This window comes from Cetorhinus maximus, chromosome 23 (genome assembly GCF_964194155.1).
Source record: "Cetorhinus maximus chromosome 23, sCetMax3.hap1.1, whole genome shotgun sequence".
NCBI lineage: Eukaryota > Metazoa > Chordata > Chondrichthyes > Lamniformes > Cetorhinidae > Cetorhinus > Cetorhinus maximus.
Genome location: NC_135901.1, coordinates 32,223,968 through 32,296,056, shown reverse-complemented (window position 1 = coordinate 32,296,056; position 72,089 = coordinate 32,223,968).

Sequence of the window (72,089 nt, the reverse complement as noted above, 5' to 3'; positions counted from 1 at the left end):
GAGGGGGTGGTTTCGAAATAAGACTAATGCTCAGATACATGTGTGAAGTGATGAAAAAGGAAAACATTAGGGGCCGGTGCATAAGTGGTTCAGTGACCATTGTGGAAACATCGAAGAAAATGGCGAGAAGACATTGTTTTCATATCTGTGGCAAAGTGAGAGAGGACTCGGGTGAACAAAGTGATGGATGCTGGGTTACCAGGAAGAAGGAGAAAGGGTGGAAAAAGGAGGGGGGCCGATTAGGGACTTAAAATGGAATTTACACATGGATGAAAGGGCTATTGCTGATATATTAAATGAACACTTTGCATCCGGCTTTACCAAGGAGATAGATGCTTCCCAGGCCATGGTGGCAGACGAGGAAACTCTGTCATGGAAGGGTTCAAAATTGATAAGGAGGAAGTGTTGAATAGATCGTCGGTACTTAAAGTTGACAAGGCACCTAGATCGGATGAGATGCTTCCAAGGGTATTGAAGGAAGTGAGAGTAGAAATTTCAGGGGCACTGGTCATAATCTTTCAGTTTCCTTGGACTCAGGGGAGGTGCCAGAGGACTGGAGAATTGCAAACATGTTCAAAAAACGTTGTATCAATAAAAACCATCAATTACAGACGAGTCAGTTTAACTTCAGTGCTGGGCGATATTCTAGAAACAATTATTCGTGTATAGAATTAATAGTTACATGGACAAATATAGGTTGATAAGGGAGACCCAGCATCGATTTCTAAAGGGGCAATCGTGTTTAACTAACTTACTGAAGTTTTTTGAAGAGACAACAGAAAAGGTCAATGAGAGTGTTGCTGTTGATGTGGTGTACATGGACTTTCAAAAGGCATTTGACACAGTGCCAGACAACAGACTTGTGAGAAAAGCAATTCTCATGGAATAAAAGGGACAGTAGCAATGTGGATACAAAATTGGCTGAAAAATAGGAAACGGAGAACAATGGTCAGTTTGTATTTTTTTGTGTGGGAGGGGGGTTTGTAGTGGAGCATCCCAGGAGTCAGTATTGGGACCCTTGCTTTTCCTGATATACATTAATAATGTAGATCTTGGTGTGCAAGGGACAACTTCAAATTTTGCGAATGAGACGAAGCCTCGGATCATTGCAAACTGCGAGGAGGAGGATGTAGAACTTCAAAGGAACATTGACAAGTTAGTGGAGTGGGCAGATAGTTGGCAGGTGAAGTTGAATGCGGAGAAGTGAAAGATGATACATTTTGGTAGGAAGAAGATTGACAGACAATTTAAAACAAGGGGTGAAATTTTGAAGGGGGTGCAGCAGCAGAAAGTCATGCGTGTATATGTGCAAAGATCATCGAAGTTGGCAGGACAGGTAGAGGGAACAGTTAATAAAACATCTGCTGACCTGGGCTTTATTAATGGGGGCATTGGGTACAAGAGCAGGGAGGTTATTCTGAATTTATATAAGACATTCTTTCGGCCCGAGCTGGATTATTATCTGGTTACATTTCTGGGTGCTACATGATAGGAAAGATGTGAACTCATTTCAGAGAGTGCAGGAGAGGTTTAAGAGATGGTTCCAGGGATGAGACACTTCAGATTTGAGGATAGATTGGAGATGTTGGGGCTGTTCACCATGGAGAGAAGAAGATCTTCAAAATGATGCGGAGGCTGGACGGCGCAGTTGGGGAGAAATTGTTCCCGTTGGCCGAGGGGTCGAGAATAAGGGGACACAGGTTAAGAGTGATTTACAGAAGAAGCAAATGTAGATGAAAGATCAAGACAACTTTATCACACAGTGAGAGGTTCGGGTCTGGAATGCACTGCCTGGAATTGTGGTGGAGGCAGGTTCAATCGAGGCGTTCAAGAGGGCAATAGAAGATTAATTGAATAGAAAAATGTTAACAAGGGCACGGGGAAAAGGGGGGCAATGGCACTGGGTCACAATGCCTATTTGGAGCGATGGTGCAGATACGATGGGCCGAATGGCATCCTCCTGTGCAGTTCAGATTCTGTGATTCTGTGATACTGAGAAAAGAAAAGATTAAAACCAGATAGAAGGATGTGCTAGTGAGAGACTTAAACATAGCGCGTGCGAAAAGAAGAATTGTGATGGACAACCGGAGGTGGAGAATAACATAACCCTAACCATAACCCCAAACAGCACTTTGAGGGCACCAAGCAAAGAGCAATTCAGGGGACTATTCTATCCAGTGCTACGGGATAGAGTGGGAGAAAGAGACTGACTGCATTGTATTCCACTGTGTGTTGAATGGCCTCATTCTGTGCTGTAGTGAAGCTATGAATCGAGGGAAACTTGGTTGCACCCAGTTCACTTTTTAGTTTAAATCATGCTGAGAGTTATATGCAAGCCGTGAGCAGACGCTCATATAGATGAAAGTGTTCATCAGTCGCCATCTTATTTATTTAGGAATGTCAACATGGAAGCCTGAATCTGCAGACCTGGACATTTCTAAGTACTGTCTCTGTGTTTCTTTCAGAGAAACAATGAAGAAAGGTTTTCTGCCAAGGTGGCCCTTGTGCAGCGCTGACCAATGTCACAATATTTCTACACCTACTTTGAAACTGTTAATTTGTGTATGATTTAATTTGTTACAATTCTGCCTGTCAGGAAACAGGCCTTGTACTTGTGCAGCACCCTGCTCTACCACATGATGTCGCACAGATCATTCCAGCCAATTAACTGCTTTCGAACTTTCGTCACTGTTGTGATGTGATGATCGAGTTAGAGGGAAAAGGCAGATACAGCAGGTGTTGGAATAACATCTTAAGTACAGATGAACATGGAATATTTCTTTTCAAGTTACCTCTTAGCTTGCTGTGCATCTGGTATATGTAAAGATTGAATTTTTAAAATTTGATCAGTTAAAATTACACTTGTCCAGCGCTCTGCACTAGACTGGCAGCAAGGAAAAGGCCTTTACGTTGACTCTGAGCGAGAAAGATTAAAAGTTGTTGTTTGCTTTTATATGGTTGTCATTCTGCGTATCCAAGGAGGGAGTTAAGAAGTTATACAAAAGTTTGAAATAAAGAACAAATTACTCCCTACAAGGGCAGATCTTTACCTTCAGTTCTAACGTGAAAGACAGAGATTACTAACGACCCTATGTAGGCAGGTACTTAATATTTCTCAGTTTCCCACACACAGCGACTCTAAGGGAGAATGTGAGATCCAGTTCGAAAAAAAGACCAACATCTGTGCCCCACAGGCAAACACACTCATTTCAAGGGCAATTAGGGATGGGCAACACATGCTGGCCTTGACAGCGGCTCCCATATCCCAGGGAAGAATAAATTTAAAAAATCACTCAGCCTGCGCTCGACCACAGACTGGCATTGAGAATCAGGTCTGTAACCGTCTCTGATTTATAAAGGTAACACAGTTATTTGTTTTTATTTCCTACGGATTAATGAGAACTGCAATCAGTTTTTCGAATGTTACATCATACACTGCAATGAGCAACATTATTCCCTGCCTGAGGGGGCATAGTTTCTAAAGCTCTAACGCTATTGACAGAGATACGAACAACCAAATGATGACGGGGGCGTAATAGCGCTCAGTTACCTACAGACAGCTTCTGTTAGCGAGAAGCGGGACCCAGAGAGAAACATTTCGAACATGTGAGCTGCACAGGCAAACACACAGACACACACGTACACAAGGACAGACATATGCATTCAACATTATTTATGTACATGCATACAAATCGACATATATCTACCTACCTATGTATATTCTATATAATTTAGCCAGAAAGAGAGACGGACAAGCTGAGACAAACTCTGCTGATAATTTATCCTTTTGGAAAAGAGGAGGCTCCCAAATTTGATAAAATTCCAGCATTGTCAGGAAGTAGGAAGGATGGAGATGGCATAATTCACAAGAGATGAGCTGGCAGGACTGGCGCCGCCTAAGTCATTTCCATAATCAAATCTGATTCATAATTACTTAACAACCATGTACCGAGAAATAATGACCGAGACAGTTAACCATCCATCAGGTAAGAAAAGATGAACTCATGAATACCTTACGATTTTCGGTTTAATAGGCCATAAATCAAAACCACAGAAAAGTTAATTTGAACATTCAAACGCCATGTGATTATCAATATTAAGATCAGATGCTGAATGACTGTAACTGTTATTATTTGTTTTATTGCCTGATCAGAGGTTAAGCAATTTCTGGGTTCCCATGCAGCTGCAAGTGGTTGGTGGCTCATTTGCTTAAAGCGAGGACAGATGTACAAGAGCCATGAACAGACAGCAATAAACGGCGAGCACAATTCTCAAATGACACAGTTTATTAATATCTTGCAAAGCACGAGAGTCAAGACACGGAGCAGGCATTTTTTAATATTTTCCTATTTAATTCTCTGAAAACTTGCACAATCTACCTAAGTTACAAAAATATCAGGGCGAAACGGACAATAGATGTGCCTCCAGAGACATGCTCCTGTACTTTACCAGGGAAGGCTCCTGTGCCAGCCTTCAGGTCAATGCTGCTTCATTTAAGAATCAAATGGATTTTTAACCAATATTTAAATAAGACACATCTTAAACTTTTAACAAGTCTAAAAATGAAATTACAGGACATTTTATTGCACTGACTGGAAGGCAGCATGGCAGCTGGAGGTATCATCAAGCTATGTTTTCACCCAGGACTCAGGCTTGAGAAGCACAATTGCGGATGCTCAAAGAGTGCTGGCCTTGCCAGCTAAGTTTCCAATTTAGGAAGGGTAAATAACAGATCGTGCATGAGTCCGCATTGCCTCTTGGAGCATTGCCAGCCTTTCCCTGGATCTGTTACATCTGCCAGCTTAGCGATGACCCTTTGGCTCTTTGATCAAATTGAACCTGAGATTCGCCGGTCTCTGGTTACAGGATTCCGAATCGGTCCTTTTACAGTTTTGTATACATACACCTGGTAAGGGTCTGAAAGCGAGTGCAACTTGGAAGGGAGGCCATATTAGAGACGGAGAAGTGGAGAAATTGTTTGATTTTAATGCATAATTCATGTTCCACTCCCGCCCTTTCAAAATTTGAACAATTTAACAAATAAACTCAGGGGAGATTTCACTCCATTCTTGAACTCCTCCTTGAATTTACTCTGGGTCCCAGCATAAATAAATGGATTGATACAGGAACTTAAAAACTGAAGCATATATCCGCTTTCCTCCAGGATAAATGATGATTCACTGATATCAGCAATTGCAAAATAACGAACTTTTGCAATGCGGACATAGAGGATGGTTGCAAAAAATAACGAATATAGCAGGATGAAACTGCCGGAGATGGCAAAGAGTAAAACAATGGACTTTCTCCGCTTCTCCATCTCTGGGTCTCTCTGATTCTCCACCATGTTATGGGCCTTGAGCCTCCTGCGGGCTCTATTAGCTGCGAGAATGTGTCTGACGGTCAGAGCATTGAACAATAAAATCAGAAATAAAGGGGCACAGGGCAGTGAAATGGAACGAAGCCAATCATAGATGTTCCATGCAGGTGATGTATAAAAGGCGGATTTTATGACACAGAACCAGGGTACATCATTAATTACGTACATTGGTTCAAATATAAAATACTGGAAGATACTTTTTAGACAACTCAGTGTGCATAAAATCGCTATCATCCAAGACGCTGTCTTCTCTGTGCAGTATTTTATTTTCAGTTTCTGGCAACAAATGGCCACAAATCGGTCAAAGGTGAAAGCGACTGTTAACCAGGCAGAACTGTCAATGGCCGCAGAGATTAAGGCAGAATGGACACTACATATTGGCGTGATTGACAAGAAACTGTTTGGTAAATAAATACCAGCAATCCGACTTAATATCACGCTGGTGATAATGGCCAGGAGATCAGTCGCCGCCATGGAAACCGCATAGTAAGTGATACATTTGGAGAGACCACAACATCTTCGTGACAGTATCACAATCACTGCCAAGTTAGCTGTAACAGAGGTCAGAAGAGAGAGAAATAGAGGGAGAGCGTTTGCATGAGACAGCATGATAACACAAAAGTTAATTCTCTGACTCCCAACACAATAATGCTTCTGCAAGTTTATGCGCGAAATTGAAACATGTGAGACAAGATCCTACATTGTAAATTATTTCTTATGCTAAAGAGAGATCTTTCCGTATGGTTCAATGTAATCATAAGTTCAAAGTTAATCAGAAATACCTTCAATCATGGAAGTGGGAACGGGCAGTTAGCCTTTCTGTGAATTTTCGGTGGAAATGTTTATGAGGGCAGAGTGGTAAGTCCGATCACTTAACGTGACAATTAGCTGAATTGGCACATTTTAAGCTCTCAATCGGAGAGAGTGCTGCTCTGCATTGTTGGGATAAATAACCAAATTTTACCCTGCAGTGGACATTTGAACTGTAATCTTTGAATATTAGATGCAAAGGGCGCCACCGGTGACGGGGCCTCCATCAATATGCAGAACAGAACTAAAGAATGGAGTAAAGGGTGGAAGAGAGTTCGAGCCCTGGGGGCGATAACCCAGTGCTTTGTGAATTAGGAGCGAATAACAATCATTCGCCAAAGCGCCACCCTTGCATTCCTCACATATTTGTCAAAAACGCAGTGCCTTCTTATGTCTCTTCAGTGAACGCTTTCATTAAATTCAATGGCGAATTACTGAACGTTTCAAGCTATTTACAAAATGAGTTACTTGTGTGAATCAATCCGTCTCTGTCATAGTGAATAACACTAAATATCTAGGCATACAAGGTGATAGCATCGCGGTAGTTCATCCACAGTAACAGCGAGGTTAATATAATAGTTCTACACTTACCCTGGAATGACAACGTCATAATTCACACACAGCAATAGCACCAGCAACACAAAAGGTCTACATTTACACAGGATTAACCATGTGAAACTTCAGGTTCATTCACCGTGCTAATGACACAGCATGCTGTGATATCCAAGTCAGCGTACATCACAGTCACTGTGACAATGCCACAATAGAACCAATACTTACAACATAATACTTCTGCTGTAATCCTCCCAACGCAGTATTGCCAAGAGCAGAACTGCATTTCCAACGGGAGATTGTGGCGGTAAATGGGAGAAAATATAAACTTAAAACAAAATAATGCTACACGTCATGAACAGACAGAATGCAATTGAAGGGGAGACAATATAAACGACTAAACACTGGTGGTAAGTGGAAGGCATGACACTGGTAAAGGTGAGAATATTCACCATTAATTCCGAGAAATTATTTGAACTGCTGGAAGAAATGTCACCGTTAAAATTGAGAATCAGCATAGTTAAAGTGAAAAAGTAAGTGATCCTGCAAAAAACGCGGACATTTTGCAGTTAAATTTGAGAAATTATACCGTTAAAGGGGGCAATATGTCACTTTCAACCGTAGAAAGGGAATACGAATCGTGGAGATGCGCCACTGATAAAATAAGAGAAATAATATACCTAACCCGCCATTCACGCGATAATATCTAACTACAATACGTTACCTGGAACCCCGATTACCGCAATGACGGGATAATAAATGGCAAACAGCAGGTCTGTCGGTGGTACATGCATTTCTATCAGAAGGTCTGAGCGCATTGTGCATTAAACTGAAAAGTGCAACATTTATACAGGATGTGAGGCTCCAGGGAAACAATTAGACAGTTTTTTGTTTATATTATTTTCACTTATTGTAACAAACAAATCAGTTCAGCTGCTGTCCGCTTGATGTTTCTTTGTTTTGATGGGAAACAATGTTTTTGTTGAGTTCTGATATCGTCCAAATGTGAAACGCCCAGACTACAGAATTATCACAGTTATCGTTCTTTATGAAAACTGTAATTGGCTTGATATTGGTGTCAGGACAGGACACAGCTGCTCATTCAGACCTCACTGAGAAAGGCAAATTGTCCGAGGAAAACACAAACCAAGTTCTTGCTCCTGATCGTTGTTCAGTCAGTGTGTTTACTGATCAGGGGCCACGCGGACCCAACTCTCTCTCAGATTGTAAACATACTTTGACCCATCTACCTGTGTGTTTGTTTTGGACAGCTCCAGTTAAATATGGTTACATTCGGAGTGCAAGTCTTGCTTCTTCAGGGTTACAATCAGTGCAGCATTGTCCCAGTCGTTATTATCATATCCATTGTGCATCTGCCCAGTTGACAATAAACGGGTCCAGTACATCACAGTTACAATCAGTGTGAATTTGTCCAGTTTTACACAGTACATTTGATTTCGCCATGTCCTATTCAACATCTGTCAATTCAGCCCATCGGCCCAGCAGAGACCAATTACAATCCATGTGTTTAGGTTCAGATTGACGCGCTTCCGTTCACTCTGGACCTTATCAATCCCAGCCCGAGGCAGGTCGGTTTCTGGAAGGTTCAGTTCAGTGTGGTCAGCTCCCATTCGGTATGGTTACATTCAGAGTTGACAGGGTCTTCACAATGTGCTTCAATTCAGCAAACACACTCAGAGTTGACAAGATCCAATTCAACCCGATTGATTTCAACGGGGACAGGTCCCGCTCAACACAACCAATCTCTTAACGGCCTGGGCGACTTCGCTGTGATAATGTTTCATCCAAATGTACATGAAATGTTGAATGATCTCAGCCGGCCTGTCAGTGTCTGTTATTCATGTGCTGCTGGACCTGCAGAGTCGTTCCAGAATGTTCGATCCTTAATTCAGTTAGACCACATCAGCTCTTTTCTGCTTTGACATTGAGCCTCTAAGGCACAAGCTCACGAAGTCTCCAGTCAATGGCTGCATGGCCTATAAGACCACGGTTTGATTAAGTTTGCACAGGGCCTTTACTTTGTGTCCCGTTAGATGTGTCCAGGTCTTCGTCACCGTCCTGACATGAATTTCTGAAACGTCCAATTCATTCTCTTCCCACATCCGCCTGTGACTCTCCTAATACCGCCCCAACATCAGGCAGCATTCGGTTTGCTGGCCCTGAACCTCACTTTATCTATGCGGACATCAAATCTGTCTACCACTCCATCGCCCACAAGGATGTTCAGAGAGATCTCCCTTTCTTTTTTGAATGCCTTTCCAACTGGTCCTTAAACATCTTAACATCCTCCTCCTATTTGAACTTGTTCTCAAATTGAACAATGGCTCCTTCAGCTCCACTAACTTCGCTCAAATAAATGAAAGAGAACAACATAATGATGCTCATCTGCATTTGCCCCAGCAATTTCTGCATTTCTCTAGGGCCATGTAGATTGTTCCCCTTTGCAGTCCTACTCAGGGCCTTCCTCTCGCCTCCCCTGCAAGTGTGGTTATGACTCTATCAGCTCCATTTGATGCTCCCACATAGAATTGGCAAAAGTGATAACATTTGTTTCAAATCTTCACCCTTTCCACACTTTCACATGCGCTATCTGCAACTCCTACCATCCTACCAGCCCCCACCCTCAACGGATGACACCCTGCACTTTGCACCTCATCCATCGTGATAGTACCACTGAACATGTCTTCGTCCCCCTGCCCTTTCCGAATTCAGGGGCGAAGTTTCAGTCCATAAACCTGGCCTATTAACAATCAACCCAAAACAACTAACCAGCCAAGGACACGCTTTAATGCAAGCGGATGACATGCATCACAAGGCATTTTATCTCCTCACTTCTCATCGTTCCAGCCTCCCTACACCCACTACAGGAGAAATAGGGATTTCTTTGCACCTCTTTCAATTTCATAGAATGTATCTGCTGTTGATGATGATTTAGATGTCCTCCCCTCTAAGTGATTCAGCTTGGCCTCCTCCTGATGCCCCTGTAAGACAAATGTTAACATACAATTATTTCGATTGAGTGCACGTTATATCAAGAAACGGTTGAAGATTCTCGATGTTGAAAAGCGTATTTGCCTTGACGCTATCGCTATAGCAGTACTAAAGAGTTGGTTTCCAGGAATAGTCAAATTCAAAGCTAAGCTGTTTCAAGGCATCTACGATGACGGTATCAACTGGGCAATGTGGAAAATTGCCCAGGGAATCCTTGCCCACAAAAAGCAGAAAATGGAGAACGGGTAAGTAAGCAGTCCAGCAGTCTACACTCGATCATCAGCAAAGAGAAGGAAGTTGTCATCACCATGCGATGAAGCGGCACTGACTCAGCAATGACATGTTCTCTTATGCTCAGTTGCTCTTTCAACTTGGCCACTCAGCTCCTGACCACACTACTGCCTTGCTCCTAAAACGGGCAGAGAACTGAATTCAAGAAGTGGGAATGACTCTTCTTGACATTAACGCAGCATATGACGATTGTGAAATCAGGGAGCCCTGGAAAAATCGAGGTAAATTGGAAGCAGGGGCAAAGCTCAGCACGAGTTTGAGTTAACCCTTGGAGAAAAAAATATTCTCGTGGTTGTTTCAGGTCAATCATCTAGGTCGCAGGGCACCGCAACAGGATTTCCAAAATGTAGTGTCCTAGGTCAGTTATCACAAGGTGAGATGTGGGGATTTTCGGTGATGATTGCACAATGTTCAGCAGCATTCCCTCTTTCTCTGGTAATGGACAATTCCATATACATATGAAGCAAGGCCTGGATAATATTAGGTGTTGGGCTGATAAATGGCAAGGAACATTCACTCCATTGATATTCCATGCAATGACCATAACCGAAAAGAGATAATCTCTCCTTCTATCCTGACATTCAATAACATTGAAATTCCTGAATCACACACTATCAACATTCCAAGGGCTGCCATTCACCTGAAACTTAAATGGAACCACCTCGAAATATTTTGGTTACAGGAGCAGGTCACAGAATGGGGATTCTGCAGCGAGTATCTCACCTCTTGATTTCGCACAGACTGTCCATCATCTACAAGTCATATTTGAAAAATGTGAAGCAAATTGGCCGCATTTGCCTGGAACATTTCAACACAAAAACTCACAAGAAACTCAACGTACTGCAGGTGAGGAGGTGTAGTAGCGGTATTGTTGCTGGACTAGTTCGACAGAGACCCGGGTTTAAATCCGAATCGTGCAGTTTAAATTCTTGAATTTTTGAATTCTTAAAATCTTGAACAAAAAGCACAATGAGGATGCTGCCGTTAAAAAAAAACGCATCTGGTACAATTTAAGGAAGGAAGCCTGCCGTCCTTACACGATCCAGTCTGAATTACATGTGGCCAGACTCACAACAATGTAGTTGACTCTTAAATTGCTCTCTGAAGTGACCTGCGCAACAGCTACAAAGTATCAAAAAAGGAAGAATCCCGGGCAGACACAACCAGCATCGATGGAGGCACCCGATGGTCCTGTAAAGTCCACCCTATTGATTCCAACATTGAGAGAGTTACCTCACAGACAAGTCAAGCAGAGCCGTTCTCCCGGAATCATATCTTACATATAATTTCCCAGACGCCCACATGAGCAGGACAGAACCAGCACAGGTGGCGTCACAGGTTGCGGCCACAGTGGTATACAGTTCGGTAGGAATTGCCTTGAAGTCAGAAAAACATAAGAAACAGGAATGTGAACAGGATTAGACCATTCAACCCCTCGAGCCTGCTCTGGCATTCAATAAGATCATGGCTGATCTTCTTGTGTCTCGATTTCCACATTCCCAACTAACCCAGATAACCTTTAATTCCTTGCCTAACAAGAATCGATCAACCTCTGCCTTAAAGGTATTCAATGACCCCGCCTCCACCACTTTCTTAGGCAAAGAGTTCCAAAGTCGCACAAGCCTCTGAGAGAAAATAATTTCTACTATTCTGTGTCCTAAAAGGGGGACGGTTAATTTTTAAACATTGTCCCTTAGTTCTGTACTCATCCACAAGAGGAAACATCCTTTTGTCGCCCACCTTGTCGTGGTCATTCAGGATCGTGTATACTTCAATCAAATCACCCCTCACTCTTCTAAACTCCAATGGAAGCAAACCTAGATGGTCTAACATTTTCTTGTAAGGCAACCCACTCATTCCCAGAATCAATTTAGTAAACCTTCTTTGAATTGCCTCCAATGCATTTACATCCTTCCTCAAATAAGGAGATCAAAACTACACACAGTGTTCGAGGTGTGGTCTCACCAATGCTCTGTATAACAGAAGCATAACATCCTTAGTTTAATGTTCATTCCCTGTCATGAAAAAGGATAGCATTCCATTAGCCTTCTTAATTACTTGTTGTACCTACATACTAACTTTTTGTGACTCATGCACTAGAACATCTGGATCCCTCTGCACCTCAGAATTATGCAGCCATTATCCATTTAAGTAATACTTGCTTTTTTGTCCTTCCTGCCATAGTGAACAACTTCACATTTTCCCACATTAAACTCCATTTTCCAGATCTTTGCCCCTTCACTCAGCCTATCTATATCCACCTGCAGCCTCCTCATGTCCTCTCACAACTTACTTTCCTGCGTTTCTTTGTGTCATCTGCCAATTTAGCAACCATGTCTTCACTACCCTCATCTCTGTCATTGATGTAATCGCAAAAATTTGAGGCCTGAGTACAGATCCCTGTGGGACTCCACTGGCACCCTCCTGCTAATCAGAAAAAGACTAGCCAACATCCTATCCGTGCTAAGGTGTCACTCACTACACCATGCGCTTTCATTTTCTATATTATTCATTGATGTGGCACCTTATCAAATGCCTTCTGGAAATCCAAGTACACTACGTCTACAGGCTCCCCTTTATCGTTCAAATAACGCCAATATCAACTCAACATCGACTCTGGACCCCATGACATCGCATGGCATCAGATCAAACATGGGCAAGGAAACATCTTGATTCCTGTTAGCAAGAGTGGCTCTGTAGCACCACCATTAGGTGAGTCCTAAATTACATCGCTGCCAGACTGGATCTGTGGCATGTGGAGAGTGAACCAACAAGAGAGAAAACCGTCCATGACCTCATGCTCACTAAATTTCCTCCCTCAGATACACCTACCCATGACAGTATCGGGAGCGTTTACCACAGCATTTCGCCTCCACATGTGGAACCCCGCCTTCACATTAAGGATAGACTCGATCGTGTTGTGTGGCACCTCCACCTTATTAAATGGGATAGATTTTGAACAGCTCTTGCAACTCAAGACTGTGCATTCATGAGGTGCTGTGGGCCATAAGCAGCAGCAGAATTGTACTCGAGAACAATCTGTAACCTCATGGACCGGCATCTCCACTACTATACCATTACCATAGTCCAGGAAATTAAACCTGGTTCAATGAAGAGAGTAGGGGGGCATGCCAGGGAAACACCAGGTGCGCCTAAAAATGAGGCGTCAACCTGGTGAATCTATAACACACGACTACTTGTTTGCCAAGCAGCAAGCGAAAGAGAGATCTAAGTGCTCCCACAAACAACGGATCCGATCTAAGCTCTGTGGTCCTGCCCAATCCAGTAGTGAATGGTGGTGGACAATGAAACAACTCACTAGAGGAGGGAGAGGCTCCACAAATATCCCCACCCTCAATGATTGAGGAGCACAGCACATCAATGCAAAAGATAAAGTTAAAGCATTTGTAATCATCTTCAGCCAGAATTTCGGAGCGGGTTGTTCATCTCGGCCTCCTCCAGAGGTCCCTAGAATCACAGGTGCCAGCCTCCCGCTAATTTAATTCACTCCACGTGACACCAAGAAACGGCTGAAGGCACTGGATGCTGCAAAGGCTATGGCCCTGACATTATTCTGGCAATAGTACTGAATGCTTGTGCTCCAGAACTTGCCATGCATCTTCCCAAGCCGATCCAGTACAGCTACAACACTGGCATCTATCCGGCTACGTGGAAAATTGCCCAGTTATGTCCTTTACACAAAAAGCAGGGGAAATACTCATCAGCCCCATCAGTCCACTCTCCATCATCAGTAAAGTAATGGAAGTGTTCATCAACAGTGATATCAAGCAACACTTGCTTAGCAATAACCTTTTCACTAAGTGGAGCGTGCGTTCTGACAGGGCCACTCATCTCCTCTCCTCATTACATCCTTGTTTCAAACATGGTGTTATGAAGGTATAATCATGTCGATAATGTTATTCAGAATAATTTTAAAATCGAGTTTAGTGGTGCCTGTTTCCATGTATCCGTATGTCTGTTTGCCTTAATTGGATTAAAGCCAGCTAGTCCAGAGGCTTTGGCATAGAGAAGAGATGAAGGTTTGAAATGGTAATTCCATAACATAGGGAAATAGAAGGTGATGCTTAAAAGGGACCATTTGGATTTTTAAATACACTATTCAAAGGAGCAGGTGAAATATTACATTTAACCAGGTGAAGCTCAGAAAATAAATCTGTTTATTTTTAAGGCTTACCAGTTTTGCATGTATTACGAAAGGGTTTTATTATTAGAAGACTTAAAGTCAAACCAAAAAACCTAGTGACAATGAGAATTTGAATTCAAAGAGGAAAACGTATAAAGGAAGACAAGGCTGTTTGTAAAAGGAAGAGGGGTTCGAAGATATAAAGCTTCAAACATGTAAGCCTCAAGTCTGCCTGCAAGGACCCAGAGATGAAGGAAACTCATTTTGAATGTGGCAGTCCAGGGTGTGCTTTGCCAGGGAGCGATTTATATGTATGTGTTTTACTGTTGCTTTACCGGAGGTGCAAAATGAGAGTGGATTTTTATAGTTATTATGGTAGTAATTTCGTAGACATATGTATGTGCTTACAATCATTCTTGTATTAATAAATGTTTAATTTAGTTCTATAAAAAAACCTCTTCAGACTCAGTGGCCTTATCACTACTGAATTCAAAGCCTGCATCTTGATGCATACAATTTGCAAAAATGGGTCTTGACAGTTTTTTCAATTTTCACTCTGGGCTTTGAACAACTCAGCCTTAACCATCGGCTGTGTGATAATAATCAGGGATTCTTTGTGGGATTTATTTGTCATTCCAAAATCTTTTGTAATTGGTGAATATTCAGGTTATGAGTACGAGAAGCGCTTTGAATTATGGAGTGGGTGTGAGTTATTTATGATGTGGTGAGACTGCCAGATGGTTTTGGTAATTGCTAAGACTTGTCTGGGAGGAGAATATGTAACCTGATTGTGTTACAAACTAGATCCAGGAATAAGGTGACAGAGTTGGTGGAATAATTAGAAATGGGATTACCGGAAGGGGCTAGGAAATTAGACATAATTGAAGTGATAGCACAGCATTGGAAATTGGAAGGAATACCTGACAGGCAGACTTCTCCTAGGTGTGGTTCATTGGAAAGTGCTCACATTCATCTGCAAATGTAAACTATTGAATTGGAAGAAAAGGAACGAGAAAGGGCATTCCAAAACGAGCAGAGAGAAAGTCACAGGAAGGAAATAACAGGAATGGAAGTTAGAAATTGTGAAGATAGAGAAGGAGGAAAGAGAAATATATATATATATATAGAGAAAGAGATAGCGATAGAATTCCACCTGAAAAATGTTGGCTGTTAAAAAAAAGAGACGCCAGCAGGTGAGGAAGGACACATCCAGAATCCAGCGGGTGATATTTAAATTTCTACAAGCTCTTCCCAAGTTTGGGAAAAGGGATGTTGAGTCATTCTTTATTTCAGTTGGGATTATAGTTAATCAGATGAAATGGCTGCAAGAGAACTTGACATTATTGTTACAATCAATGTTGGTGGGTAGATTACATGATGTATATGCTTTTGCTGTCTGAAAAAGTATCGGTGAATTATGATATGTTTAGAGAAAGCTATTTTGTCTGCACATTATTTGGTTCCTGAAGCATGCAGGCAGAAATTTAGGATTATGAGAAAACAATTTGGGCAAACATATTGATATTGACAGAGTAAAGCAAATTAATTTTGACTGGCGGATACGGGTGTTGAAACTAGAGAGACCCTTTGCAGCTCTTGGAGAAGTAATTCTTTTCCATCAATTTAAAGATTCAATTCCTTTGGTAGTGAGAATTTATCAGGAGGAACAAAGGTTTGATCCAGAAGGCAAGCAGCAGTGGTGGCTGATGATCATAAGTTATTGCAGAGAGCTAAACCTTTGCCTCAGCACCCTTTCAAATCCTAAAAGGATAGACGTGAGAAGGTGAAAGGAAGGTGGGGAAGAGGATGAGTAGCTGGAAATTACCAGGAAGTTTTCTTTCTCAGAATAAAGAGAAAGGTGCTGAAGGTAGAGGTGACATTGGAAAGTTGAAGTGTTTTCATTGTAATAAGGGTGGGGGGTGGTGGGGTGGCAGTGCATAAGACGTCAGTGTTGGAGATTGCAGGAAAAATCTGTTGGAATTATAGGGTTGAAGAAAAGTTCCGGAGGCAAAATAACCTGGGTTCTGAGGTTCAGGCACAGGATAAAGCAACGTTTTGTACACAAGTAAAACAGGGTCAGTGATAGGCAAAGGAGGATGAATGTGTTCACTGTGTACCCAAGGGAATTATGAGGAGCAGGTAACAGAAATGCTTAAAGATTTTATGTGTGAACGGAATGACTTTCAACGTGTGCAGCGTAGAATAGGTGAAGATGTTAACTTTTAAGAGACACAGAGGTTGTTCAGCCCTTAATATTGTCAGATAGTGATATTTGTTGTTCAAAGGGAGTATTGCAGAAACAGCGTTCATGGAGATGTTAAACATATCCCCATGTGAAAGGCAAATTTAAAAAGTAAGAGGAAAACTGGAGAAGGGACTCTTGAGGTGGTGGAAAAATTGCACATTGCAAGGCTTCAATTTATTCTAGATATTGAAAAAGCTGGATCACAAATCTGGGTGATGCCTATGGAGTTGAGCAGCCCATAGAAATGTTTTCAACAGAGTTGTTACAAGAGGAGCATTCTGGATTGTTTCCAGTTTGTGTGATAATGGGATCAGACGCAAACAGGTTGAAGCAAGAAAAAGAAGAAAGACAGGCAGTTCAAAGGCAGGAAGAAGGTATTGAAATCGCATTAGCAGGCACTCTGCTTGAAAACATTGCTCATAAAGGCACAGGTGAGGAGAAATCAACTGAAGTGCTTAACTCAAAGTAGTTAATTGAGTTGCCTCAGAAGGATTTGCAATTAAAACAGTTATATCAGACAGCTTACACAGAAACAGAGGCAAAATGTATCCCAGAATGTTATTACCTGCAGGGTGATATTTTAATGAGGAAATGGAGACCGGGTCATGTCTCAGCAAATGGAAGCTGGAGGGAGGTACATCAGATTTTTATTACATTAGAGTATAGAAATGACTTTCTCATGATTGCTCATTAAATTGAATGGGGGCATTTAACAATTAGAAAGACTCAAACAAAGGTAAAGAAAAATTTCACTGGGCCAGTTGCACAGAGATATAGTCAAAGACTGCAGAACATGTAACACATGTCAGGCAATAGAGCAACCACAAGCGGTGATTAAGACAGCACCTTAATCCCAATATGAACATTGAATAAACGTTTACTCAGGTCATGATTGATTGAGTACAACCCCTCCCTAAGTCGAAGACTTCAAATCAGTGCTTACTAACAATCTTGGATGTGGCTACCAGGTTTTCTGAAGCCATACCTTGAAGAAAAATTACAAATAAGATTGTGTAAGGGTTACTTTTTACAAGATATGGGGTTCACGTTTTATCTGACAGCCGATTATGGAAGCAATGAAGAGTTTGATGATAAATAGCTTCATTCAACAGCTTATCAGCGGAGTCACAAGAAGTTTTGTAAGGATGGCATCAAACAATAAAAACTATTATGAGAGTGCACCGTCACGATTATCCACATGATTGGGATGGGGAAGTTCAATTCTTGTTGTTTGTTATTATAGGTGCGCCTAATGCATTGTACTGTTTTAGTCCATTTGAACTAGTTCATGGTCCTGAGGTAAGGGGACCACTGAAACTGATTGATGAGAAATTGGTGGGTCAAAATCCAGAAACTGCTCTCCTGGATTACGTATCAAACTTCAGACAGAGGTTAGACAGAACATGCGACTTGGCTAGGGGACATTGAAAGATATCACAGCAAGTGATAAGAGTGAAAGCAGACAGGAAGCCTACAGCTCGGAATTTTTTTGCAGGAAGGAATGTTACCAGTGCTGAGTGACTCATTAAAGGCAAAGTTTATTGCGCCTTACATGACTGAAGAGAAATTTTGCGACTAAATTAATTAATAAATAATCCAGACACACGAAAGAAGCAGAGTGTGTGTCATGGGAATATGCTTAAAAAGTGTTTGACACGGAAGAGAATCAAATAGATTTATACGTAGTGGTAGATAATAAGAAAGGGATAGAAAGACAGGATTCTGAAATGTATTTTCCTCTCATCAGATTGGATAATGAGGGTGTATTTGAAAACTTAAATGTAACATTGAGTTACCTTCCAGAAAAGTGTCAAAGTGATGTGTGAAAGCAATTGCAGTCACACAAAACCATTTGTGGAGACAAATTGGAGAGGACAGATTTAGCTATCCATGATGTCTCTGTCGAAGTTTCATCTTCAATAAGGCAACATTCTTATGTATAAGCCGGAATTATTATCACAAGTGCAGAAGGAAAATGATTTCCTGCTCTAAAGCAACATCATTGAGTTCGCCTATTGTACCAGATAGATCACAAATACTCTGTGTGGACTATTGAAAGGTGAATTCTGTGACAAAAGCAGATTCGTTTCCCATATCATGGTTTGAGGATTACGTTGAGAAAGTGGGACAATCAAAATTTTTCACAAAATTTGACTTGCTAAAATAATGTTGGCAAGTCCCAGTATCAAACACAGCAAAAGAGATATTGGCTTTTGTGTCGCCAAATGGACTATATCAGTTTAAAGTCATTCCATTTGGTATGAAGAATGGACCTGCGACATTTTCAAACACTGACAAAGAAAGTAGTTGCAGGTCCAAGCAATTGTGCTGTTTATATTGATGACTTAATACTTTTCAGCCAGAGGTGGGATGAGCATTTACTACATCTGAAAAAAATATTTACTCGATTACAAGGAGCTAATTTGTCAATAAACTTGGCTGGAAGTGAATTTACAAAAGAGCAAGTTACGTATCAAGTCCATAACATTGGACATGGTAAGGTGGCTCTGAGAGATGTGAAAGTGGATTTCCCAGTGCCTGCAACAAAGATAAAAGTTTTGAGATTTCTGGACATGAGTGGGTTTTACTGAAAATTTGCACCAAATTTTAGCCATGTGGTTGCTCCATTGACTTAACTATCGAACAAGAGCAAAAAGTTTGAATGGACACTGGAGTGTCAGAAGGCACTTCATATTGTGATCACTGTTGTAACTAGGACATTAGTTTTGGCAGTACTCAATTACGCCAAGAAATTATAATTGGCCGTTGATGCAAGAGATATTGATATTGGGGCCATCCTGTTTCACGAAGTTGACACTGGAACTGAAAGACCTGTAGCGTATTTTTCACGGAAGTTGAATGCACAACAGAGAAGATATTCAACGGTTGAAAAGGAGGCGTTGGGATTGGTGTTAGCATTGCAACATTTTGAAAACTGTGTGGCAAACAATTCGACAGAAACTATTCTTTCTACAGACCACAATCCTTTAAAGTTCGTGTAAAATTTCGAGACAGAAGTGCGAGGCTATACAGGTTGCGTTTATTCATGCAACCACTTAATTGACTGATAAGACAAGTTGCTGCATGAGGATCTGATTGCAGATGCGTTATGATGGGTTTCAAGGTTAAATGTAAAAACTGGATATTTTGAAACCTGGACACTGAATTTGAATGACTGCTGCAGATACCAAGGATTTGTATATACATATGTATATATATATATATTATATATTACATATATAGATATGTATATATATAGTTATGAGAACACAAGTGTCTGTTAATGTAATAGTACTGAGATGAAGAGAAATTTCTTCAGCCAGAGAGTCGTGAGCCTGATGAATTTGTGACTGCAGAAAGTGGTTGAGAGCAAAACATTGTATGTTTTCAAGAAGGAGTTGGATTTCGCTCTTGGGGTGAAAGGGATAAAAGGATATGGGGTGAAAGCGGGAGCAGGCTATTGAGTTGGATGATCAGCCATGATCATAATGAATGGCCAAGCAGGTTCGAAGGGCCGAATGACCTACTCCTGCTACAATGTTTCTATGTAAATATGTAGTTACGTATCGGAGGTAGTGCATGATGGGTTAATAAAAATGAAGCTACCTTTTGGAATTACGATGCTTCATTTTTATGTAAGGAAGCCGATGTCAACAGATGTAATAATGTCTATAATGTCATTGGATATTATTTTAAAATAGTTTTTTGTGGTGTCTATGTCTATGTGTATGTATGTGTGTGTGTGTGTGTCTTAATTGGATTAAAGCCAGCTGGTCTTGGTGGTTTTGTGTATAAAAGAGAAGTATGTTCGAAATGGTAATTAGGTAAACATGGGGAGATAGAAAGTGATGTGTAAAGAGGGCAATTTGCATTTGGAAATAGGCCATTCAAAAGAGCGGGTGAAATATTACACCTAAGCAGGTGCAGCTCAGAAAAAAATGTGTTTATTGTTATAAAAAGCTTACTGGTAAAGCGTATATAATGAAAGAGTGCTATTATTAGAAGGCCTAAAGTGAAAGAAAAACACCGAGTGACAATGAGAATTTGCATTCAAAGAGGACAATTTATAAAGTAAGAGAAAGCTGTTGGTAAAATGAGGAGGGATTCTGAACTCAAAAGACTCCAGCCTGTAAGCCTCAAGTCCCAGAGCTGAAAGTAATTCATTTTAAATGTGACTGTTCGGGGTGTGCTTTGCCATGGGTCTATTTAAATCTATGTGTTTTGCAGTTGCCTTACCGGGGGTGTAAATGAGAGTCAGATTAATTAGGCGGTTTTTGTGTTTATTAGAGCAGTAATTTTGTAGGCATATGTATGTGCTTACAATCTTTCCTTTCTTAATTAAAGTTTAGTGTAGATTTATAAAAAAATCTCTTGAGACTCGGTGGTCTTATTACTACTGAACTCAAAGCTTGCATCTCGAAACATACAAATTGCCTGAATAGGCTATGACAGTTGTGTAAACTTCCCCAATGGTATTTTAACAACTCAGCCTTAACCATCGGTGGTGTGATAGTACATGGACAAAAGGGCTGAAATCCCAAGGTGAGCTGAGAGTGACCTTGGTATCAAGGCAGCATGTGATTGAGTGTGGCAACAAGGGGCCCCAGAAAAACGGGGTTCAATGTGAATCAGTGGGTAAAATTTCCACTGATTGGATTCAAAGGAAGATGGTTGTAGTTATTGGAGGTCAGCCATCTCAGCTCGAGGATATCACTGTCTGAGTTAGTTAGGTTAGTGTCCTGGCCCACAGCAGCTTCATCAATGACCTCCCTTCCATCATAAGGTCAAAAGTGGGGATGTTCGCTGAAGATTGCACAATGTTCAGCACCATTCACGCCTCCTCAGATACTGAAGCAGTCCCTGCCGAAATGCATCAACACCTGGACAATATCCAGGCTTAACGAAAACAAAAATACCTGGAAAAACTCAGAAGGTCTTTCAGCATCTGCGGAGAGGAGCACAGTTAACGTTTCGAGTCCGCATGATTCTTCAACAGAACTAAGTAAAAATAGAAAAGAGGTGAAATATAAGCTGGCTTAAGGGGGGTGGGGGGTGGGACAAGAAGAGCTGGATAGAGGGCCAGTGATAGGTGGAGATAACCAAAAGATGTCACAGACAAAAGGTCAATGAGGTGTTGAAGGTTGTGATATTATCTAAAGGAATGTGCTAATTAAGGGTAGAAAGCAGGACGAGCAAAGCACAGATAGCCCTAGTAGTGGTGGGGTGGGGTGAAGGGTCGAAAAAGGCTAAAAGGTAGAGATAAAACAATGGATGGAAATAAATTTTAAAATAATGGAAATAGGTGGGAAAAGAAAAATCTATATAAATTATTAGATTCCACCCTGCTCTCATGCCCAAATGTCCATCCTTGGCCTGAAGCATTGTTCCAGCGATGCTCACCGCAAACTGGAGGAACAACAGCTCATCTTCCGACTAGGCACTTTACAGCCTTCCGGACTGAATATTGAGTTAAACAATATTAGATCACGAACTCTCTCCTCCATCCCCACCCCCTTTCCGATTTTCCCCCTCCTTTTTGTTTTTTCCAATAATTTATATAGATTTTTCTTTTCCCACCTATTTCCATTATTTATTAAATGTATTACCGTCCATTGTTTTATCTCTAACTTTTAGCCTTTTTCGATTCCTTCTCCCCACCCCACCCCCCAATAGGGCTATCTGTGCCTTTCTCGTCCTGCTTTCTACCCTTAATTAGCACATTCCTTTAGGTAATATCACAACCTGAACTTCTTAGTCCTTTTGCCTGTGATATCTTTTGGTTATCTCCACCTATCACTGGCCCCCTATCCAGCTCATCTTGTCCCAAACCCCCTCCTTAAAACAGGTTATCTTTCACCTCTTTTCTAATTTTCCTTAGTTTTGTTGAAGAGTCATGTGGACTCGAAACGTTAACTGTGCTCCTCTCCGCAGATGCTGACAGAGCTGCTGAGTTTTTCCGGGTATTTTTGTTTTTGTTTTTGTTTTCCAGCACCCGCAGTTTTTTGCTTTATCTTAGTGTTTAATTGGCTGCACTTCTCCTCAAGGAATGCTTACCTTGAAGAAGTTTTGCTCTTCTCTCCGTCAGGATTTTCATATCTCTCTTTTAGTTCACCTTCATTGCTTTCCATTTCTCTCCTGGTGTTTGACAAGGTGTTTACTAAAACCCACTTTCACAGCCATATTTCCTCCCCCAGTGACTGTCTCCGTCTCTGACTTACCCCACGTGGATTTCAACTGAAGTTCCATCCCTCTTGTTTCTAACCCACCCAGGATTACAGGTATCACCGGGACATACAACTCTCCTCGGACTGCTGTTCTCGTCGCATTCTGAGATCCACACTCAGTGCCATGTGCCGCCATATGAACACACTCGACATTTCCCTCCAGCAGCACCACCGCACACTTATTCAAAGCTGCACGTGCCCCCAGTTTCATTTTATTCTTCGTCTCATCCAGGGCCTCAACAAGAAACTTTGTCTCTTTCTTTCAGGTTCAAAGCATTGCAAGCTCCAACAATTCATCGACACCAACACCCATCCAGGACCCTCCACCCCTGCCTTTCCCTCTATCCCCATCCCATCTTCCAATCCCAGCCCCGGCCGTGTATTCACTATACCCCCTGACCTTCCCCTCTCCGACGCTGAACGTTCAGTGCTCAGCAAAGGAATTAGTTTCATACCCTTAGGCCCTCATCTCAATGAATTCCGGGCTCGGCACGATGCTGAACTCTTCTTCCGCTGCCTTCGTCTCCATGCTCACTTCTTTGGGCAGGAGTCCGCTCCCCGTTCAATGGATCCTTTTACCCATGGCGTTACCATGGATCAGAAACTGAACTGGACTAGCCATATAAATATTGTGGCCACAACAGCAGGTCAGGGGCGAGGAATCCTGCGTCGAGTGAGTGACCTCCTCACTCCTCCATGCCTGACCAGCACTTACAAGGCACAAGTCAGCAGTGTGATGGAATATCCCCACTTGCCTGGATGAGTGCAGCTCCCAAAACACTGAAGAACCTTGACACTGCCCAAGACAAAGCAGCCCACTTGATTGGCACCACATCCACAAACATTCGTTCCCTCCACCACTGACGCACTGTAGCAGCCAGTGTGCACCATCTACAGGATGCACTGCAGGAACTCACCAAGGCTCATGAGACATCGCCTTCCAAACCAAAGAGCACGACCATCTAGAAGGACAAGGACAGCAAATAGATGGGAACACCACGCACTGCAAGTTCCCCTCCAAGTCACTCACCGGTCTGACTTTCAAATATATGGTCGTCCCTTCACTGTCGCTGGGTCCAAATCCTGGAACTCCCTTCCGAAGAGCAGTGTGGGTGTACTTACACCTCTGGGACTGCAGGGTCCCTGAAGGCAGCTCAGCTGCAACTTCTCAAGGGGCAATTAGGGAGGGGCAATAAATGCTGGTCCAGCCAGCGAAGCCCATATACCCGTGAATGATTTTTTTTCTTCAAATCGCACTTGAATCGGACCGTTGCCACCGCATTAGACAGTCACTCACTCTGCCAATGGTGAACATGAGCAGTGGTGTGAACAACCTGCAAGGTACACTGCAGCAACTTGCTAACCCGCCTTCCTCAGAACATTCCAAACCTGCGACCTCTACCTTGTGGAAGGATAAACGTGCATGTTCTCCTTCAAGTCACGAAAACAGTTTCAAATGCAGCATCTTTTGAAACCCTCCTTGTTAGCGAGTGTTACTTAATCAAGTAAAAAATTGTTGGCTGTACATATGAATAGCAAAGATTATTTAGATTAAAGTATCTCTGTGTGAACCAATTAATGATCAAAATGAGATTTCTGCGAATATGCACAGATTTTATTTAATGTAAACAATATGCATTATTTTGCAGTGAAAGCAAACCTACATTGCATAACTTGCTTCTTCAGGTTGCATTTTACATGGTCTTACTCAACAAGGTTTAACCTCCTGAATGTCCACGTTACAAATTCTTCAAATACGGAGCTCAACCATGAAAAAGCTTCTCTGAAGCGCCTTAGGACCACATTCTACTTTGAAATCGACAGATAAATTGTTGATCTTTTTGTTGCTATATTTTGACTTCAAATCTTATAAATGGAAAATCAACACCCAGTAATAGTCTGCTTTGAGAATTTTGACTTTCACGGTGCACTTTTTCTGAAGTTATGAAATTATGTTATGAACTCATAGTGAAGGATGTTCTAGATGCGTTTAATCCAAACATGATAGAATATCTCATTCAGATTCAGGGCGAGAATCCTGGGTCTGAAACTAGTGTATTAACATTGCACAAAGACAATCACAAGACTGTGACGGCAGAATTGGCTACAGTAGACCTGAAAACATGTTATAAGGCAATGTTAGAGAAGAAGTGAGATGCATTTAAGGGGTTACCTTACACGTCTCAACAATCATACATTCCATAGAGACGGAAGCACTCTATGAGTGTGATGCACCATCGGCGGCTAACTATAAAAGCTCAGAGGGCTATCAGATTGATAGAAAATCCATGCATTGTTGCTTTTGCTACCCCACGGACACCAATAACATTTTCAATAATATTGCAATCTTCAGTCACTCATCGTAAAGATCACACAACAAGATTTCAAGTTTCAACTTTTTACCGTTAAAAACAAACTAGACATGACATTTGTTAAAAAATACGCAGTAATAGAGGTATACTCTAAATATTCGAAAAAACTAACATTCTCCATTTAATTTTTAATACAGCTAAAAATCTCACGTCACATTTCTAATATACATTTGAACCTTAAGAGGGTAATTTATACTTCATCGACCCTCCTCAAGCTTATTCTCAACTCCCAATCTTGTATCCTTCATTTTCCATTTTCCTGCCTGGAAACTTCGAATTGCAGAACTGAATTTCGCTCAGAAGGGTTGGTTGGACAGAATTTCATCGAGCTAGAGCACTAGACGAAACTTACAGCATCGTTTAAACCATCATCAATGTTGTCTCCTTATTCCAAGAGCTATCTATGACCCATATTCTGCGTGAAGAACACTAGAGAATATGAGTCCCTGTCTCTCCCTGATCACTCTCTCTCTCTCCCTCTCTGTCTCTCACCATTCCTGAGGTTCTCAAAGAGGGGCTTATGACCTGTGAGGTGCAACGATGCCTTTGGAACACTGTAATCTGCGATCACTAGGGCTTACATTGGACTGTTTTCTTCTCAAAGTATTTGCATGTCAACGTGTATACAGGTTGATATGTTATTTGGATTGTCGTTGCCAATCCAAATCCTAATTAGAGCAGCCTTGTAATGGAACGTTCTAACCAGCTTCCTTTCCTCGATTGGAGTAAAGTTGATCAATCCGATCATGTGTTCCTTAAAGTTGTGTAGCACAAGTCTACAACATTGATCAATATTTGCATTTTGCTTACCCTACCCCACAACATATATGATTGGCCTGATTGGAAAATTTGCATTTAGGGGCCGAGCCATTAGTTTACCGTTCAAGTCTGATTCTGCAATAGGTTGCATCAAAGCTATCCTGCTGGATAATGGACACCCTGATCGTATCATTTTTCGCTGCATGTGATGCCAGCCCTTGAAATGTTAAAGACATCGCTTTTGGGCCTGAAACTTTGCCGGTCCACCTCTGAATGATTTGAGGAAAAGGTGAAGATTGTGGCTTGCCATTGTTACATTGCAAGAGAAATACAAATGCCTTTCTCCACTAATAGGATGTTAACTTCACACCAAAAAGATGTTCTGCTCACCACACAATTGAGTCATGAGGCATTTGAATTTCAGTTCCACTGTGTTGCCAGGAATGTAGGTCATATGTCCTAACGACTGGTCGATTGCAACAAAAGCCTCGTTTCTGGCTGCTCACAACAGGGATAGTACTGACCATGTGCAACCAACCTATGCTTTCTAAATTCAGAACATTATGTCCAACATTGATGCGATTGCATGATTGGACATCACTTAGTAAACAATCCCAAGTGTGCTAAGAATGAGATTAACAATCTTATACAGTGCCTCCAAACATTGCATTTTGAAGGTTTGCGTCCAATTATAATCCACTTTGAATGTTCTGATTTACAGAAATTATGGTACGATCAAACAAAAAAAATGTTCTGGACAAGATTGATCTCAACATGATAGAATGTCACACTCAGTTTGAAGGCAAGACTCGTGGGTCTGAACCTAGTGTTGAAAACTCAGACATATGCAATTACAAGAGTGTGATGATAGAATTGCCTACAATGGACGTGAAAATATGTTAAAAGTTAATACCTTAGAGAAGAAATTGGAGGCATTTATGGAGATACTTATAAGTGTCAGCAAACATCAATTCACTTGAAAAGGGAGGACTGTGTGAAAAAGATGTACCACCTGTGGCTAACTAAAGACGTTAAGGATGGTATCAAATTGAAAGAACATTGACATATAATGTTGCTTTCACTATCCTGGTGGATAGCAACAATAGTGATAATTATATCTTAAGTTTCATAGATTGGCAGGTTTCAAATTTTAAGATTTTATTGCAGCAAGAAAGATAAAAGTAACATTCATGAAATAGAATGCACTAGAATACTTATACTTAAAAGAACAGTATACACTGTCCTCCATTTAAAGTCTAACACAACAAAAACAATCCCACAACACATTTCTACTTGACACTGTGTCCTAAGGCTGTGATTTATTCTCCGGCTACAAGGCCGAACTTATTCTCACCTCCCTGGCTTGCTACTTGTTTTTTCATTCTCCTTTTCCAGTCTGAAAACTTCTAATCACAGAACTTTCACTGTGTCTGTTTCTTTGTTAACTATTCAATCTAGCTAAAGCTCGGAAAATCTTTCAGACTCCTTTTACATCCACACGAATTTTGACTCTTCAGTCAGAGCATTATATCCCACTGGTATTCTTTATGATGAATAGTTTCCATTAAAGCGAGCCTGAGGGATAATGGCTACGCTAACCAGATCACTTCTCACTGCATATCACGCAAACTCTTGAACTCTAAATCCACCACTTTCAGTCCTGAAACGTGTCCAGTCTACCTCAAATGAACCAGGGCATGGTAGGTGCCTGAACAATTTCATCAAAACGTAAAGCTAGATATTTTGCATTTCTGCTGTGCTGAAACAATAGGAGTGGCATTCTCCATTAGCAGGATACTGACATTATGCAAAAAGGGCGGCGTGCCTGCGACAAAAGTGATTAGCCTGGTGTATGTATCTCCGTTCCAGTGTGGTGCCAGGTATGAAGACAATACGCCTCAAAGACTGGTGGGTTTAGACAAAAACCATGTCACTTGGACTGCTCACAACAGGCAGAGCACTGACTGTACTCAAGCAACGCATGCTTGCTAAACTCATAATATTGTATCCAATAATAGACATGATTCCGCGATTGGACAGCACTTACTGAAAAAAGCCAAGTGTGATAAGAATTAGATGAACATTCAATTTAAGGCCGCAAGTCATCCTCACAAGGCAGCTCACATACACTTGCTTTAAGGTGCATATGTTCTTTCGCTGGGCGCTGTACTCCATAAACAGGAACATTATATGCAGGTCTTGTGCATTTTTCGATTTATGAAATGCCTGGGTGACAATCGTTTCCTGGCACATTTCCGTTGTCAAACCCTCAAACAATCAGGTTCGATTTGTCTTGTTTTTAATGAAAACAAAAAATTTTGGGGGTTTGTTTTCGCCGGTACATTCTCCTTGGCTATGCCGGGACCAATTAGGGCCCACTTTCCAACCAATTAACACCCTTTTCTCGAGCCATATAAATTTGTTTCATTGAAAATTGTTCTGACAGAGCATTGCATCATGCGTCTTTATAATGCCCCTCATCTGACATCCGCTGTGACATCCATCTAACGTTAATTAGACCGTAACTTTCAACTGAGGGAATGTTGAACAATTTAAAGCACTTTGACCTTGTGCACTCTGTCGTCATTAGGAACATAATAAATCTAGTGATTTAATAGTTTATTGACTTCGTAACCATATCAATTGTAAACACTCATGTGCCTCCTGCCGTTATGGCATTTTGTCTATTTCGCTGTCTGTCTCCCTATTCCCCCTTTGTGTAATTGTAAACTACCTGCGTGGCTCCTCTGACTAACGGTTTCATGGCAGCTCATCATCTGCCTCTTCCAGGCTGTCAGATTGAAACCGAAGGCCCAGCTGATTATCACGAGACGATCTTGAGCTAGCACTGCATTTCATCCCTAAAATCTGAGAAAAGGCAAATTGTCGCCTCACTTTCCTCTGTTGAAGGGTGTTTTTTTAGAGCGCTCACTGCTGGAATTTCCAGCAGAGAATATTTTTTCTCAATAATTCGTTCGAAGAAACCAAGTGTGATGCTCAGTGAGGTGTATTCCATGTTCTTGTTAGTTTCCAAAATTATTGTTGGTTATTTTTCCCCTTGCCCAGTCCAGTGTTTTGTACAATTCTTTGCCAGATCAAGCAATTTTGGTGTAGAGTGAGAGAGATTCAACTAAAGAAGAGGAAGGTGCCCCCACTAAAAGAGATGGGGGAGAAGGGTGTGGTTGTCGTAGGTAATGACATAGATTGAAGTAAAGATAGGATAGGCTTCCCATCAATAGAGAGAGAAGGCAGGGGATGACAGAGACAAGTCAAGCTTGTATATAGTCTCCCATAAAGAGTGAGAGAAGGGATGTAGTGACTGACACAATTTTACAGAAGGTTAACATTTCCTCTGATAACCAAGCGCATTAGTGACTTTGTAATGGAAAACTCAGCCTAAAGGTGATGTTGCAACAAATGCCTTGCTTTAATTGCGACTGTTTAGTTGAGATTCCTTTTTTATAGTTACCTTGTTGGCAGAACTATGGTCTAACAGTCACCCTGTCGTTAACACTCCCATCATAAACTGATCTCGTAAGGGTTGCCTGTACTGGCAGTGACTTATCGCTCATTTCCTGGTCGTGTTGTTAAACAGAAATCCCAGTATGCGGTATTAACCTAACACTATTTAATGCATTTTCTGATATTCCAGCATCCTCAACATTGTGTCAATGCATTGTAAGGATAAGTGGATTCTTGTCTTCATTAAAATAATGAGATGGCAACTTCCTAGTGATACTTCATGTAATGGGCCCCGATATTACAAGCTGTCATTTAGTTGCTGATTCATTTTTGACATTATAGAACTTTCATAGATATTAAGAGATAGAAAGAGGCTCCTTCCCCCATCAAGACACTGTCAGTGTTCTGCTCCATTGAATGCTTGGGCTAGGATTTTTAGGACGGTGGGATTTCTCGCCCCGCTCTCTGAAGAGTCACCGGAAATCATTTCCCCCCTACACCGTCCGCCCCGCAGGCATTTCACGCTCAAATGAGCGTTAGTTGGCTACAAGTGGTGCTGAAGCCAATCACTCAAGAGGAAGTCGCATTAGAGAGCAGGCGGCCAACTTGATTGGCTAGCTGCGTATGAGCCCCTGCATCGAGGAGGATTGGGACTGCAAGCAGCCCCCTAGGGCATCAGTCTTGGGATTAGAGAGAGAGGTGCGTTTTGGCGGTCTCAGGACAGGGATGGTGAGGGGCCATGGGGCGGGTGGGCCATGAGGGGTTACGGTGTCCAGGGAGAGGCCTGGCTTGGAGGGTGGCGTGGAGGGAGGTCCTGCTATTGCGAGACATTCGGGGAGGGGGGCGCCCAAATTTAAAACAGGGATTCTGAGTGAGGTGCCCCATCGCCCAGTTTCACCTTTGATCGATTTGTAGCCATTTGTTCCCAGAAGAAATTGACTGTTATATCTGCTAACATTGAAGGGTTCGCTGTAGCTACACAAAACATCCTCACTACTTTATGCAATGAGTAGATATGTGATGTCCTCTGCTTGCAGGAGACACACGGAGCAAGTGAGAACAACCGCCCAAAAATACCAGGAATGTTCCTGGTTATTGTAAGACCTCATCGACAACATGGCAGTGCTGTATCTGTTAGAGCTGGTTCAGTTGTAGAAGCCACTTCTAAAACAGAGGATGACAACATCTACGTTCTAACTGTAGAGCTGAGCAAAGTAGTGACCTCAGTGTACAAGCCACCTGGCACAGGTTTCAGCTTCTCTAACCCTGTACCCAACCTGCACAGTAAACCACAGATCATTATTGGAGACTTTAATAGCCACGGTACACAATGGGGGGTACAAGGAGTCTACCAACGACGGAGAAGCAGTCGAAGAATGGATGTACGCTAACCAGCTTACTTTCATCCACGATCCGAAAGTACCAGCCTCCTTCTACAGTGCCCGCTGGAAGTGTAGCTATAACCCAGGTCTTGCCATTGTCAGCAAGAACATCGCTGGCTTCTGCAAGAAGCTTGTCACAGACCCAATACCACAGACACAACACCGTCCTATTGATATCCAGGTAAAGGAAACAGTGTTACCAACCGTCATACCATTCGAAAGGCGCTTCAACTTCAAGAAGGCCGATTGGAACAGGTTCACACGAGTACTTGGCCGTAAGGTTAAATGCATTAAACCATTACCTGAGCACTGCAACCTGTTTGCAAAAGCTGTCCAGAAAACAGCCAGAAGGAAGATCCCCCGATGTTTTAGAGCACACTACATCTCTGGGCACAACAAGGAGAATGCTGAAATCTACTGGGAGTATGTCTCAATGTTTGAATCTGGCCCCTTCTCGGAGGAAACAATATTTACCGGTGAGAGGGTGATGTTAAGTGTCTCTCAAGAGCTTCAAGCACCTGAGACACCTTGATAGAGACAACAGATCTTACAAAAAGCAGCAAGAAGGCATGGTCTCTCATAAGCAAACTTGGAGGCGATCCCAAGAAACCTGCCCAACATCCAAATATGTCAGCAAACTAAGTTGCCGACCAGTTGCTCCTAAATGGAAAAATCAATAAGAAACAACTAAGATAACAACTAGATAGGAAGATTTACAGCAATGACCCTGGCTTCACTGGACCATGCACCATGGAAGAGCTGGAAACTGGTCTATCTAGTCTAAAACACGGGAAAGCAATTGGTCTTGACAACGTAGCAACGGAGCAGATAAAGATCTTTGGACAGCAAGCAAAGAAATGGCTCCTACAATTGTTCAACCACTGTCTGGCAACACACAAGCTACCTAATATTTGGCAGTAGGCACATGTAATAGCACTATTAAAGCCCGGAAAAGACCCCTCAGATCCTAAGAGCTTTCAGCCAATTTCACTGCTTTGCCACACCAATAAGCTGTTTGAACGCCTGATACTCAATAGGATAGCACCAACTGGAGATGAGAAGATCATTCCACTGCAAGCAGGTTTGCACTCCGGCAGATCAACAACAAGCCAACTGCTCAAACTCATACAACATATCGAAGGTAGTTTTGAGCAAGCGATGATAACAGGTGCTGTTTTTGTAGACCTGTCAGCAGCATACGATACATTGATCCATAGACATCTCCTCTGCAAGATCCTAGAGATGACTAAATATATCCACTTAACAGAGCAATTACAAAGCATGCTTCAGAATCGCTGGTTCTATGTTGAACAAGGTGTGAAGCGCAGCAGGTGGCCTATTCAGAAGAATGGTCTTCCTCAAGGAAGCGTGCTTGCACCACTGCTGTACATCATCTACACGAATGACCAACCTATAGACGGTGTCACACGCCCTTTTATACATGCTGATGACTTATGTGACACTGCCCAAAGCACTGATTTTAACACAGTGGTGAAAACGCTTTCTGAGGACTTGGAGGGACTAACATCCTACTCTGAAGAAAAGCACATTCACGCAAACCCATAAAAGACGCATCTTTGTGCATTCCACCTCAGAAACCGAGAAGCCAAACGCCAGTTTAAAGTAACCTGGTGTGGAGCAGCACTGACGCATTGTCAGCACCCTATCTACCTAGGAGTCACCCTTGACAGATGCCTCACCTTCAAGAACCACTTCGAAAAGACAAAGGCATAAGTGAGCGCACCAAACAACATCCTCAATAAGCTCACGAACACAAAATGGGGAGCGAGCTCGAAAACATTGCGAACCAGTGCACTTGCTCTTTGCTATTCCACTGCCGAATACGTCTGCCGTGCATGGGAAAGATCTACTCATGCTAAGAAGATGGATGCCGTTCTGACTGCAAGCTGCCGAATTATCACAGGTTGTTTAAAGCCAACAAACACCAACAGCCTATATATCCTGGTGGGTATCGCCCCCCCTGATATAAGAAGAGCAATAGCCAGCAAGAAAGAGTAACTCCATCAAACATCAGGTGAGAGGCACCCTCTACATGGTCATACACCTACACCCAGCCGCCTAAAGTCAAGGTAGAGCTTGATGAACAGTTTTGTTCCATTACAATCAACCCCATTTGAAGCCCGCATCGCCTTGTGGAAAGATCGGCTCACCAGTCTCGAACAATCCCGAGCAATGGAAATTCTACCAGATGAAAGCCTTCCCCCAGGAGCTAATTGCAACTGGGCAACCTGGAAGTGCCTCAACAGACTTATGACATTTGTAGGTCGTTCAAAGGTGTCATTAAGCAAATGGGGATATACAACCTGCCCGACAACTTATGAATGTGGAACTGAGCCACAGAATATGCAACATCTCATGCAAAGTCTATCGCTGGAGGAACCCTGCACTGTTGCAGATCTTGCCGAATTCAACAACAAGGCGCAAAAGTGTGTGCAGCTCCAGCTGGGCCATGTATAGACTGTCCGTGGACACAATAAGAAGAAGCCAAAAGCTGAAAATAAAATACTGCACCAGGAAGACAGCTTCGTGGGTTATAGGCACTGCCCGTATCCTAAGCTGTCTAAAAATTAGCTTTTTTTTTTAGTATTCGAGCCTATGTACATAATTAATAATGTACAGTGGTTCTGTGTCCCCATACCAGTAACTTACAAATCACCTGCATGGGACACATATGATTTGATTCGTTCCATTTTACTGACCTGTCCCCCATTCATTCTGAATTTACCACTCAATGCTCTGACTGTCAGACACATCCTATCAGCAAATAGAGCCTGCAGGAGACTCAGGGCCCAAAGCAATGGAGAGAATCAGAGTGACCCGGAGATGGAGAAGTGTAGGAAGTCCATGGTTTTACTCGTCGCCATCTCAGGCAGCTTCATCCTGCTTTATTCGTTACTTTTTGTCACGATCCTCTATGTGCGAATTGCAAAAGTTACTTATTTCTCAGGTTCTAAATCCACTGAATTATCATTTAAACTGGAGGAAAGCGGATACTTGCTTCAGTTTTTGAGTTCCTGTATCAACCCATTTATTTATGCTGGTGTCCAGAGTAAATTCCGAGCTGAGTTAAAGAAAGGGATAAAATATCCACTGAAATTATTTGTTAAGTTTATTAAGTTTTGCAAAATGCTAAAATGGAACATGAATTCCACAATAAACTCTAACATTTCCTCTACTTGCCTATGTCACACGTGGCCTCGCTTCCCAGGTGCATTTGCTTTCAGACCCTGACCACATTTATAAATATAAGTAACACGGTAATAACGTTTGAAGCAGTAGCGGTGATGGAAGTGGGAATGTGGCCTATAAATTAAGGGCTGGTAGCTGGGCGGGCTGAACAGTTAAGAGTTGCGAGAGGCGTTGTGCACCACTGACAACATGGTTAGCATTGTCTTTATATGGCAGCCAATATTAGTTTCAAAGGAAGCAGCCACGAAACAACATCAAGGGGTAGCGATGGGGCAGAACGCAGAGTAAATTTTGCACCCAAGCTCATTGATTCCTCCTTGGGGATGATTGTCCAGACTGGAGGGCTCGGGGGTTGGGGGCGGGGTCGTTGGTGGCAGAGTAAGGGGAGTGGTCCTAAAGACATTGCCTCGCCAAACCGGGCAGACATCGATGGTGATAGTGGAGGAAGTTGAGAACCATCTGTTGGCCACACTTGTCTAAATGGCGGCAAAGCTGGAAAAGGACAAATGAGAAGAGGTGCGCTGGACAGGATAGCGCCACGCATGATATTAAACTTCCTACTTTAAGTGCGACTATAGGTGAAGGGTTTGCTGGTCCAGGCACTGCTGAGGCATCAGCACTGGCTATCAGGGGCGTAGTGAAGTGCCTGTGAAAGGGAATGGGGAGGCAGTGGTGACTCATGCACTGTCAGTCTGAATAGCCACATGCCAGAATCGACGCTTGGGCAGCATGATGAACAGTTAGGCTTGCAAGCTTGGTCGATGCTGTGTGCCTGTTCTAAGAGCGTGCAGCAATGGGCATTTATATTTCTGCAGGAGTAGAGCGTTCCAATATAGGGCAAAGGACAAGAACAGGAAAAGCCGTGCCATGCATGATCATACTCTTATGACACAGCTGATGGTAAATGCTGGGCTGCTCAAATCCCAGGGAAAACTTGAAACAACTGCCACAACTTATTTTCCAATTTGTACAAATTTCGAAATGTGTGCTTGAGTTCAGTAGCAATATTACCACCAAGTCTTATAGGTTTATTGCAAAAATAAATCAAACCATTATTAATAGAAGAAATACTTTTAAATGCATACATAGATCTACAAATTACTGCTATGGTAATTTCTAAATATCCTAATTAACTTAACTCCCAGTTACACTTTCGTTAAGGCAACAGTAAGACACATAGATTTTAAAAGGCCCAGGCAAAGAAACATGATTCCCTGAACATTCCAATTCAAAGTGAATTTTCTTAACTTCAGTTCATTGTAGACAGCAGCTTGAGGCCTAGATGCTTTTCACACTTGTTAGATCTTAAAATGCCTAAACTTACGCAGACCCTTCATTCCTTTATACATATTTTCCCGATTTGAATTCAAAGATCCATTGTTTTACTATATCTTTGGACTGTACCGTTCTCGTAATAAAAAATCTCTCATAGCACTAATTTTACCGGTGATGTTTGGGAAAAATAAATACACAGGTTTTGAACATCAACTGGCTAGGTGAGACACTTCACCCTTCCTTTCCAAACAATCTGGCCTGGTTTATTTTAAAATGCAAATGTTTACCTTTACCTCTGCCATCTACCCACTTAACATCTCAAACCTAGATTATCTCCTGACACACCAAAGATTTCAGCCCAGATGTCTTTAATTCAATTACGTCACACACAGATATAGGCCCATAGACATAGACCCCACCACTTCTCTACTTAGCAATACATTCCAATAACATTATGAGACTTAGTATATCTTCCTGACAATATGCACGCGGATGAAGTGGTGCTGGAGCTGGGAGGCCTGGAGGCACGGCAAGCAGGCACTCATAGGGATATGGGTGCAGAGCACCCACAGAGTGAATGGCTAAAAGGATGGGTACAAGGGGCTCTCTGTGGATGACAAATCATCATGCTCGCGTATGCACAATTTGTCAGATCAATGTCCAAACCCCGAGTCATCTGACGGAAATACTGCCGGCTCTTCTCTCCCTTGCAAGAGATGCACAAGTGCCGCCAGATGCAGATGTGCAACATTCCTCCAATTCTGAGGAGGAGAAGTGGATTTCAGAGGATGTGCGCCACAACATTCCTCCCCGACCATTATTGATCCACTCAAGGTGGTGAGTGGCGGGATGGGAGGTGGAACAGGGTCACAATGCTGCGAGCACGGCACAGACTCACTGGATTTGCTGACAGGGGCAGTGGCAGTTTAGGCCACGCGGATTGGGAATATTAATGGAAGGCCGGGCGATGCTCATCCCCAGGCTACTGCCATGAATCTGGAATCTTCAACGAGGTGGCAGCTGCTGCTGTGGGAGGCCTGTGAACATCTGGCATGCCTTCAAGAGGCATTGCACACCCGTGAACGATGGGGGACTCCATCCATGCCACAAGTGCGCCTAGAATCTGGCTTGAGAAGGGCAATTAGGGATGGGCATCGAGTACAGCACTTGTCAGGATTGTCGCACCGCATGAAAGAGTAAAAATGAAAAGCAACCGGCCTGCCTGGCTCATCACATGTTGATAACAAATCTATAAACGTCACCAGCGCCCTCGAGGCTAATGGGAATCCCCCAGGCCTGAGTCAGCAAAGGCAAGGGAACTGGAAACTAACAGGCAGCTGTTTGCACGCCTGGACTGTGCAGTAATGAAGCGTTTCTTCTCCAATCTGAAATTCACTCATGGGTAAGTGTTTAAAAGGAACTGCACGTGGCAAATGGGACCACGTGTGCCATGGACAAGAAGCGGAAATGTTTGCAAATAATGCACAGCTCATGTTGAAGTTCCTCATTTGCTAAGTCTAAATAAGTGAACAAGTAGATGCGGTGGATATTTCACCCCATTCTTTAACTCGGCTCTGATTTTACTCTGAGTCCCATCATAAATGAATCTGTTGATGCAGAAAGTGGAAAACTCAAACTTAAATCCGAATTGCTGGAGAATTAAGGTGGGACCACTGATATCAGAACCTGAAACATAAGGGGCATTCACAATGCAGACATAGTGGATCTGCACAAAAAATAATAGATGGGACTGCCCGAGGTGGCGAAGAGTAAAACAATTGCCATTATTATTCTTTCCATTTCTCTGGGCCCGGGGTCAATTGGGGCTGCTATTTTCCATTAGAATGTGCCTGACAGTCAGGGCATTGAGCAGTAAAATCAGAATGAATGGGAAGCAAGAGATTACAATGGAACAAATCCAGCCATAACTGACCCATGCAAGTGACGTGTAAATTAACAATTTTATACTGTAGAACCAAGGTACATTGTTTAATATGTACCTAGGTTCAAATATAAAATATATTAAGATATTTTTACGCAGGTCAGTGCAGGCACGGTTCCTATCACACATTCTGCCATTTTCTCGGTGCAATATTTTGCATTCAGATTCTGACAACAAAAAGCCACAAATCGATCAAAGGTGAAAGCGACCGTTAACCAGGAAGAGCTGTCTATCGCTGCATAATTTAAGGCAGAATGGAAGATGCACACTGGTATGATGGACCAGAAACTGAATGTGAAATAAATTCCAGCCATCACGTTCCATATTACAGCTGCCGTCATGACCAGGAGATTTGTCGCTGCTATGGACACCAGGTAATTAGAGATGCATCCAGAGAGACCACAACTTCTTCGAGACAAGGTCACAATTACTGCCAAGATATCTGTAATGGAAAGGGAGAGATGGAGACAGAGAGCTTCTTGTGTTTCAGAAGGAACGAGAATAGCGAAGCTAGGGGTTCACACACAAACATATGCATTTGTGTTACAGAATTATGTGTGAAATTTAATCTTTTGAGCAGTGACCCTTAAAATTAAAATATCCCTTATGGTAGCGGCAATTATTCGGGCATTTAAAATAGTCATCCCGATTAAAAATGAGGCAGGGCAATGACATGGGAATGTAAAGTGCTTCAGTGAGACCTAAAGGAGAAAATGAAGAAATTGAAGACATATTGAAACCAGCACGGGAACATCGTATGTGCAAGAAAATCACACATCAGCAAATAATTACAGAAATGTCAAAGAGCGTAAATAAACAAACAACCAACCATAGATGTGCAGACGAAAATAAAATAGTTCCTCACTCAGGATAAAATGGTCTCCTTTCAACGAATGACCGCAAAGTTATTCGCTGATGGCAAAGTCGGCAGTCAGCCAGCCTGCTCAGAAATATACTCAGAGAAGGAAGTGAAATGACAATGAGCGTGTCTCTGGCTTGGTGAAGGAAGAGTTGCGCAGAGCGCACTAAAAAGTCCGAGCTCTTCAACTGAAAATCACTTGGGATCCTCAGTGTCGATCTGAAACTCTGGAGCAGGAAGATGCAGACCCTTCCTCTGTGCTGCACTGCACTGGTGGGGCGAAGGATCAACTACATCCTACGGTGGTTACTTGAAATAAAAACTTTGCACCTGAAAGGCGAGAATATGTCACCAGTTCTGGGCCTTCACTCAATGTGGAGACAATAATGAATATTCGAACAATCCTAGGCATTGCCGGGTGTTAGGAGCAGAAGGATGTCCCGCACTCAGCAGCCCTCAATTTAGGACATGCAAGAGCAAAGCTGGGCTCAAGCAGAGAAACTGAGGAGAGAAACACTTTGCCCTGTGAGTGAGGGGTACATGCCAATGTACCATTAAAGGGCTACTTTTACATGGTTTTGAGATCTGTCATCGTCTCTGTTCCTAATAAAGTTCCTTCAATAAATGAACTAAGTTCAACCGGGAATTATTCAATGGCTGAATCACCTCAGTCAGTGAATTGTCTTTGGGAATCATTCTACCGCAGCCAAAATCAATGGCAGGAATATTCTGAGCTGGCTGGTGGCGGACGTGAGAGGTGGCCTCCGTGGAAATTATCGGACGGCTTGCGTCATGGTGGCGTGAATGCATGTTGCTATCATCTGAGTTTCCTGCCTACGGTTGGCGGGGAGCTAATTGTAAAAAAATTAGCATATAATTGAAAGACCATCCTGCCACGCTCTTGGAACCCCGCCGAATCGCCTGCCCACGTCGCCGGGAAAGCAGAGTGAGGTGTTTCACAACAGCACGCAGGGGATATGAACTTGGCGGCCATCACTTTGGGGGAACTGAGGTCAGTGAATAGCATCGTTTTGCACAGCTCCCCTGTTGTTGATAGGCCTCAGGGGCGCCGAGGGGTGGAGGCAATTGAGGCCTGGCCCCGGGGCAACTGGTGAGGGGTGAGGGTTGTCCGGGGGGCAAGTGTTGGCCAGCCTTGTTGGTGACCGTTGTTTGCTTTGGGGTTGTTAAGTGCTACCCTGGTGCTGCATCCCGCCCACAGACGATAGAGTTGGGAGCAGGGCAAGCGAGGGAAGTGGCTACTCATTAGGGACACCTGTATAAACTGCCCATCCCTCCACAACTAAGACAGAGCAAGCGCCACAGTGATGATTGGGATCGGGCTCCTAGCCTGTCCGCCCTTGGAAACAAGGCGGAGGCACCGAAAGGCCACCAAGCACTCCATATCTTATCCCCACACCCCCGTGCCCCACTTCCCCCGGCAAAGACATTGGGTCCGCCACCACTTTATTGGGCCATGGAACAGTTGGCCTGCACACGTTGTATAATCTCCTAAATAACACAGGCCATGTAGCAGTCGCTGCTGGAGGCGCCCACAGCCCCTTGCACTCTCAGCATCCCCGTTTGGACCAGTGTCCCCCAGTCCCAGGTTGACATCACAGCCATGCAGTGCACTCATCTCTGTGCATCCGAGGAGTGACCAGCCCTCTCCGGTAATTGCTGAGGGCCAGTCACACAGGGCCAGGAAAGGTGCTAAGCACAGCCATCATAAACACGTCTCTCTCTCTTTCATGCTGCAGGAGGGCCCCGTCAGCATTATGGATCTTGGTGACCTGGCTGTATACCTGTTGTCCTACAGGGACTTGGGACTGAGGCACCTGGTCACGCAAAGGCACGAGCAGCAACCTAATGAAGAAGGTGCAGCAGGGGCTCCTGCACACACTGCCCAGGAGCGACAGGGAGCCATGGCTGGTCGGCGCCTAGCGACATCCAGAGTCTATAGACACTGCCTTCCGTCCCTGCAGATGACGCAGGGCAAATGTCGCCAACGACTGCGCATGTTTAGGGACCTGGTGGCTCACAGGACTTGGCGCCAAGGGGAGATGGAGGGCATCCGCTGCCACTGGCTGTGAAAGTGATCCCGGTGCTCAATTTCTAAGCCAGTGGTTCATTTCAGGACTCCACAGGGCTGCCCAGCACCCCTCTAACGTGCACACTGTTTAAGGCCAACTGTGGTTTCAGTGATGGAGTTAAGCCTGCGCAGCAGTGGAGGAGTGATGTTCTGGATCAAAGTTTCCATGGCGGCCTCCAGCCTTCCAGTGTTCACCTCGGTGCATTGCAATGTTGGCGCTATCACCTCAGCCTGAAGACGGACGGACTCCTCCATCTTGCCTTGCCATCTGAGGAGTGCAGTGAACATCCCTTCCTGACATTCCCTAGCTTGCCTTTGAAGCCCAAGCAACTGTGACATGACCGAGTCCAGAGGATCATCATCTGACTCGGACTCAGAAATTTTCTGTCCTCCAGCTATCTTCTGAGCGTGGGGGAACTGGGAAGGCCCAGCCACCGCCTACCATGGAGCAGACAGTGCGATGCACTCACCAGATTGTGACCCCGAAGCTACTCTAAAGCTCGGTCCCACTGAGGTGTGTATCTCTGCAGTGGTGTAGGCTGTTGGCGAGCTCTGTGGCGGTCCTCCAGATTCCTCCCCAGAGGTTTCTTCGGAGCTTGATCGGAGGCCCTGGGACATGGACTCTGTCGGCTGTTGGCAGATGTGCCTGCGAAAGCAAGGAGAGATAATTAGTGCGAGACAGTGGCCTGTAAAACACGAGACAGAACTCACGGCATGGTTGTCTGATGGATGTTGTACTGCCGGATCCTCACTTGGTAAAGCAATGCCAGCCTTACCATCAGCACAGAGGTGGCCTCGGTCATCGCCGGGAAGCTGGATGGCTCTGTTTTCCAATCCTGTCGAAACTTTGATCTCCAGCATCCCTCCACCTGTCCCCAATATTTGCCTCCTGCAGTGAGCCAGTTTATCCTGCACGGACAGAGATGGGGAGAGTGTATCAGGACACCTGCTGGGCCAGATGATAAGTATGCCTGGCCTATGGGGGTGGTGAGTGGTTCCATGGATGGGCTGAGGACAATGGCAGTGTTTTTGAAAGAGTGAATAGTGATGTCCCTTGCACTGGCAGTGAGTGAGGGCCCTGTGGATGTGAGATGGGTTTGTGAGTATGTGAGTTGGGAGTGATGAATGGAGTGACTTATCCTGGCAGAATGGGTGGCACTGTATGGCTGCACTCTTCTGCAGGGTTTGCACTGACCACCACTGCCACCACCTCCCAAGCTGGTTTGGTGACTTTGCTACCTATCCTGTGGCCAGAGCGGGGGGACAGCACATCCTGGCGGGTCTCCATGGCATCCAGTATTCGCTCAATGGAAGCGTCGTTGAAGCGGGATTGGCGGGGGTGGGGTGGGGTGGTTGGGGGCGGGGGGTGGGGTGTGTTGGGGGCTGCAGTCTTTTTTCCTTCGGTGGCCATCTCCCAGGCAGCGGTGGTGAGCTGGTGGCGATGAGCGCTTCGCTGGTGGCTGCCTTTTAAAGATGACTGCCCGGGTGATGCATTAATGGAGTGATGGCTGTCGGGCGAATGAGAGCCCGCCATGCAAATGGCGTGTCTCGCGGCAGTTAGTAAATAATTAGGCGGTATCAGTACAATACGCCATGAAAACCCGCCAGTTTCATCCGCGGATAGGGTTCCATTTTACCCGCCTGCCACCGGCCTCACTGCAATTCTGCAAAATTCCCCCATTGTGTCACACCCACCTTTTACCTTCCCACCTTTTTTTGTGTCATCCACAAACTTGCGATAGTAAATTCACTTCTCTCATCTATGTCATTAATGTATATTGTGAATAACTGTGGCCCACACACAGAGCACATGTTTGTGTCTCTCCTGTTGTGCATTCTCCGTTCGCATTCAATGGCCTATGATATGCAAGGCCCAATGGATCAAGGTGCTCCGTCAGATATTGATGTGATGTTTGGTTTGAGATCTGGATCGCCAAATTCTCCCTTCTAATGCCATAGAAAAGCATTTTACACAACTCGCCACTTTCCGGGCAGGCACCAGTTTTCAAATCCACAACTGTAGATTCTAGTACATCTTATTTCTTCTCTGCTTCTCCTACAGCTTCAGGTCCCCATGTCAGAAAATCCACAGCCCCTATTCAAACTGAAATCCAAACCTATCGTATTATCCTTAACATCGTTTTCTTCAATCCCAGATCCATTCCCTGTTCCCCCACAATCCCAATCCTAAAACAAGCACATCACAAAAATGAAGCTAAGCTAATACACTCCAGTTACAATTAGAGGCTGGATGTGAACTTTGGCTCATTTCAAGTTGCTGTCTCTGGCTCGGTTCAGCTCTTCACTCACTTGTTCCACTCCTCCTCCTCTGCTGAGCGTCCTGACTCTAATTTCCCTGAGTTTTACAATGACTGGTCCTCTCCCTCTGCTCCCCGATGGTGCTGACTCTCGCTGGGTTCAATTCTACCATCACTGTTTCCCATTGCTCTCTCATCCCGGAATGTTCAGACTCTGAATCGGTTCAGATCAGCATTCACGGGTTCCTCTTCCTCTCATTCCAAAGATGTTGATTTTGACTGTGTTCAGTTTGATGCCCCCTGTTTCAGAGACGATGGCCCAGATCACCCAGAAGCCAGCGGTTCCTGCGCATTCTCAACCCACTGCCTTCCTGTGCAGCAGAGAATGTTTTGCCAGATTGAGGCTCATGGCCCACAGGAGGCGATGCTCAACACAAAGATTGGCACCGCAGTGAAAAACAGCATCTCACGGTATTGAAACATTCTTCCTCACCTCCTCCGCTCCCCCATTCCACGTCCCCCCCTCAGCCCCCCTCTCCCCCACCCCACCCTCCGACGCCCTCCAAAAAAGAAAAACAACAGCAAGAAATGAGGAATCAAATGGCATGTCAGTCTTTGTTTCAAGGGAACTGGAGCACAGGAATTAATAATTGTGTTTCCAGTTTTCCAGGGCTATAGGCCTCAGCTGTGATACCGTGTAAATTTCTGATCACCATGGTTAAGGAAGGATATGCTTTCACGGGAGGCTGTACACCGAATCTTTAATGAACGAATCACTGGCATGAGAGTGTTGTCCGGTGATGACAGGCTGATTAAATTTCATCCATATTCGCCAACGTGATATTAATGACACACAAGATTCCAAATGTGATTGACAGGTTGGACACTAAGAGCTTGATCCCGCTGTTCACGACATTTGGAACATAGGACACCGCCCCTGTGGAAGGGAGCGGCTATTTAGGGCTGAGGTGAGGAGCAATTGCTTACTCAATTTATTGTCAATCTCTGTAATTCTCTAACCGAGAGGGTTAGGGATGCTCCATCGTTGCTTTTGTTTTAATCTGTCTTGGAGACATTTTTCTGTGAGGCAGAATCAATCGATATGGACCGTGGGCGGGAAAGTAGTGTTGAAGCCTGAGATCATTCATGATCAGATTTGAATAATGGAGCAGGTTTGGTTGGGTGTATTGTCCACTCCTGCTTCTGTCTCTTTTATTCCTGTATAGTCCAGGGAATATAGGCCTGCTCTGATAAATCTCTCTTCAGAGGACAATCCCCTCATTCCAGAGGAATAAAACTGGTGAACCGGGTCTGAACTACCTCAAAGGAAGCAAGGTTATGTAAGGAGTCCAACATTGCACAGAGCATCCCAGGCCTGGTCTTGTTGTGAGACTCCGCAGATTCTAAGACAACATTCACCAGCCTTCGGTCTGCAGCATTCGGGGGTCTCAACCTTTTCAGTCTTTCCCGCTTGCTGTAACCTCATATGACTGCGAAATGGCGCGAAGAAACTTTTAGATTCTTTCTCTTGAATTGACTCATGATATCAGTGAAAATAACTCCAAACATAAGGAGGAATCAGTCTGGTCCTCCCTAATACATATAATGGCTCCACCGAGATTCCCATTGCCTTACTCAATTGTGTCCATTCATCTGCCTTCATCTGTTTAAATATTGCCCATTTAGAATTTCAACTATTACCAATTTTTATCACAGGTGCACTTATTTGGAAAACAGTCCGCACTTCAGTACATTAAGGAAGGGACAATTGCCTCTTGCATCTTTTTACCCTGTTATTATTCTCTGCAATATCTTTAGCTCGTGCTACAAAGTCATAATGATTAAAAATTCTGCTGGTAAAAATGTGTTTACTCCTTTGGCTTACTGGAACATATTGACACACATTGTGTGAATCAAACAAATAGAACCACCGAGATTGACGGAGACAGAGAGCTAGCAAGAAAGATTGTCACGAAATTGGCTGATGTTTGTTCCACTTAGAAATGTAAATTACATGGATGCCATCAGGCAAATAGAAATAAAAATAGAAGACATCCCGGAGCGGTTGAAAGGCGAGGGAATTAGTAATCGTTGACTGGTAATAAGGTCTACGTTCACCCAGTTATATTCGGAAATGAGAAAGGCCACATCAGCAGGATTCTAAACTGCGTGGGCAAAGGCCAACGATTCCTTCAGCCAATCGCCTACAGCACTTCAGCACCAAATGTGACTTGAATAAAAATGTCCTTCCAGTAAACTGGCCATCAGGCTTTGTTCGGAATTGTGGAGGGTGCTTTGGGGGCGTGAATGACGTAGAAAAACCTGTCACCCTGGTAATCAGACAAAGGCGCCTCCCTGCCCACGAGGATGGTGGTGGCCGAGACCTTCAATGATTTCAAATTGAAAGTGAATGGGCATTTGGGGAAGACATGCAGATTCTATCAGGTGGTTTTGGTACTGGCTTTGTTATGTGGTTCACAAACATGGGCAACTTAAAGAAGGGGGTGGGGGGTGGTTTCGAAATAAGACTAATGCTCAGATACATGTGTGTTGTGGTGAAAAAGGAAAATATTAGGAGCCGGTGCATAAGTGGTTCAGTGACGATTGTGGAAACATCGAAGAAAATGCCGAGAAGACTTTGTTTTCACCTCTGTGGCAAAGTGAGTGAGGACACGGGGTGAACAAAGTGATGGAGGCTGGGTTATCAGGAAGAAGGAGAAAGGGTGGAAAAAGAAGGAGAGGGGCCAATTAGGGACCGAAAAGGGAATTTACACATGGACGAAGGGGCCATGGCTGATGTGTTAAATGAACACTCTGCATCCGGCTTTACCAAGGAGATAGATGCTACCCAGGCCATGGTAGCAGAGGAGGAAACTCTGTCATGGAAGGGTTCAAAATTGATTAGGAGGAAGTGTTGAATAGATCGTTGGTACTTAAAGTTGACAAGGCACCTAGATCGGATGAGATGCATCCAAGGATATTTAAGGAAGTGAGAGTAGAAATTTCAGGGGCACAGGCCATACTCTTTCAGTTTCTCTGGACACAGGGGAGGTGCCAGAGGACTGGAGAATTGCAAACATGTTCAAATAAGGTTGTAACAATAATCCCATCAATTACAGACGAGTCAGTTTAACTTCAGTGGTGGGCGAGATTCTAGAAACAATTATTCAGGTATAGAATTAATAGTAACATGGGCAAATATAGGTTGATAAGGGAGACCCAGCATCGATTTCTAAAGGGGAAATCGTGTTTAACTAACTTGCTGGAGTTTTTTGAAGAGGTAACAGAAAAGGTCAATGAGAGTGTTGCTGTTGATGTGGTGCACATGGAATTTCGAAGGGCATTTGACACAGTGCCAGACAACAGACTTGTGAGAAAAGCAATTCTCATGGAATAAAAGGGACAGTAGCAATGTGGATACAAAATTGGCTGACAAATAGGAAACGGAGAGCAATGGTCAGTTTGTATTTTTTGTGTGGGAGGGGGGTTTGTAGTGGAGCATCCCAGGAGTCAGTATTGGGACCCTTGCTTTTCCTGATATATATTAATGATGTAGATCTTGGTGTGCAAGGGACAACTTCAAATTTCGCGAACGAGACGAAGCCTCTGACCATTGTAAACTGCGAGGAGGATGATGTAGAAAGTCAAAAGAACATAGACAAGTTAGTGGATTGGGCAGATAGGTGGCAGGTGATGTTGAATGCGGAGAAGTGAAAGATGATACATTTTGGTAGGAAGAAGATTGACAGACAATATAAAACAAGGGGTGAAATTTTGAAGGGGGTGCAGCAGCAGAAAGACATGAGTGTATATGAGCAAAGATCATCGAAGTTGGCAGGGCAGGTAGAGGCAGCAGTTAATAAAACATCGGCTGACCTGGGCTTTATTAATGGGGGCATTGGGTACAAGAGCAGAGAGGTTATTCTGATTTTATATAAGACATTTTTTGGCCTCAGCTGGATTATTGTGTACATTTCTGGGTGCTACATTATCGGAAAGATGTGAACTCTTTTCAGAGAGTGCAGGAGAGGTTTAAGAGATGGTTTCAGGGATGAGACACTTCAGCTTTGAGGATAGATTGGAGAGGTTGGGACTGTTCAACATGGAGAGAAGAAGATCTTCAAAATGATGAGGGGGCTGGACGGCGCAGTTGGGGAGAAATTGTTCCCGTTGGCCGAGGGGTCGAGAATAAAAGGACACAGATTAAGAGTGATATGCAGAAGAAGAAAATGTGGATGCAAGATCAAGACAACTTTTTCACACAGCGAGAGGTTCGGGTCTGGAATGCACTGCCTGGAATTGTGGTGGAGGCAGGTTCAATCAAGGTGATCAAGAGGGCAATAGATCATTAATTGAATAGAAAAATGTTAACAAGGGCACGGGGAAAAGGGGGGCAATGGCACTGGGTCACAATGCCTATTTGGAGCGATGGTGCAGATACGATGGGTCGAATGGCATCCACCTGTGCGGTTCAGATTCTGTGATTCTGTGATACTGAGAAAAGAAAAGATTAAAACCAGATAGAAGGATGTGCTAGTGAGAGACTTAAACATAGCGCATGCGAAAAGAATAATTGTGATGGACAACCGGAGGTGGAGAATAACATAACCCTAACCATAACCCCAACCAGCACTGTGAGGGCACCAGGCAAAGAGCAATTCAGGGGACTATTCTATCCAGTGCTACGGGATAGAGTGGGAGAAAGAGACTGACTGCATTGTATTCCACTCTGTATTGAATGGCCTCATTCTGTACTGTAGTGAAGCTATGAATCGAGGGAAACTTGGTTGCACCCAGATCAGTTTTTAGTTTAAATCATGCTGAGAGTTATGTGTAAGCCGTGAGCAGACGCTCATACAGATGAAACTGTTCATCAGTCGCCATCTTATTTATTTAGGAATGTCAACATGGAAGCCTGAATCTGCAGACCTGGACATTTCTAAGTACTGTTTCTGTGTTTCTTTCAGAGAAACAATGAAGAAAGGTTTTCTGCCAAGGTGGCCCTTGTGCTGCGCTGACCAATGTCACAATATTTCTATACCTACTTTGAAACTGTTCATTTCTGTATGATTTAATTTGTTACAATTGTGCCTGTCAGGAAACAGGCCTTGTACTTGTGCAGCACCCTGCTCTACCACATGATGTCGCACAGATCATTCCAGCCAATTAACTGCTTTCGAACTTTCATCACTGTTGCGATGTGATGATCGAGTTAGAGGGAAAAGGCAGATACAGAAGGTGTTGAAATAACATCTTAAATACACATGAACATGGAATATTTCTTTTCAAGTTACCTCTTAGCTTGCTGTGCATCCGGTTGAATGATTGAATTTTTAAAATTTGGTCAGTTAAAATTACACTTGTCCAGCGCTCTGCACTCGACTGGCAGCAAGGAAAAGGCCTTTACACTGACTCTGAGCACGAAAGATTAAAAGTTGTTGTTTGCTTTTATATGGTTGTCATTCTGCGTATCCAAGGAGGGATTTAAGAAGTTAAACAAAAGTTTGAAACAAAGAATAAACTACTCCCTACAAGGGCAGATCTTTACCTTCAGTTCTAACGTGAAAGACAGAGATTACTAATGACCCTATGTAGGCAGGTACTTAATATTTCTCAGTTTCCCACACACAGCGACTCTAAGGAAGAATGTGAGATCCAGTTCGAAAAAAAAGACCAACATCTGTGCCCCACAGGCAAACACACTCATTTCAAGGCAATTAGGGATGGGCAACACATGCTGGCCTTGAGAGCGACTCCCATATCCCAGGGAAGAATAAAGAAAAAAAAATCCCTCAGCCTGCGCTTAACCACGGACTGGCATTGAGAATCAGGTCTGTAACCGTCTCTGATTAATAAAGGTAACACAGTTATTTGTTTTCATTTCCTACGGATTAATGAGAACGGCAATGAGTTTTTCGAATGTTACAACATACACTGCAATGAGCAACATTATTCCCTGCCTGAGGGGGCATTGTTTCTAAAGCTCTAACGCTATTGACAGAGATACGAACAATGATATGATGACGGGGACATAATAGCGCTCAGTTACCTACAGACAGCCTCTGTAAGCGAGAAGCAGGACCCAGAGAGAAACATTTCGAACATGTGAGCTGCACAGGCAAACACACAGACACACACATACACAAAGACAGACATATGCATTCAACATTATTTACGTACATGCATACAAATCGACATATATCTACCTACCTCTGTATATTCTATCTAATTTAGCCAGAAAGATAGACGGACAAGCTGAGAGAAACTCTGCTGATAATTTGGCTGCTTTTGGAAAAGAGGAGGCTCCCAAACTTGATAAAATTCCAGCATTGTCAGGAAGTAGGAAGGATGGCATAATTCATAAGAGATGAGCTGGCAGTACTGGCTTTACTGGCGCCGCCTAAGTCATTTCCAAAATCAAATCTGATTCATAATTACTTAACAACTATGTACCGAGAAATAGTGACCGAGACAGTTAACCATCCATCAGGTAAGAAAAGATGAACTCATGAATACCTTACGATTTTCGGTTTAATAGGCCATAAATCAAACCCACAGAAAAGTTAATTTGAACATTCATCAGATGCTGAATGACTGTAACTGTTATTATTTGTTTTATTGCCTGATCAGAGGTTAAGCAATTTCTGGGTTCCCATGCAGCTGCAAGTGTTTGGTGGCTCATTTGCTTAAAATGAGGACAGATGTACAAGAGCCATGAACAGACAGCGTGCGAGCATAATTCTCAAATGACACAGTTTATTAATATCTTGCAAAGCACGAGAGTCAAGACACGGAGCAGGTATTTTTTAGTATTTTCCTATTTAATTCTCTGAAAACTTGCACAATCTACCTAAGTTACAAAAATATCAGGGCAAAACGGACAATAGATGTGCCTCCAGACACATGCTCCTGTACTTTACCAGGGAAGGCTCCTGTGCCAGCCTTCAGGTCAATGCTGCTTCATTTAAGAATCAAATGGATTTTTAACCAATATTTAAATCAGACACATCTTAAACACTTAACAAGTCTAAAAATGAAATTACAGGACATTTTATTGCACTGACTGGAAGGCAGCATGGCAGCTGCAGGTATCACCAAGCTATGTTTTCACCCAGGACTCTGGCTTGAGAAGCACAATTTCGGATGCTCAAAGAGTGCTGGCCTTGCCAGCTACGTTTACAATTTAGGAAGGGTAAATAACAGATCGTGCATGAGTCCGCATTGCCTCTTGGAGCGTTGCCAGCCTTTCCCTGGATCTGTTACATCTGCCAGCTTAGCGATGACCCTTTGACTCTTTGATCAATCTGAACCTGAGATTCGCCAGTCTCTTGTTACAGGATTCCGAATCGGTCCTTTTACAGTTTTGTATACATACACCTGGTAAGGGTCTGAAAGCGAGTGCAACTTGGAAGGGAGGCCATACGAGACATAGAGAAGTGGAGAAAATGTTGCATTTTGATGCATAATTCATGTTCCACTCCCGCCCTTTCAAAATTTGAACAATTTAACAAATAAACTCAGGGGAGATTTCACTCCATTCTTGAACTCCTCCCTGAATTTACTCTGGGTCCCAGCATAAATAAATGGATTTATACAGGAACTTAAAAACTGAAGCATATATCCGCTTTCCTCCAGGATAAATGATGATTCACTGATATCAGCAATTGCAAAATAACGAACTTTTGCAATTCGGACATAGAGGATGGTTGCAAAAAATAACGAATATAGCAGGATGAAACTGCCGGAGATGGCAAAGAGTAAAACAATGGACTTTCTCCGCTTCTCCATCTCTGGGTCTCTCTGATTCTCCACCATGTTATGGGCCTTGAGCCTCCTGCGGGCTCTATTAGCTGGGAGAATGTGTCTGACGGTCAGAGCATTGAACAATAAAATCAGAAATAAAGGGGCACAGGGCAGTGAAATGGAACGAAGCCAATCATAGATGTTCCATGCAGGTGATGTATAAAAGGCGGATTTTATGACACAGAACCAGGGTACATCATTAATTACGTACATTGGTTCAAATATAAAATACTGGAAGATACTTTTTAGACAACTCAGTGTGCATAAAATCGCTATCATCCAAGACGCTGTCTTCTCTGTGCAGTATTTTATTTTCAGTTTCTGGCAACAAATGGCCACAAATCGGTCAAAGGTGAAAGCGACTGTTAACCAGGCAGAACTGTCAATGGCCGCAGAGATTAAGGCAGAATGGACACTACATATTGGCGTGATTGACAAGAAACTGTTTGGTAAATAAATACCAGCAATCCGACTTAATATCACGCTGGTGATAATGGCCAGGAGATCAGTCGCCGCCATGGAAACCGCATAGTAAGTGATACATTTGGAGAGACCACAACATCTTCGTGACAGTATCACAATCACTGCCAGGTTAGCTGTAACAGAGGTCAGAAGAGAGAGAAAGAGAGGGAGAGCGTTTGCATGAGACAGCATGAGAACACGAAAGTTAATTCTCTGACTCCCAACACAATAATGCTTCTGCAAGTTTATGCGTGAAATTTAAACATGTGAGACACGATCCCACATTGTAAACTATTTCTTTTGCTAAAGAGAGATCTTTCTGTATGGTTCAAAGTAATCATAAGTTCAAAGTTAATCAGAAATACCTTCAATCATGGAAATGGGAACGGGCAGTTAGCCTTTCTGTGAATTTTCGGTGGAAATGTTTATGAGGGCAGAGTGGTAAGTCCGATCACTTAACGTGACAATTAGCTGAACTGGCACATTTTAAGCTCTCAATCGGAGAGAGTGCTGCTCTGCATTGTTGGGATAAATAACCAAATTTTACCCTGCAGTGGACATTTGAACTGTAATCTTTGAATATTAGATGCAAAGGGCGCCACCGGTGACGGGGCCGCCATGAATATGCAGAACAGAACTAAAAGAGTGGAGGAAAGGGTGGAAGAGAGTTCGAGCCCTGGGGGCGATAACCCAGTGCTTTGTGAATTAGGGGCGAATAACAATCATTCGCCAAAGGGCCACCCCTGCATTCCTCACATATTTGTCAAAAACGCAGTGCCTTCTTATGACTCTTCAGTGAACTCTTTCATTAAATTCAATGGCGAATTACTGAACGTTTCAAGCTATTTACAAAATGAATTACTTTTGTGAATCAATCCGTCTCTGTCATAGTGAATAACACTAAATATCTAGGCATACAAAGTGATAGCATCGCGGTAGTTCATCCACAGTAACAGCGAGGTTAATATAATAGTTCTACACTTACCCTGGAATGACAAAGTCATAATTCACACACAGCAATAGCACCAGCAACACAAAAGGTCTACATTTACACAGGATTAACCATGTGATACTTCAGGTTCATTCACCGTGCTAATGACACAGCATGCTGTGAAACCCAGGTGAGCGTACATCACAGTCACTGTGACAATGCCACAATAGAACCAATACTTACAACATAATACTTTTGCTGTAATCCTCCCAACGCAGTATTGCCAAGAGCAGAACTGCATTTCCAACGGGAGATTGTGGCGGTAAATGGGAGAAAATATAAACTTAAAACAAAATAATGCTACACGTCATGAACAGACAGAATGCAATTGAAGGGGAGACAACATAAACGACTAAACACTGGTGGTAAGTGGAAGGCATGACACTGGTAAAGGTGAGAATATTCACCATTAATTCCGAGAAATTATTTGAACTGCTGGAAGAAATGTCACCGTTAAAATTGAGAATCAGCATAGTTAAAGTGAAGAAGTAAGTGATCCTGCAAAAAACGCAGACATTTTGCAGTTAAATGGGAGAAATTATACCGTTTAAGGGGGCAATATGTCACTTTCAACCGTAGAAAGGGAATACAAATCGTGGAGATGCGCCACTGATAAAATAAGAGAAATAATATACCTAACCCACCATTCACGCGATAATATCTAACTACAATACGTTACCTGGAACCCCGATTACCGCAATGACGGGATAATAAATGGCAAACAGCAGGTCTGTCGGTGGTACATGCATTTCTATCAGAAGGTCTGAGCGCATTGTGCATTAAACTGAAAAGTGCAACATTTATACAGGATGTGAGGCTCCAGGGAAACAATTAGATAGTTTTTTGTTTATATTATTTTCACTTATTGTAACAAACAAATCAGTGCAGCTGCTGTCCGCTTGATGTTTCTTTGTTTTGATGGGAAACAATGTTTTTGTTGAGTTCTGATACCGTCCAAATGTGAAACGCCCAGACTACAGAATTATCACAGTTATCGTTCTTTATGAAAACTATAATTAGCCGGATATTGGTGTCAGGACAGGGCACAACTGCTCATTCAGACCTCATTGAGAAAGGCAAATTGTCCGAGGAAAACACAAACCAAGTTCTTGCTCCTGATCGTTGTTCAGTCAGTGTGTTTACTGATTAGGGGCCACGCAGTCCCAACTCTCTCTCAGATTGTAAACACACTTTGACCCATCTACCTGTGTGTTTGTTTTGGACAGCTCCAGTTAAATATGGTTACATTAGGAGTGCACGTCTCGCTTCTTCAGGGTTACAATCAGTGCAGGATTGTCCCAGTCATTATTATCATATCCATTGTGCATCTGCCCAGTTGACAATAAATGGGTCCAGTACATCACAGTTACAATCAGTGTGAATTTGTCCAGTTTTACACAGTACATTTGATATCGCCATGTCCTATTCAACATCTGTTAATTCAGTCCATCAGCCCAGCTGAGCCACATTATAATCCATGTGTTTAGGTTCAGATTGACGCGCTTCCGTTCACTCTGGACCTTATCAATCCCAGCCCGGGGCAGGTCGGTTTCTGGAAGGTTCAGTTCGGTGTGGTCAGCTCCCATTCAGTATGGTTACATTCAGAGTTGACAGGGTCTTCACAATGTGCTTCAATTCAGCAAACACACTCAGAGTTGACAAGATCCGATTCAACCCGATTGATTTCAACGGGGACAGGTCCAGCTCAACACAACCAATCTCTTAACGGCCTGGGAGACTTCACTGAGATAGTGTTTCATCCAAATGTACATGAAATGCTGAATGATCTCAGCCGGCCTGTCAGTGTCTGTTATTCATGTGCTGCTGGACCTGCAGAGTCGTTCCAGAATGTTCGATGCTTACTTCAGTTAGACCACATCCGCTCTTTTCTGCTTTGACATTGAGACTCTAAGGCACAAGCTCACGAAGTCTCCAGTCAATGGCTGCATGGCCTATAAGACCACGGTTTGATTAAGTTTGCACAGGGCCTTTACTTTGTGTCCCGTTAGATGTGTCCAGGTCTTCGTCACCGTCCTGACATGAATTTCTGAAACTTCCAATTCATTCTCTTCCCACATCCGCCTGTGACTCTCCTAATACCGCCCCAACATCAGGCAGCATTCGGTTTGCTGGCCCTGAACCTCACTTTATCTATGCGGACATCAAATCTGTCTACCACTCCATCGCCCACAAGGATGTTCTGAGAGATCTCCCTTTCTTTTTTGAATGCCTTTCCAACTGGTCCTTAAACATCTTAACATCCTCCTCCTATTTGAACTTGTTCTCAAATTGAACAATGGCTCCTTCAGCTCCACTAACTTCGCTCAAATAAATGAAAGAGAACAACATAATGATGCTCATCTGCATTTGCCCCAGCAATTTCTGCATTTCTCTAGGGCCATGTAGATTGTTCCCCTTTGCAGTCCTACTCAGGGCCTTCCTCTCGCCTCCCCTGCAAGTGTGGTTATGACTCTATCAGCTCCATTTGCTGCTCCCACATAGAATTGGAAAAAGTGATAACATTTGTTTCAAATCTTCACCCTTTCCACACTTTCACATGCGCTATCTGCAACTCCTACCATCCTACCAGCCCCCACCCTCAACGGATGACACCCTGCACTTTGCACCTCATCCATCGTGATAGTACCACTGAACATGTCTTCGTCCCCCTGCCCTTTCCGAATTCAGGGGCGAAGTTTCAGTCCATATACCTGGCCTATTAACAATCAACCCAAAACAACTAACCAGCCAAGGACATCCTTTAATGCAAGCGGATGACATGCATCACAAGGCATTTTATCTCCTCACTTCTCATCGTTCCAGCCTCCCTACACCCACTACAGGAGAAATAGGGATTTCTTTGCACCTCTTTCAATTTCATAGAATGTATCTGCTGTTGATGATGATTTAGATGTCCTCCCCTCTAAGTGATTCAGCTTGGCCTCCTCCTGATGCCCCTGTAAGACAAATGTTAACATACAATTATTTCGATTGAGTGCACGTTATATCAAGAAACGGTTGAAGATTCTCGATATTGAAAAGCGTATTTGCCTTGACGCTATCGCTACAGCAGTATTAAAGAGTTGGTTCCCAGGAATAGTCAAATTCAAAGCTAAGCTGTTTCAAGGCATCTACGATGACAGTATCAACCGGGCAATGTGGAAAATTGCCCAGGGAATCCTTGCCCACAAAAAGCAGAAAATGGAGAACGGGAAAGTAAGCAGTCCAGCAGCCTACACTCGATCATCAGCAAAGAGAAGGAAGTTGTCATCACCGTGCGATGAAGCGGCACTGACTCAGCAATGACATGTTCTCTTATGCTCAGTTGTTCTTTCAACTTGGCCACTCAGCTCCTGACCACACTACTGCCTTGCTCCTAAAACGGGCAGAGAACTGAATTCAAGAAGTGGGAATGACTCTTCTTGACATTAACGCAGCATATGACGATTGTGACATCAGGGAGCCCTGGAAAAATCGAGGTAAATTGGAAACAGGGGCAAAGCTCAGCACGAGTTTGAGCTACCCTTGGAGAAAAAAATATGCTCGTGGTTGTTTCAGGTCAATCATCTAGGTCGCAGGGCACCGCAACAGGATTTCCAAAATGTAGTGTCCTAGGTCAGTTATCACAAGGTGAGATGTGGGGATTTTCGGTGATGATTGCACAATGTTCAGCAGCATTCCCTCTTTCTCTGGTAATGGACAATTCCATATACATATGTAGCAAGGCCTGGATAATATTAGGTGCTGGGCTGATAAATGGCAAGGAACATTCACTCCATTGATATTCCATGCAATGACCATAACCGAAAAGAGATAATCTCTCCTTCTATCCTGACATTCAATAACATTGAAATTCCTGAATCACACACTATCAACATTCCAAGGGCTGCCATTCACCTGAAACTTAAATGGAACCACCTCGAAATATTTTGGTTACAGGAGCAGGTCACAGAATGGGGATTCTGCAGCGAGTATCTCACCTCTTGATTTCGCACAGACTGTCCATCATCTACAAGTCATATTTGAAAAATGTGAAGCAAATTGGCCGCATTTGCCTGGAACATTTCAACACAAAAACTCACAAGAAACTCAACGTACTGCAGGTGAGGAGGTGTAGTAGTGGTATTGTTGCTGGACTAGTTCTACAGGGACCCGGGTGCAAATCCGAATCGTGCAGTTTAAATTCTTGAATTTTTGAATTCTTAAAATCTTGAACAAAAAGCACTATGAGGATGGCTGCCGTTAAAAAAAAACGCATCTGGTTCAATTTAAGGAAGGAAGCCTGCCGTCCTTACACGATCCAGTCTGAATTACATGTGGCCAGACTCACAACAATGTAGTTGACTCTTAAAATGCTCTCTGAAGTGACCTGCGCAACAGCTACAAAGTATCAAAAAAGGAAGAATCCCGGGCAGACACAACCAGCATCGATGGAGGCACCGGATGATCCTGTAAAGTCCACCCTATTGATTCCAACATTGAGAGAGTTACCTCACAGACCAGTCAAGCAGAGCCGTTCTCCCTGAATCATATCTTACATATAATTTCCCAGACGCCCACATGAGCAGGACAGACCCAGCACAGGTGGCGTCACAGGTTGCGGCCACAGTGGTATACAGTTCGGTAGGAATTGCCTTGAAGTCAGAAAAACATAAGAAACAGGAATGTGAACAGGATTAGACCATTCAACCCCTCGAGCCTGCTCTGGCATTCAATAAGATCATGGCTGATCTTCTTGTGTCTCGATTTCCACATTCCCATCTAACCCAGGTAACCTTTAATTCCTTGCCTAACAAGAATCGATCAACCTCTGCCTTAAAGGTATTCAATGACCCCGCCTCCACCACTTTCTTAGGCAAAGAGTTCCAAAGTCGCACAAGCCTCTGAGAGAAAATAATTTCTCCTATTCTGTGTCCTAAAAGGGGGACGGTTAATTTTTAAACAGTGTCCCTTAGTTCTGTACTCATCCGCAAGAGGAAACATCCTTTCGTCGCCCACCTTGTCGTGGTCATTCAGGATCGTGTATACTTCAATCAAATCACCCCTCACTCTTCTAAACTCCAATGGAAGCAAACCTAGATGGTCCAACATTTTCTTCTAAGGCAACACATTCATTCCCGGTATGAATTTAGTAAACCTTCTTTGAACTGCGTCCAATGCATTTACATCCTTCCTCAAATAAGGAGATCAAAACTACACACAGTGTTCGAGGTGTGGTCTCACCAATGCTCTGTATAACAGAAGCATAACATCCTTAGTTTAATGTTCATTCCCTGTCATGAAAAAGGATAGCATTCCATTAGCCTTCTTAATTACTTGTTGTACCTACATAGTAACTTTTTGTGACTCATGCACTAGAACATCTGGATCCCTCTGCACCTCAGAATTATGCAGCCATTATCCATTTAAGTAATACTTGCTTTTTTGTCCTTCCTGCCATAGTGAACAACTTCACATTTTCCCACATTAAACTCCATTTTCCAGATCTTTGCCCCTTCACTCAGCCTATCTATATCCACCTGCAGCCTCCTCATGTCCTCTCACAACTTACTTTCCTGCGTTTCTTTGTGTCATCTGCCAATTTAGCAACCATGTCTTCACTACCCTCATCTCTGTCATTGATGTAATCGCATAAATTTGAGGCCTGAGTACAGATCCCTGTGGGACTCCACTGGCCCCCTCCTGCTAATCAGAAAAAGACTAGCCAACATCCTATCCGTGCTAAGGTGTCACTCACTACACCATGCGCTTTCATTTTCTATAATATTCATTGATGTGGCACCTTATCAAATGCCTTCTGGAAATCTAAGTACACTACGTCTACAGGCTCCCTTTTATCGTTCAAATAACTCCAATATCGACTCAACATCGACTCTGGACCCCATGACATCGCATGGCATCAGATCAAACATGGGTAAGGAAACATCTTGCTTCCTGTTAGCAAGAGTGGCTCTGTAGCACCACCATTAGGTGAGTCCTAAATTACATCGCTGCCAGACTGGATCTGCGGCATGTGGAGAGTGAACCAACAAGAGAGAAAACCGTCCATGACCTCATGCTCACTAAATTTCCTCCCTCAGATGCACCTACCCATGACAGTATCGGGAGCATTTACCACAGCATTTCGCCTCCACATGTGGAACCCCGCCTTCACATTAAGGATAGACTCGATCGTGTTGTGTGGCACCTCCACCTTATTAAATGGGATAGATTTTGAACACCTCTTGCAACTCAAGACTGTGCATTCATGAGGTGCCGTGGGCCATAAGCAGCAGCAGAATTGTACTCGAGAACAATCTGTAACCTCATGGACCGGCATCTCCACTACTATACCATTACCATAGTCCAGGAAATTAAACCTGGTTCAATGAAGAGAGTAGGGGGGCATGCCAGGGAAACACCAGGTGCGCCTAAAAATGAGGCGTCAACCTGGTGAATCTATAACACACGACTACTTGTTTGCCAAGCAGCAAGCGAAAGAGAGATCTAAGTGCTCCCACAAACAACGGATCCGATCTAAGCTCTGTGGTCCTGCCCAATCCAGTAGTGAATGGTGGTGGACAATGAAACAACTCACTAGAGGAGGGAGAGGCTCCACAAATATCCCCACCCTCAATGATTGGGGAACACAGCACATCAATGCAAAAGATAAAGTTAAAACATTTGTAATCATCTTCAGCCAGAATTTCGGAGCGAGTTATTCATCTCGGCCTCCTCCAGAGGTCCCTAGAATCACAGGTGCCAGCCTCCCGCTAATTTAATTCACTCCACGTGACACCAAGAAACGACTGAAGGCACTGGATGCTGCAAAGGCTATGGCCCTGACATTATTCTGGCAATAGTACTGAATGCTTGTGCTCCAGAACTTGCCATGCATCTTCCCAAGCCGATCCAGTACAGCTACAACACTGGCATCTACCCGGCTACGTGGAAAATTGCCCAGTTATGTCCTTTACACAAAAAGCAGGGGAAATACTCATCAGCCCCATCAGTCCACTCTCCATCATCAGTAAAGTAATGGAAGTGTTCATCAACAGTGATATCAAGCAACACTTGCTTAGCAATAACCTTTTCACTAAGCGGAGTGTGGGTTCTGCCAGGGCCACTCATCTCCTCTCCTCATTACATCCTTGTTTCAAACATGGTGTCATGAAGGTATAATCATGTCGATAATGTTATTCAGAATAATTTTAAAATCGAGTTTAGTGGTGCCTGTTTCCATGTATCCGTATGTGTGTGTGCCTTAATTGGATTAATGCCAGCTAGTACAGAGGCTTTGGCGTAGAGAAGAGAAGAAGGTTTGAAATGGTAATTCAATAACATAGGGAAATAGAAGGTGATGCTTAAAAGGGACAATTTGGATTTTTAAATACACTATTCAAAGGAGCAGGTGAAATATTACATTTAACCAGGTGAAGCTCAGAAAATAAATCTGTTTATTTTTAAGGCTTACCAGTTTTGCGTGTATTACGAAAGGGTTTTATTATTAGAAGACTTAAAGTCAAACCAAAAAACCTAGTGACAACGAGAATTTGAATTCAAAGAGGAAAATGTATAAAGGAAGAGAAGGCTGTTTGTAAAAGGAAGAGGGGTTTTAAGATATAAAGCTTCAAACATGTAAGACTCAAGTCTGCCTGCAAGGACCCAGAGATGAAGGAAACTCATTTTGAATGTGGCAGTCCAGGGTGTGCTTTGCCAGGGAGCGATTTATATGTATGTGTTTTACTGTTGCTTTACCGGAGGTGTAAAATGAGAGTGGATTTTTATAGTTATTATGGTAGTAATTTCGTAGACATATGTATGTGCTTACAATCATTCTTGTAATAATAAATGTTTAATTTAGTTCTATAAAAAAACCTCTTCAGACTCAGTGGCATTATCACTACTGAATTCAAAGCCTGCATCTTGATGCATACAATTTGCAAAAATGGGTCTTGACAGTTTTTTCAATTTTCACTCTGGGCTTTGAACAACTCAGCCTTAACCATCGGCTGTGTGATAATAATCAGGGATTCTTTGTGGGATATATTTGTCATTCCAAAATCTTTTGTAATTGGTGAATATTCAGGTTATGAGTACGAGAAGAGCTTTGAATTATGGGGTGAGTGTGAGTTATTTATGATGTGGTGAGACTGCCAGATGGTTTTGGTAATTGCTAAGACTTGTCTGGGAGGAGAATATGTAACCTGATTGTGTTACAAACTAGATCCAGGAATAAGGTGACAGAGTTGGTGGAATAATTAGAGATGGGATTACCGGCAGGGGCTAGGAAATTAGACATAATTGAAGTGATAGCACAGCATTGGAAATTGGAAGGAATGCCTGACAGGCAGACTTCTCCTAGGTGTGGTTCATTGGAAAGTGCTCACATTCATCTGCAAATGTAAACTATTGAATTGGAAGAAAAGGAACGAGAAAGGGCATTCCAAAACGAGCAGAGAGAAAGTCACAGGAAGGAAATAACAGGAATGGAAGTTAGAAATTGTGAAGATAGAGAAGGAGGAAAGAGAAATATATATATATAGAGAGAGAGAGAGAGAGAGAGAGAGATAGAATTCCCCCTGAAAAATTTTGGCTGTTAAAAAAAAGAGACGCCAGGAGGTGAGGAAGGACACATCCAGAATCCAGCGGGTGATATTTAAATTTCTACAAGCTCTTCCCAAGTTTGGGAAAAGGCATGTTGAGTCATTCTTTATTTCAGTTGGGATTATAGTTAATCAGATGAAATGGCTGCAAGAGAACTTGACATTATTGTTACAATCAAGGTTGGTGGGTAGATTACATGATGTATATGCTTTTGCTGTCTGAAAAAGTATCGGTGAATTATGATATGTTTAGAGAAAGCTATTTTGTCTGCACATTATTTGGTTCCTGAAGCATGCAGGCAGAAATTTAGGATTATGAGAAAACAATTTGGGCAAACATATTGAGATTGACAGAGTAAAGCAAATTAATTTTGACTGGCGGATACGGGTGTTGAAAATAGAGAGACCCTTTGCAGCTCTTGGAGAAGTAATTCTTTTCCATCAATTTAAAGATTCAATTCCTTTGGTAGTGAGAATTTATCAGGAGGAACAAAGGTTTGATCCAGAAGGCAAGCAGCAGAGGTGGCTGATGATCATGAGTTATTGCAGAGAGCTAAACCTTTGCCTCAGCACCCTTTCAAATCCTAAAAGGATAGACGTGAGAAGGTGAAAGGAAGGTGGGGAAGAGGATGAGTAGCTGGAAATTACCAGGAAGTTTTCTTTCTCAGAATAAAGAGAAAGGTGCTGAAGGTAGAGGTGACATTGGAAAGTTGAAATGTTTTCATTGTAATAAGGGTGGGGGGTGGTGGGGTGGCAGTGCACAAGACGTCAGTGTTGGAGATTGCAGGAAAAATCTGTTGGAATTATAGGGTTGAAGAAAAGTTCCGGAGGCAAAATAACCTGGGTTCTGAGGTTCAGGCACAGGATAAAGCAACGTTTTGTACACAAGTAAAACAGGATCAGTGATAGGCAAAGGAGGATGAATGTGTTCACTGTGTACCCAAGGGAATTATGAGGAGCAGGTAACAGAAATGCTTAAAGATTTTATGTGTGAACGGAATGACTTTCAATGTGTGCAGCGTAGAATAGGTGAAGATGTTAAATTATAAGAGACACAGAGGTTGTTCAGCCCTTAATATTGTCAGATAGTGATATTTGTTGTTCAAAGGGAGTATTGCAGAAACAGCGTTCATGGAGATGTTAAACATATCCCCCTGTGAAAGGCAAATTTAAAAAGTAAGAGGAAAACTGGAGAAGGGACTCTTGAGGTGGTGGAAAAATTGCCCATTGCAAGGCTTCAATTTATTCTGGATATTGAAAAAGCTGGATCACAAATCTGGGTGATGCCTATGGAGTTGAGCAGCCCATAGAAATGTTTTCAACAGATTTGTTACAAGAGGAGCATTCTGGATTGCTTCCAGTTTGTGTGATAATGGGATCAGACGCAAACAGGTTGAAGCAAGAAAAAGAAGAAAGACAGGCAGTTCAAAGGCAGGAAGAAGGTATTGAAATCGCATTAGCAGGCACGCTACTTGAAAACATTGCTCATAAAGGCACAGGTGAGGAGAAATCAACTGAAGTGCTTAACTCAAAGTAGTTAATTGAGTTGCCTCAGAAGGATTTGCAATTAAAACAGTTATATCAGACAGCTTACACAGAAACAGAGGCAAAATGTATCCCAGAATGTTATTACCTGCAGGGTGATATTTTAATGAGGAAATGGAGACCGGGTCATGTCTCAGCAAATGGAAGCTGGAGGGAGGAACATCAGATTTTTATTACATTAGAGTATAGAAATGACTTTCTCATGATTGCTCATTAAATTGAATGGGGGCATTTAACAATTAGAAAGACTCAAACAAAGGTAAAGAAAAATTTCACTGGGCCAGTTGCACAGAGATATAGTCAAAGACTGCAGAACATGTAACACATGTCAGGCAATAGGGCAACCACAAGCGGTGATTAAGACAGCACCTTAATCCCAATATGAACATTGAAGAAACGTTTACTCAGGTCATGATTGATTGAGTACAACCCCTCCCTAAATCGAAGACTTCAAATCAGTGCTTACTAACAATCTTGGATGTGGCTACCAGGTTTTCTGAAGCCATACCTTGAAGAAAAATTACAAATAAGATTGTGTAAGAGTTACTTTTTACAAGATATGGGGTTCAAGTTTTATGTGACAGCCGATTATGGAAGCAATGAAGAGTTTGATGATAAATAGCTTCATTCAACAGCTTATCAGCGGAGTCACAAGAAGCTTTGTAAGGATGGCATCAAACAATAAAAACTATTATGAGAGTGCACCGTCACGATTATCCACATGATTGGGATGGGGAAGTTCAATTCTTGTTGTTTGTTATTATAGGTGCGCCTAATGCATTGTACTGTTTTAGTCCATTTGAACTAGTTCATGGTCCTGAGGTAAGGGGACCACTGAAACTGATTGATGAGAAATTGGTGGGTCAAAATCCAGAAACTGCTCTCCTGGATTACGTATCAAACTTCAGACAGAGGTTAGACAGAACATGCGACTTGGCTAGGGGACATTGAAAGATATCACAGCAAGTGATAAGAGTGAAAGCAGACAGGAAGCCTACAGCTCGGAATTTTTTTGCAGGAAGGAATGTTACCAGTGCTGAGTGACTCATTAAAGGCAAAGTTTATTGCGCCTTACATGACTGAAGAGAAATTTTGCGACTAAATTAATTAATAAATAATCCAGACACACGAAAGAAGCAGAGTGTGTGTCATGGGAATATGCTTAAAAAGTGTTTGACACGGAAGAGAATCAAATAGATTTATAAGTAGTGCTAGATAATAAGAAAGGGATAGAAAGACAGGATTCTGAAATGTATTTTCCTCTCATCAGATTGGATAATGAGGGTGTATTTGAAAACTTAAATGTAACATTGAGTTACCTTCCAGACAAGTGTCAAAGTGATGTGTGAAAGCTATTGCAGTCACACAAAACCATTTGTGGAGACAAATTGGAGAGGACAGATTTAGCTATCCATGATGTCTCTGTCGAAGTTTCATCTTCAATAAGGCAACATTCTTATGTATAAGCCGGAAGGTTTATCACAAGTGCAGAAGGAAATTGATTTCATGCTCTAAAGCAACATCATTGAGTTCGCCTATTGTACCAGATAGATCACAAATACTTTGTGTGGACTATTGAAAGGTGAATTCTGTGACAAAAGCAGATTCGTTTCCCATATCATGGTTTGAGGATTACGTTGAGAAAGTGGGACAATCAAAATTTTTCACAAAGTTCGAATTGCTAAAATAATGTTGGCAAGTCCCAATATCAAACACAGCAAAAGAGATATTGGCTTTTGTGTCGCCAAATGGACTAAATCAGTTTAAAGTCATGCCATTTAGTATGAAGAATGGACCTGCGACATTTTCAAACACTGACAAAGAAAGTAGTTGCAGGTCCAAGCAATTGTGCTGTTTATATTGATGACTTAATACTTTTCAGCCAGAGGTGGGATGAGCATTTACTACATCTGAAAAAAATATTTACTCGATTACAAGGAGCTAATTTGTCAATAAACTTGGCTGGAAGTGAATTTACAAAAGAGCAAGTTACGTATCAAGTCCATAACATTGGACATGGTAAGGTGGCTCTGAGAGATGTGAAAGTGGATTTCCCAGTGCCTGCAACAAAGATAAAAGTTTTAAGATTTCTGGACATGAGTGGGTTTTACTGAAAATTTGTACCAAATTTTAGCCATGTGGTTGCTCCACTGACTTAACTATTGAACAAGAGCAAAAAGTTTGAATGGACACTGGAGTGTCAGAAGGCACTTCATATTGTGATCACTGTTGTAGCTAGGACATTAGTTTTGGCAGTACTCAATTACGCCAAGAAATTATAATTGGCCGTTGATGCAAGAGATATTGATATTGGGGCCATCCTGTTTCACGAAGTTGACACTGGAACTGAAAGACCTGTAGCGTATTTTTCACGGAAGTTGAATGCACAACAGAGAAGATATTCAACGGTTGAAAAGGAGGCGTTGGGATTGGTGTTAGCATTGCAACATTTTGAAAACTGTGTGGCAAACAATTCGACAGAAACTATTCTTTCTACAGACCACAATCCTTTCAAGTTCGTGTAAAATTTCGAGACAGAAGTGCGAGGCTAAACAGGTTGAGTTAATTCATGCAACCACTTAATTGACTGATAAGACAAGTTTCTGCATGAGGATCTGATTGCAGATGCGTTATGATGGGTTTCAAGGTTAAATGTAAAAACTGGATATTTTGAAACCTGGACACTGAATTTGAATGACTGCTGCAGATACCAAGGATTTGTATATACATATGTATATATATATATATTATATATTACATATATATATATATATATAGTTATGAGAACACAAGTGTCTGTTAATGTAATAGTACTGAGATGAAGAGAAATTTCTTCAGCCAGAGAGTCGTGAGCCTGATGAATTTGTGACTGCAGAAAGTGGTTGAGAGCAAAACATTGTATGTTTTCAAGAAGGAGTTGGATTTCGCTCTTGGGGTGAAAGGGATAAAAGGATATGGGGTGAAAGCGGGAGCAGGCTATTGAGTTGGATGATCAGCCATGATCATAATGAATGGCCAAGCAGGTTCGAAGGGCCGAATGACCTACTCCTGCTACAATGTTTCTATGTTTCTATGTAAATATGTAGTTACGTATCGGAGGTAGTGCATGATGGGTTAATAAAAATGAAGCTACCTTTTGGAATTACGATGCTTCATTTTTATGTAAGGAAGCCGATGTCAACAGATGTAATAATGTCTATAATGTCATTGGATATTATTTTAAAATAGTTTTTTGTGGTGTCTATGTCTATGTGTATGTATGTGTGTGTGTGTGTGTGTGTGTGTGTCTTAATTGGATTAAAGCCAGCTGGTCTTGGTGGTTTTGTGTATAAAAGAGAAGTATGTTCGAAATGGTAATTAGGTAAACATGGGGAGGTAGAAAGTGATGTGTAAAGGGGGCAATTTGCATTTGGAAATAGGCCATTCAAAAGAGCGGGTGAAATATTACACCTAAGCAGGTGCAGCTCAGAAAAAAATGTGTTTATTGTTATAAAAAGCTTACTGGTAAAGCGTATATAATGAAAGAGTGCTATTATTAGAAGGCCTAAAGTGAAAGAAAAACACCGATTGACAATGAGAATTTGCATTCAAAGAGGAAAATTTATAAAGTAAGAGAACGCTGTTGGTAAAATGAGGAGGGATTCTGAAATCAAAAGCCTCCAGCCTGTAAGCCTCAAGTCCCAGAGCTGAAAGTAATTCATTTTAAATGTGACTGTTCGGGGTGTGCTTTGCCATGGGTCTATTTAAATCTATGTGTTTTTCAGTTGCCTTACCGGGGGTGTAAATGAGAGTCAGATTAATTAGGTGGTTTTTGTGTTTATTAGAGCAGTAATTTTGTAGGCATATGTATGTGCTTACAATCTTTCTTATCTTAATTAAAGTTTAGTGTAGATTTATAAAAAAATCTCTTGAGACTCGGTGGTCTTATTACTACTGAACTCAAAGCTTGCATCTCGAAACATACAAATTGCCAGAATAGGCTATGACAGTTGTGTAAACTTCCCCAATGGTATTTTAACAACTCAGCCTTAACCATCAGTGGTGTGATAGTACATGGACAAAAGGGCTGAAATCCCAAGGTGAGCTGAGAGTGACATTGGTATCAAGGCAGCATGTGATTGAGTGTGGCAACAAGGGGCCCCAGAAAAATGGGGTTCAATGTGAATCAGTGGGTAAAATTTCCACTGATTGGATTCAAAGGAAGATGGTTGTAGTTATTGGAGGTCAGCCATCTCAGCTCGAGGATATCACTGTCTGAGTTAGTTAGGTTAGTGTCCTGGCCCACAGCAGCTTCATCAATGACCTCCCTTCCATCATAAGGTCAAAAGTGGGGATGTTCACTGAAGCTTGCACAATGTTCAGCACCATTCACGCCTCCTCAGATGCTGAAGCAGTCCCTGCCCAAATGCATCAACACCTGGACAATATACAGGCTTAACGAAAACAAAAATACCTGGAAAAACTCAGAAGGTCTGTCAGCATCTGCAGAGAGGAGCACAGTTAACGTTTCGAGTCCGCATGATTCTTCAACAGAACTAAGTAAAAATAGAAAAGAGGTGAAATATAAGCTGGCTTAAGGGGGGTGGGGGGTGGGACAAGAAGAGCTGGATAGAGGGCCAGTGATAGGTGGAGATAACCAAAAGATGTCACAGACAAAAGGTCAATGAGGTGTTGAAGGTTGTGATATTATCTAAAGGAATGTGCTAATTAAGGGTAGAAAGCAGGACGAGCAAAGCACAGATAGCCCTAGTAGTGGTGGGGTGGGGTGAAGGGTCGAAAAAGGCTAAAAGGTAGAGATAAAACAATGGATGGAAATAAATTTTAAAATAATGGAAATAGGTGGGAAAAGAAAAATCTATATAAATTATTAGATTCCACCCTGCTCTCATGCCCAAATGTCCATCCTTGGCCTGAAGCATTGTTCCAGCGATGCTCACCGCAAACTGGAGGAACAACAGCTCATCTTCCGACTAGGCACTTTACAGCCTTCCGGACTGAATATTGAGTTAAACAATATTAGATCACGAACTCTCTCCTCCATCCCCACCCCCTTTCCGATTTTCCCCCTCCTTTTTGTTTTTTCCAATAATTTATATAGATTTTTCTTTTCCCACCTATTTCCATTATTTATTAAATGTATTACCATCCATTGTTTTACCTTTTAGCCTTTTTCGATTCCTTCTCCCCACCCCACCCCCCAATAGGGCTATCTGTGCCTTTCTCGTCCTGCTTTCTACCCTTAATTAGCACATTCCTTTAGGTAATATCACAACCTGAACTTCTTAGTCCTTTTGCCTGTGATATCTTTTGGTTATCTCCACCTATCACTGGCCCCCTATCCAGCTCATCTTGTCCCAAACCCCCTCCTTAAAACATGTTATCTTTCCCCTCTTTTCTAAATTTCCTTAGTTTTGTTGAAGAGTCATGTGGACTCGAAACGTTAACTGTGTTCCTCTCCGCAGATGCTGACAGAGCTGCTGAGTTTTTCCGGGTATTTTTGTTTTTGTTTTTGTTTTCCAGCACCCGCAGTTTTTTGCTTTATCTTAGTGTTTAATTGGCTGCACTTCTCTTCAAGGAATGCTTACCTTGAAGAAGTTTTGCTCTTCTCTCCGTCAGGATTTTCATATCTCTCTTTTAGTTCACCTTCATTGCTTTCCATTTCTCTCCTGGTGTTTGACAAGGTGTTTACTAAAACCCACTTTCACAGCCATATTTCCTCCCCCAGTGACTGTCTCCATCTCTGACTTACCCCACGTGGATTTCAACTGAAGTTCCATCCCTCTTGTTTCTAACCCACCCAGGATTACAGGTATCACCGGGACATACAACTCTCCTCGGACTGCTGTTCTCGTCGCATTCTGAGATCCACACTCAGTGCCATGTGCCGCCATATGAACACACTCGACATTTCCCTCCAGCAGCACCACCGCACACTTATTCAAAGCTGCACGTGCCCCCAGTTTCATTTTATTCTTCGTCTCATCCAGGGCCTCAACAAGAAACTTTGTCTCTTTCTTTCAGGTTCAAAGCATTGCAAGCTCCAACAATTCATCGACACCAACACCCATCCAGGACCCTCCACCCCTGCCTTTCCCTCTATCCCCATCCCATCTTCCAATCCCAGCTCCGGCCGTGTATTCACTATACCCCCTGACCTTCCCCTCTCCGACGCTGAACGTTCAGTGCTCAGCAAAGGAATTAGTTTCATACCCTTAGGCCCTCATCTCAATGAATTCCGGGCTCGGCACGATGCTGAACTCTTCTTCCGCTGCCTTCGTCTCCATGCTCACTTCTTTGGGCAGGAGTCCGCTCCCCGTTCAATGGATCCTTTTACCCATGGCGTTACCATGGATCAGAAACTGAACTGGACTAGCCATATAAATATTGTGGCCACAACAGCAGGTCAGGGGCGAGGAATCCTGCGTCGAGTGAGTGACCTCCTCACTCCTCCATGCCTGACCAGCACTTACAAGGCACAAGTCAGGAGTGTGATGGAATATCCCCACTTGCCTGGATGAGTGCAGCTCCCAAAACACTGAAGAACCTTGACACTGCCCAAGACAAAGCAGCCCACTTGAATGGCACCACATCCACAAACATTCGTTCCCTCCACCACTGACGCACTGTAGCAGCCAGTGTGCACCATCTACAGGATGCACTGCAGGAACTCACCAAGGCTCATGAGACATCGCCTTCCAAACCAAAGAGCACGACCATCTAGAAGGACAAGGACAGCAAATAGATGGGAACACCACGCACTGCAAGTTCCCCTCCAAGTCACTCACCGGTCTGACTTTCAAATATATGGTCGTCCCTTCACTGTCGCTGGGTCCAAATCCTGGAACTCCCTTCCGAAGAGCAGTGTGGGTGTACTTACACCTCTTGGACTGCAGGGTCCCTGAAGGCAGCTCAGCTGCAACTTCTCAAGGGGCAATTAGGGAGGGGCAATAAATGCTGGTCCAGCCAGCGAAGCCCATATACCCGTGAATGATTTTTTTTCTTCAAATCGCACTTGAATCGGACCGTTGCCACCGCATTAGACAGTCACTCACTCTGCCAATGGTGCACATGAGCAGTGGTGTGTACAACCTGCAAGGTACACTGCAGCAACTTGCTAACCCGCCTTCCTCAGAACATTCCAAACCTGCGACCTCTACCTTGTGGAAGGATAAACGTGCATGTTCTCCTTCAAGTCACGAAAACTGTTTCAAATGCAGCATCTTTTGAAACCCTCCTTGTTAGCGAGTGTTACTTAATCAAGTAAAAAATTGTTGGCTGTACATATGAATAGCAAAGATTATTTAGATTAAAGTATCTCTGTGTGAACCAATTAATGATCAAAATGAGATTTCTGCGAATATGCACAGATTTTATTTAATGTAAACAATATGCATTATTTTGCAGTGAAAGCAAACCTACATTGCATAACTTGCTTCTTCAGGTTGCATTTTACATGGTCTTACTCAACAAGGTTTAACCTCCTGAATGTCCACGTTACAAATTCTTCAAATACGGAGCTCAACCATGAAAAAGCTTCTCTGAAGCGCCTTAGGACCACATTCTACTTTGAAATCGACAGATAAATTGTTGATCTTTTTGTTGCTATATTTTGACTTCAAATCTTATAAATGGAAAATCAACACCCAGTAATAGTCTGCTTTGAGAATTTTGACTTTCACGGTGCACTTTTTCTGAAGTTATGAAATTATGTTATGAACTCATAGTGAAGGATGTTCTAGATGCGTTTAATCCAAACATGATAGAATATCTCATTCAGATTCAGGGCGAGAATCCTGGGTCTGAAACTAGTGTATTAACATTACACAAAGACAATCACAAGACTGTGACGGCAGAATTGGCTACAGTAGACCTGAAAATATGTTATAAGGCAATGTTAGAGAAGAAGTGAGATGCATTTAAGGGGTTACCTTACACGTCTCAACAATCATACATTCCATAGAGATGGAAGCACTCTATGAGTGTGATGCACCATCGGCGGCTAACTATAAAAGCTCAGAGGGCGATCAGATTGATAGAAAATCCATGCATTGTTGCTTTTGCTACCCCACGGACACCAATAACATTTTCAATAATATTGCAATCTTCGGTCACTCATCGTAAAGATCACACAACAAGATTTCAAGTTTCAACTTTTTACCGTTAAAAACAAACTAGACATGACATTTGTTAAAAAATACGCAGTAATAGAGGTATACTCTAAATATTCGAAAAAACTAACATTCTCCATTTAATTTTTAATACAGCTAAAAATCTCACGTCACATTTCTAATATACATTTGAACCTTAGGAGGGTAATTTATTCTCCATCGACCCTCCTCAAGCTTATTCTCAACTCCCAACATTGCTTCCTTCATTTTCCATTTTCCTGCCTGGAAACATCGAATTACAGAACTGACTTTCGTGCAGAAGGGTTGGTTGGACAGAATTTCATCGAGCTAGAGCACTAGACGAAACTTACAGCCTCGTTTAAACAATCAACAATGTTGCCTCCTTATTGCAAGAGCTATCTATGACCCATATTCTGCGTGAAGAACACTAGAGAATAGGAGTCTCTATCTCTCCCAGATCGCTCTCTCTGTCTCTCTCTCTGTCTTTCACCATTCCTGAGGTTCTCAAAGAGGGGCTTATGACCTGTGAGGGGCAACGATGCTTTTGGAACACTGTTATCTGCGATCACTAGGGCTTACATTGGACTGTTTTCTTCTCAAAGTATTTGCATGTCAACGTGTATATAGGTTGAAATGTTATTTGAATTGTCGTTGCCAATCCAAATCCTAATTAGAGAAGATTTGTAATGGAACGTTCTAACCAGCTTCCTTTCCTCGATTGGAGTAAAGTTGATCAATACGATCCTGTGTTCCTTAAAGTTGTGTAGCACAAGTCTACAACACTGATTAATATTTGCATTTGGCTTCCCCTGCCCCACAACCTATACGATTGGCCTGGTTGGAAAACTTGTAATTAGGGCCCGAGCCATTAGCTTACCGTTCAAGTCTGATTCTGCAGTAGGTTGCATCAAAGCTATCCTGCTGGATAATGGACACCCTGATCGTATCGTTTTTCTCTGCATGTGATGCCAGCACTTGAAAGGTTAAAGCCATCGCTTTTGGGCCTGAAAATTTGCCGGTCCACCTCTGAATGATTTGAGGAAAAGGTGAAGATTGCGGCTTGCCAATGTTACATTGCAAGAGAAATACAAATGCCTTTCTCCACTAATAGGATGTTAACTTCATACCAAAAAGATGTTCTGCTCACCACACAACTGAGTCATGAGGCATTTGAATTTCAGTTTCACTGTGTTGCCAGGAATGTAGGACATATGTCCCAACGACTGGTCGATTGCAACAAAAGCCTCGTTTCTGGCTGCTCACAACAGGGATAGTACTGTCCATTTGCAACCAATCTATGCTTTCTAAATTCAGAACATTATGTCCAACATTTGATGCGATTGCATGATTGGACGTCACTTAGTAAACAATCCCAAGTGTGCTAAGAATGAGATTAACAACCTTATACCGTGCCTCCAAACATTGCATTTTGAATGTTTGCGTCCAATAATAATCCACTTTGAATGTTCTGAATTACAGAAATTATGGTACGATCAAACAAGAAAAATGTTCACGATTGATCTTAACATGATAGAATATCACACTCAGTTTGAAGGCGAGAATCGTGGGTCTGAACCTAGTGTTGAAAACTCAAACATATGCAATTACAAGAGTGTGATGATAGAATTGCCTACAATGGACGTGCAAATATGTTAAAAGTTAATACCTTAGAGAAGAATCTGGAGGCATTTATGCAGATACTTTTATTTACTTTTAAGTGTCAACAAACATCAATTCACTTGAAAAGGGAGGACTCTGAAAATGATGTACCACCTGTGGCTAACTAAAGACATTAAGGATGGTATCAAATTGAAAGAATATTGACATATAATGTTGCTTTTACTATCCTGGTGGATAGCAACAATAGTGATAATTATATCTTAAGTTTCATAGATTGGCAGATTTCAAATTTTAAGATTTTATTGCAACAAGAAAGATAAAAGTAACATTCGTAAAATAGAATGCACTAGAACACTTATGCTTTAAATAACAGAATACAATGTCCTACATTTAAAGTTTAAAACAACAAAAAATCCCACAACACATTTCTACTTGACACTGTCTCCTAAGGCTGTGATTTATTCTCCGGCGATAAGGCCGAACTTATTCTCACCTCCCTGGCTTGCTACTTGTTTTTTCATTCTCCTTTTCCAGTCTGGAAACTTCTAAGCACAGAGATCTCACTGTGTCTGTTTCTTTGTTAACTAATCAATCTAGCTAAAGCTCTGAAAATCTTTCAGATTCCTTTAAATCCACACGAATTTTGTCTCTTCAGTCAGAGCATTATATCCCACTGGTATTCTTGATGATG